This window comes from Lygodium microphyllum, chromosome 7 (assembly GCF_053477565.2).
Source record: "Lygodium microphyllum isolate KBCC chromosome 7, Lygodium_microphyllum_v1.1.10, whole genome shotgun sequence".
Taxonomy (NCBI): domain Eukaryota; kingdom Viridiplantae; phylum Streptophyta; class Polypodiopsida; order Schizaeales; family Lygodiaceae; genus Lygodium; species Lygodium microphyllum.
Genome location: NC_141141.1, coordinates 10485850 through 10557938, shown reverse-complemented (window position 1 = coordinate 10557938; position 72089 = coordinate 10485850). Strand labels below are relative to the sequence as shown.

Sequence of the window (72089 nt, the reverse complement as noted above, 5' to 3'; positions counted from 1 at the left end):
ATTCTTCGAGAAAAGGTGGAAACACCCTCGGGAGTAGGAGAAAAAGAAAAGAGAAAAAAGAAAAGAAAAAAAAAATCTGTTATGGGAGAAAAGGAAGCAATTCCCTGTCATAGCAGGCCTTGCTCCAAGAAAAGGTGGCAAACACCCTTGGGCGGGAAGCTGGCTGTGGAAAAGGTGGTAACACCCCGCAGTTCAGGATAACTGACTCACCAGCAGAAAATTGTCCAGAAGAAATTTGAAGCCACCTCCCTTGGTGCGCTGTCTCTGCAACTTCATCAGTCTGTCTGCCCCCTTTCGCAGACGATCTTTTCTACAACCAATTGAAGTACTAGATTTGTTGGCTGCCTCCCTGGGTATGCCTCATCTTCAACACCCTGATGACAACAACAGACACAACGATCTTCATTGATAACCCCTTGAGTGATGTGAGCTTTCATCCTAACCGGATGGGGATGTGAGTATGGATTGCCCTCTGTATTTATTAAATGAGTGCGAGACAGAGGGTGGAATGAGTGACCAGTCCTTGCCCTTTACATTCAACAGAGAGGTACGATGTGTGAATGGAGTGTTGCACGCACGGGTTGGGCCTCTCAATGCACAAAGCACGATTTGTTTTTGTGCAGTGCACTATAAGGCTCCCTGGCCTTCCTTCTCGCACTGTATGCCGGCACAAGGCGGGATGCATAGTTATACCATCAAATGCGCACAAGGCATACACCCTCCGCACAAGTGATTGTGAGGCTAACATCAATGGGTTTTAGGAACGGGCTGCCCTCCTGTATGTATCAATAGAGCGTGAGATAGAGGGGGGGCTGAGTGTGACTGGTGTTTCCTCAATCACTTATTGAGAGGCGAGATTTGAGGGACGTTACGACACTTGGAGTCAAGTACGTTCTTGTTTCCTTATGCACCCATGGGATGGGTCTCTGCCATCAACACAGGACACGTCAGTCTGTTCTGTACACTACACTGCAAGGCTCCCTGGCCTTCCTGCTTGCACCTATGCCAGACGGGTTGGACGCACTAATGCACCATCAACTGTGCACCCTGGCATACTTCCTCTGTACCATTCCCTTGTCAATTCCTAAACTGGGTGTGCGCTATGGGTTTCATCATTATTCACTTGAGTGATGACAGTAATGGGGCGAGTGACAGTTCTTTCATTCCATTTGAGTGACTGTGAGTTGAATGCAATATCCCTCGTCCTCGACAAATTTCCTGCGATTCCTTCAACCACCTATCTCCCTGGGTGCTGCCGCGTGGTCCCTGCCACGAAGGACGTGTGCTGGAGCGAACCTTGGTATCTCCTGCAGCAGCCAACAACACAGGACGTGCCATCGACAATCAACCTTGATTCTCTACAATATGGGCCAAGTTTTTCTAACCCTACACCTTCTATTTCTCAGTGATGGTCATGTTTTAAGTGTGGGGACGTTAGCGGTTGGTATGTTGAGTGGTCCTAGGTCCCTATTGCTCGGTTAACCCTGTCCATTAAGGTCTTAAGTGTGGGGACGCGTCCCTACGCGTCTACATTGCATACCCCTTTGCATATACCTCAACCTGCTAATGCCTCTATGCCATGACTTGCTTTACCCTGATGGGGTCCCTTTCCCACCCATCCGTTCATTTTTCACCTATCCTCGGGCCTGTTCCCTTGCCGTTTTCCTTCATTCCCTGATTTTGCTGTCCTGTCATGTGCATGCACCCTACATTCACCGAAATCCACATCCAACCTTATAGCCCTGTTCATCCCTTTGAACTGACCATTTTTCCTTTTTAGCAACCCCTATTCCAACATTCGGTTCTAAAGTTATTAATTTGTGAAGTATTTTGCATACTTTGGACGGTTTTCCATGTGAACGCGTCTTTATTGTTTCGGAACAGTGCTCTGACATGATAGCCCTGACCTACACCTTTCCCGTGACATTTTTCCTTTTTACTCCCTGTCATTCCGATGTACGATTCCTCCGTTATTAATTTTTGCGGGTTTTCGAAATTTTTCGTACGTATTTTTTACCTTTTTCCATGTGAAACTGCCCTATTTTCATCAAAATTCCAGTTTGATGTGACGGTCGTGTCCCGCCCACCTTTCCTCACATCTTTCCTTCTTTTTCCACCCTATTTCGACCGTCGAATTTTTAGTTATTAATTTTTCCGTGTGTTTTCGGGTCCATTTTTTGTGTTTTTTGCATGTGAACCCCTCCTAATTCCCCTGGAACTGCATTTTGATGTCCCCGCCTTGTGCAACCCTTTCCCTCACACATTTTTCCTTTTTACTACCCTCTGTTCTGGTGAATCGATTTTTTGTTATTAATTTCGGACCTTGTTTTCGTGTGCCATTCTTCCGTTTTTCCCTTGTGAACGCGTCCTATCTCGGTCGAAACTGTGTTTTGATGTGATCGGGTTGTCGCCACATTCTTCTACACCTTTTTCGTTCTTTCTGCCCTGCATTTTGGCAAGCGGATTTTCCGTTATTAATCCCCGTGTGTGTTTTCGGGCTATTTTTTTTGTTTTTCCCATGTGAACGCCCTCATTTTTCTCCAGACGCCCCGTCATACTTTCCCATCATTTTCCCCTCCTCTCTCGGCCCATTTGTTCTTTTTACGTATTTTCGTTTCGACGATCGGTTTGTGCGTTATTAATGTTTCTTTAATTTTAATGTTTTCGCGCACCCCGTCTTGCGCGTGAACGCGTGCGTTTTCATTTTCCGTGTCTCGCGACGTCCCCGTCGTGTACGTGACTTGCGTGTCGACGTCCCCGCCCCATCGGGTCCCACTAGTGCAAATTTTTTTACCCCCGCCCCGCGCACGCGCGCGGGACGGGAGCGGGCCACTCTTCCTTACCCTTTATTAATTAATTAATTAATTAATTCCTTCTTCTTTTTTTATTAAAAAAACAAACAACCTTCATATGTCAAAAAACCACAAAATTTAAAAATTCAAAATTAAAAAAAAACAAAAAAAAACCCACACCCCCTCCTCCCGTGTCTCTTCCCAACCACCCCCTCTCTCTCTCTCTCTCTCTCTCTCTCTCTCTCTCTCTCTCCTTCTTTCTTCTTCTTCCTCTTCTGTTTGTTTCTCTCTCCCTGACCCCCTCCCTCCTCCCCCCACCCCCTCATCTCCTCCCTCCACCTTATCTCCTCCCTCCTCCTCCTCCTCCTTCTCCCCTTCCTCCTCCGTCGCCGTCTGGTGGGCCGTCGCCGCCCCTGAGGCCGCCCGCCTTTGCCGAGTGCCGTGCTGCCGCCCGCCGGTTGCCGACGAGCCACCGCTTTGGAAGCCGTCGCCACCCCTGTCACGTATTGCTGCCGCCCGCGTCGACAGCGCCGCCCGTCGCCCCAATGCGTGCCGCCCGCCCCGCCAGAGTCCGCCTCCTCCTCCTCTTCTTCCTCCTCCACTCCTTCTTCCTCCTCCTTTTTCTTCTACTGTCTCTCTCTCCTCCCCCTCACGTGGCAACCCTCCCTCCCCACCTAACCAAACTCCCAACCCTCCCCACCCCCCTAACCCTGGTTCCCCTCCCCCAACCCCAGTTCCCTCCCAACCCCCCAGTCACCCCCTCTTAAGCCCCTGTTCCCCCCAAACACGCAGGCTGTGTTTAAAAAAAAAAAACAACCGACCCACACACCCCCTTCCTTTCACACCTCGGTCTCCCACGCAGCGGGTTGTTTCCGTGCGGTTGTTCGTGTGCGGTGTGGCGTGTTCGTACTCTCTCCTCGCGGCCGTTCACGCGCGGGGACGCGCGTTCGCTTGTCCGTGCGGTGGTGTGCACCAGCCAGCTGTTCACACGCAGCTGACACGCAATCCATTCCCGGGTATATATTCCCGAATTTTTAATTTTCAAACCCGAAAAACCCTAAAAACACATTTAAAAATTCAAAAATTCATTAAAAATCAATTAAAATCCAAAAAAATTTATAAAAAATTCCTTTTTTTTTAAATCTCAATATTTTTGCAATCAATTGAAATATTTTTCCAAATTGAAAATCTCAGAAAAAAATTTCAGAAAATTCTAAAAGTAAAAATTCTTTCAAAAATACATACAAAATGAGCAAAAATTCATTAAAATATGTAAAAATACCAATTTAATTACAAAAAATTTCCTGAAAACTCTATCAACTTCTTTGCTTATTTTTGGAATATTTCCTAAGTTAAAAATGCTATGCTAATTTATTCCATTATTATTTTATGGCAAAAATGCTTCATTAAATGCCTAAATTCATGAAAAATCCTCTTTAATTCCAAACACAAGCTGAAAAATCTGAAAAAATCCAGATACCTTGGTCACACGTGGTGGATTGATGCTGAAAATCTTCAACATTTTTATATGTGTTTCATTATCAAAATTTTGCTACAAAGATCAACAAAAATACGAAAAAAAACATTACAACAAACAAAAACACATAAAAACCAAAATACACAATCAACAATACACAACATTTTAACCAAAAAAAAAAACAACAACAACATATAAGCCATCAGTCATCCAAACAAATTCATATACACTAATCTTACTATGTCGTGTGTCCAATTATTTTCAATTCGTGGTTTTTCTTTTTGGATTGCTGACCTACATTTTGGGGATTGAGACGTATGCATTCATTGCATACACATACACCTACTTTCAAATATTTTTCCTTTTATATTTTTTATTTTTTTCGCTACCCTAAAATTCATGCTTAATTTTTAACATGAATCCTAAACACCACCATGGCACGCACGCTCGCGCCAAACACACCTTTTTCTAATTAAAATCAACTCGTCATTCACCTAGCACGCGCTACGTGCGCTTCAGAGGCACCTTAATATTTTTAATAACAATGAACCAGCCATCACAAAAGCACGCGCTGGCAAAAAAGCGCTCCACATCACCTTAATTTTTAATAAATGAATTTGCATTTAGAGACCTCATTCTGGTATCGAAGTCCGGGATTCAGATTAATGCACCGCTCCAACCTAATAATTTGTCATTAAAATTTTAAGAAGGAACCGCCGTTTTCTTGTTAAGGTTTAACACTTAATTAAAAATTCACCCATTTCTTAATAATTCATAAAATGAACCATTCATTAAACTACTTCCCCTCACTGCACTTTTTTCCCCTTTTTCAATAAATACGCTTCGTGGGATGGGTACGTGAAGTCTTCGGAGTTGTCTCCATGGTCAAACCTGATTATCAAAGTTGTGGTCATGATATGTGTGGGTTGTTGTTATGTTTTGGTTCAGTTTCTTTGATACGGTTAAGGGTACGGTTTGTCCTTTTCTTTTTTTTGCCTGACACGGGGATATCGGGTGATTGTTTGTTATGCATATTCACCAAGCTTTCGGTCGCACATGTGTAGAGGTCATGTCAAATTTTTTCTAGGCTGTGGTTTGCTTGGGGATAGTTGGTCGAGTCATGTTTTACCACCTTGGTTGATATCTTATCCTTGGTTTTCATCTGTTGTTTTGCAGGCATTCTCTTTGTTTGTCTGTGTTTGTGATGTGTGTGTGTAACCATCTGAATGGCGCCCTCTCATACTCCTCCCCCGATCCACTATGTTCCTTTGGCTTTACATGATTATTCTTTGTTATTAGATTCGAACGTTGTCACTAAAGCGGGCTTGTCCAAGTTCTTGAGCCTTTCTTTCCCACTGGTTCCAGATGATCCTACCATTTGTGACGAGTTTTTAACCTCTTACAGTAAGAGGTCTGGTCCAGTCCATGGCACTACTGTTCTTCTGACACCGAAGAGTCTAGACAAGGCTCTTGGTCTGCCATATCGTGGGGAGTCTGTCCCTGCTGCTAGACAGTTGTTCGCCAATGACAATATTTTGAAGCTGTTGCAGAAGCAGACTCAAGATGTTCTTGATCCGAAGAAGGTCATTACCACGTCAGGAGTCAGTGTCTCCATGATTTCCAATCCCCTATGGAAATAGCTATGTAACTCATTATCAACAAATGGCTCATAGGTATGATGCTTATATTTCCCTTTTTCAATCTAACCCAAAGGTCATTTTACCCCTTCTTTTCCAACCTCAAGGATCTCCTCAAATTCCTATATTTACCCATTGTTCTTTTATTGAAGATCGAGTTTTTCTACCTCCTGATCCTTGTCCTTCCCTATCCCCTGACATTCTATCAACTTTTCCTGCTTATCTTTTAACGCCTTTCTTAACCGAATCTCCTCAATTTTCAGCAAATCCATCTTTAATCCATTCTTCATTTTATGATTTTGCCTATCTATCGCTTCATCCTCTTTCATTACTCCCTCTTCCGTCTACTAACACTTTTATTCCTAATCCTCCTCAGTTGGTTAGTGGGTATCAAGGTTTTGATCAGAAGATTCTTCGAAGAAGAGGCTGGAGTTCAAATGATTCCCTTACTGGACCTCAAATCAATTAGCCATTGATCCCAGGAGAATGGACAAGTGCTAGTCAGGCTTATCAGAATTATCTGCATTTTGCTCAGCAATATTCTCAGTCTGCAGATCCTTCTGTGCGCTTAACTGCTCATTTTACTTGGTACCTGGCGTAAATGCATAGGCATTCCCATAATGATTCAAAATCTATTCCAAAGTTGTGCATGAATGTCAATGTGTTGATTCCCAGCAACTGGATATCTTGTACTTTCATGCCCTCTGTTTGCCTAGCAGATACCTTGTCTTGTTGGAAAGGATGTGCTGCCTTCAATTCTTTCAGAATCCTCCCAAGACATTTGTAGATGAATCCTTGTCCATGGATCATTTTCGAAATCACCAAGCCTTCAAAAGGGATCATCTTCATTGATACCTTTGCAATATATTGTGGATGATTTTTAATGATAAATCTCTCTTTTTGGAGGAGTCATTCAGATGGTTGTGTTGTGTGTAGTGTTTGTGTTGTGGATTAATTTATGTGATAAGATCGTGGTGGTTGCCTATTTGATTTGCTTTCGTGCGAGCTACATTTTTGGAGAATTACGGTGATGGTGTTGCTAGTTGGATAGTTGAAGATGCTGATGCAGAAGAAGAAACCTCTTATATCCTTTACAAGTTTGTTGTGATTTCCAGTTTGATAAGAAGTGTTAATGTATAAAGGGTTTTCCTTTCGTTGTATTCTTTATATCAGATACAGGTTATAAGTTGGGGTCGTGGTTGGATGGACTGTTTTTGAAGATTTATTGAAGATCAAAGTTGAGCTCTTGAATGAACTTGTATTCCCTTTTTCCTGGGTCGTGAGGATGCTTCCTTATTAAGTGTGGGGATATATTGAGTGTTGAAATGACCTATTTTTTGGCTGATTTTTGTTGTTTTTGAGAGCTGAATGGTTGATTTTATGAGATGATTGATTGGTTTAAGAGTGGTTTGAGAGTGTTTTGGATAGGTCGGAATGGTTTTATTAAGCTCATGATGTTTATTAGTAGAGATGTGAAGTTTTGTTGATGTTCTGATATGTTCTGTTTGGTCCTGATAGCTTCTGTTGAGCTTCTGTTTTGTTCTGTTTTCTCTCTGCATGGAAGGATGGAGTATTGATTGATAGGGTTTGAGATTGTTTGAAAGCTTATTGAGTGATTTTTGATGGTTTGGAATGGTTTTGGTATGAGTTATGTGGAGGAAAACCAAAGAGCGAGCGATGAAAACCGAGCAAGGCTAGAAAAGCGAGCAATGGAAATCGAGCAAGGCTAGAAAATCGAGCATGAAAATTCGAGCAACAAGCTACCTTCTAACATACCTACCCCTAGAGCATCACTGACGTATACAGATAAAAATTGTAGATTAAAATTAAATATAATGAAGACACACACATAGAGCTCACATAACTCATCCCAACAATGACACAAAAAAGTGTAATCCATGTTCATCTCACAAAGGTGGTAAGAAAATAGTCTGATCTTGAAACATAGATGAGGAACTAATTTCAGTCTCCCAATGAACAAAACAAGTTCACATTACAAAAGTATTTCTTATATCATTCCATATCGTGGGATGAAGCTAACAAAAGGGACACAATAGATGTAAGCTCATTAAAGGAGCTGTACATGTCCAAAAAGAAAAGGCCGTATGTTGAATTCAAAAATAGCCTAGCCTCGAATACCTTAAACATAGTGATTTATCTGCCTATATAAAACCCTTAAGATGAAAGGATACTTTTTTTAAATGACAAAACATTTAGGGAAATGTTTCCTCAAAGCTTTGGCCATCCACAAGACCAAAAGGCGCACTATCCAACTCTTGGAAGTAGTGCTTGAGCCAGCTCCACCTTAGTAAGAGCTGCTTGGTGTATGAATTGATGCACGACTTCATTGAGTCCCAAGACCTTTATGAAGACATAGTATAGGTGTTTGCATGGCATGTATACCAAATTCTTCGTGTCTCGCTGAATAAAGTCCTCACCTGAGCATCTTGGATATTGTGACACAGTGATAGAATAGGTCAACCCATCTGCTATTGAGCCTTCTGTCTTTAGAAAGTAAACATGAGCTTCACCAAGAGTAACAATACTCTCTTTCACAACCTCTGCAACCATTGACTTTGCCCTATTTATTCATTCTTGAAACTGTTTAGATAACTTCGTTCTCCACTTCACAGGCTTTCCATTTCTCCACAGTGGCCGCTCATGGCTTGGAGGTGGCCTATCACGTGGAACTGTGAAGCTATCCACAACCTCATCATTCTCTGCAAGAACAAATCCAGCTCTTTGCAAGTTTTCTTTCTCTGTCTCTGTCACCATGGTGCTTTGAGCAATCTTCCATGTCGCTGGAGCATCTCCTGGTATTCCCATCACTGAGCTATCCACCTTCCATGTATGGAGAACATCATTTCCACAAAACCATATGAATTGTCCCACTGTACCATCAGAACTATAACGTCTCCTTCCTTTGAAACATGATGCAGGCACACCTACAGTTGCATTCTTACCAAGAGGTTTAATTAGTTTCCCACATCTAGCCTTCTTGGACTCCAAGAAGCCAAAACAAGTCACAAGACTATGTGCTTCAGTTCTTCTGATGGCCCAATGCATAGGGTGGATTGTGCTCTCTTTGCATATCTTCAAGGCAATTTCTGTCTCCTTTTGCAAATTCTGCTCCATTCCATCACCTCTAAACCCCATTGTTTTGCCAATAGTCACTGTTGAATATTCAGGTCTATGGCTATCTGTTGGCAAGATCACTCTTGGGTCTACGTTACCCCTTTTCCTTCTAACACTTCTTGTCTCTTGTTGTGGTTTAAACATCTCTGGTGATTGCACACCTGCCTCTGAGAGCACTGCATGTGTCAGATCAATCAGCTTTTGACTAGAACCACTTGATTCTCCACACAAAATTTTTTATTTCAATATTTGCAAGGTTGGTCCACTACCAAGGTGCTTTCCTTCCATAAATGCTTTGTAGTGTGCACTTTGCAACACAGCCAATGCCAAATCAGCACTACATGCCTCATAGAGTGAGACATACTTAGATTGCCCATGAGTTGCTCGCATGCTCAAGTGCTTACATTCCGATAAATTTGTTATTGGCACAAACCCTGCATTTTCATGTTGCTCCATGAACATCCCTCCCCATTGGGAAACCCTGACATCCCACCAGTGGAACCAAGCCATCAATCTAGGGAGCTCTCCATCCTTTACATGGACAGGAGACCAAAACTTTAAGAGTGCCTCTTTGCACTGTTCGGCTTCTTGCTCTGTCCTTGCAACCTTCCATTTTCTACAAAGAAGTTTGTGCTCCTCTAGATATGGGGCCTTGACACATCTCTTTGCATGCATGACCATGCTCATCTCCCAATGAAACGAGCAAGTCCTCCATTGTAGACTATTCTAATTGCTAGCCAATTTTCTTGTGCTACATCTGCCATAAAACCTCAAAATTTTGGGATAGAGAATCCATTTGCTATCATAACATTATTTAACATTTGCCAAAATGATACTTGTGCATGCTCATCCTCCACCTATTAACAAGGTCAACTCCTAAGCTTGGTCCAATTGTAGACATCTTGAATATGTGTGGCATGACATTATCTCCAAGCTGTTGCGGAAACAAAATACTGTGAAAGAAGGGGTACATGCACTTTCTTTTCAATGCCAAAATTGCATCAAGCCCGCCTTCAACATGTCGCTTGTCTCTTCTAGCAATGTTTACTGACCTTTGCATCCTTCTTCTCTAAGACAATGGGGTAAGGTTCTCCAGCACCTCATGCAACTTGGCTCCATTGAAATCCTCGGAGTAATCTTCTTTTGAAATCAACATTTCCATCACAAGATCTTGACCAACAGACACTTCAATGCTTTTACATGACACGGAAGGATTTATTTGTGCACGAGTTTGCACCATGTCTTCAATCTGCTTTTGCTTTTGTCGACACGAGCCATCTTGCACAGGGTGATCATGAAAACCAACATGAATAGCACATCTTGTGGTATTCACTTTGTCAAAGGGAATACAGTAGTATATATATGCAACACAAGCCTTTACACACTCAGGAGACATTCCACAATGTGTACACCTCAGGGTCCCAACCTCAGGCTGCAGAGGGCCAGTTGATGAAGGAGGCCTCTTCAACTTACCTTTCCACTGGGTCTCATTAGCAATACCAGTCCTCTCTAGATATGGACATTCCAAGGAGAAGCATCTAAGATAACCACAACATCTGCTCATCCTCACCGTGCCATTGAAGAAATCTTGAGAAACAGTAGTGTACTCTGCCCATGTGTGCCCATCATTCTTTTGGTCCATTCCATGCATTGAGCTGCCCTCGATCGTCTTAGGTGGCAACTCAAACATAATCTAGCCATTGTATGTAATTGGTAGCTCATCCACCTTTTGTATCTCTTTGACAGATGAGTATGCAACATGAAGAGAACTAGATAAGGGAAGCCTATCCAGTAGAACTTGCACACTCATTGAGTCAGTCATTTGCTTTATAAGAGGGATATGCTTAACTTGGAGACTATAGACACTGCTTTGTCCACCATCTAGTATGAATCCCTTGCTACCATCTTCTAGTCTCATCAATGGCATGGCCGTGTACACACCCGGCTGGCTTGTTGCATGCTGCACTTCCACATCAATATCATCACCAATCTCAAAGTGACTCTTAAGCTCTTCCAATGCCACCTCACATAAACATGAGTCATACCTTATTGACAAGGTACTGAAACTACCATATTTGATTTGCACAGTGTTTGACATTGTTGCTAAATAGGTAAATAGTCCTGTCTGTGTGAATGTCTTCTTAAGAAGCCAATAGACACAGTTAGAACCTCAATAGAGTTGAAGAACAATCTATGCAAAGGGAACAAGAGAAGAGTTGTTCTTCAAGTAACTGTAATAAGATGGCGATATGAAAATAGATCTCAATATGAAAATAGTAATTGTCAAGGTTAAACAGTCATGTTAATAATAACCTTTACTTTTTCCATAATGATAGGTGTGTACTAAATATACACACCTAATGGTCACTAGCACGTCTAGTGATCATTAACTCCACCTCTGTCTCTCTCTCTCACACACACACTCAATCATTACTCGCACTCTCTTTTGGTGTTTTTATTTACTAGCACACACAAACACTCTCTCACATTGATGGTCGTTACACACACACTCTCTCTTTCTCTCTCCCTCTCTTGCAACAAAAAAGGACACCTCTAATTAGGAACTGTAGTCCCCCTCTGAACTAAATATTCACAGTAATGGCCACAAACACATCTGATGGTCATTAACTCTAGCTCTCTCTCTCTCTCAATGACAATAATTACACACACTCTCTCTTCTAGTGTTATTTATTTACTAACACACAAATACTCTCTCGCACTAATGGTCCTTTCACACACGCACGGGCACACACACTCTCTCTCACATGACAGAGAAGAAGACACCTCTAAATAGAATCTGCGGTGTCTCTCTCTCTCTCTCTCTCTCCCCCCAAACAAGCAAGTAGAAGGAGGACCAAAACAACCTTGCACAGAGGAGAAGGCGGACCGATCAAGCAAGCAAGAGCAAGTTTTTTGTGTGTCAATATGGGTGCATTTCAAAACGCAGGTACAACAGGGGTGCTGCTTCTGTGAGTCGACTGTGAAGAGCCAGAGGCTTGTAGCTTGCATCGATCAAAGCCACAAGGTAGGTGCTTCTCCTCTCTTGGGTGTGTTTGAGGTTAGAGTGTGTGTTTTAGCTGCGTTTCAAAACGCACTCTCAGTCAGGTTGGGGCTTCCACAAGGCCCGCTCTGGCTCCAGCAAGGTTACTAGTGCATTTTAAAACGCAATTCATAACCACACAGTGGACAATCAGAGAGTGCTAATGTGCCTTTTGCAGCTCGCAAAGCAGGGGATCTGCGAGTGATGCAAGGCCAGTAAGGCGGCCCTCTAAACTTTGCAAGAGGCAGTCCGTGTAGGCGGGAGAGAAGTATGAAGACTTGCTCAAGAAAGCTCCGTATGTATGGCCTGTTTCAAGTGCGTTTCAAAACGCAGTCGTAGTCACAATGGGGCTTCCTCTTCGAGTCCTGCAAGGTGGCCCTCTAAACTTTGCAAGAGGCAGTCCGTGTAGGCAGGAGAGAAGTATGAAGACTTGCTCAAGAAAGCTCCGTATGTATGGCCTGTTTCAAGTGCATTTCAAAACGCAGTCGTAGTCACAATGGGGCTTCCTCTTCGAGTCCTGCAAGGTGGCCCTCTAAAGCTCTAATAGCCACCAATGCTTTTCAAGAAGTATGAAGTTTGCTCAAGAAAGCTCCGCTGTACAAAGATGTGCTTCTCTCTGGCACTTATGATGTGCTATTATGATGGCCAATTCCTGCTATTATGATGGCCAATTCGACTCACAGAAGCACATCATGGTTCAATTCCTGAGGGCACCCAATGGCGCTACAGCGAGTTTCTGAATGCTGTCAAGAAAGGCAAAGTGGAGAGGGTCCGCTTCAGCAAGGATGGTTCTACCCTACAGCTCACTGCTGTGGATGGCCGCGTCAGTGTCACGCTTACAAACGACATCTCTGTACTTGAGACTCGTGTTATGATTCAGGATGTAGCCGGTGCTAATCAGGCCAAACAGTTACCAATTTCTCTTCCCCTATCTGGGTACTGCATACTTTGTTGACAGGCCCATGGGTTGCTTTATGAATAGCCTGCTCCCCCTGTTGGTAAACTCAAGCAATACAACACGAAATCTATACACATTGCTTGTGATACTATGGTGCTGAAACTGATACTGTAGTGTGTTTTCAGCCATCAAAGGCATGCAAATCCTCACCAAGCCCAGGTGTGAAATCCTGAAATCAAAAACCCTGACAGTCCATCCACTATCCAAGTCAATTTGAGCTCTTAATACGCCTATGTATGATGGGAGGTGCAACATAACTGTGATACTCCACACTTCTGGCAGCTTAAGAAGCTATTTTTATATGCATTTGCCGCAATAGAGCCCCTTTCCTGTTTGCTCCTCTACGCCTTCCATAAATTGCAAGAAGTTTTGGACTTTCTTGATAACCCTGACAAGTACATGCCTTGGGTGAAAAAATTCCCAAGGGTTGCCTTTTGGTTGGGCCGCTCTGTTGGCCATCAATGCTCTATTGGCACGTTGCTCCAGGTCGGGCAGCACTCCAGGTTATGTACAGGAAAGGGTCGGTTCTGGTTATGTTGAAGTTGCTGCCATGGAGCTCGAGCTTGTGTTGGCATACAGTAGGAAATGGAACTGCAGAGGCCAGAGAATTGGGTGATTAAGTGGTGCATTTTAAAACGCAGTTCTTGAGCTTGGATTGCAGTAACATGTGAAACCCGTAATGTAATGTCACATCTATTAAGGATTCCAACTTCTGCAGTATGACTGGATAGCTCATGATCTGTTACAAGCAGAGAAAAGGGCTGCGTTTTAAAACGCAGTGAAATTGGATGATGCTAATGTATGCAGAGCTATTGATGCCATTTTATGTGGAGCATAAAGTGTTGGATGATGCCATTGTATGCAGAGCAAACACAGTGAAATTGGGTGATCCCATTGTATGCCATTGTAAGTAATGATATAGCCCAGATGATGCAAGCAAAAGTCATGATGCAAGCAAGTGAAGTTGCATGGATGTTACATGGACTGCACCTAGATGTAATTAGACTTGCTCTTCAAACTAAAATGTTACATTTCAGCTACAGGACAGTTGCCAAGTACTCCAAGAATAGAGTTTGAGACATTATTAGCTTGGTTTAAGACATTATCTGCCATTATACTTGCAATGTTTGGCCATTTAATAATGGATTACTCTATACAAGCTCAGTGCTTTGTATTTTGTAACAGTGTTTTATACTTTGTTTGCATTTTGTAACAACGTTTTAAAACGCTTGCATTTTTTAGCTAGCGTGAGATGAGACTTTTGTTTCTCGAATGTTGCAGGTCAAACGATCCAGTCTCTCACACGTATCTACTTGTGTTGAGCATCTCAGCAGAGATATTACTGGTATTTTGAAAGGCCAATCTCAGGTACTCTTTGTGCATATTCAAGTAATACAAATAGATATATATTCAAGCGCTACACATGTACTGATTCTTTTATGTGGTATTTCAGTCATGTCTCCACGAAAGGCCAGAGGCAAAGGTCATGCAAGATCATCCAAAGATAATTTAGCCACTCCACAAAAAAGAACTCGTGGATCATCCCTCTCTACAGTTCTAGAGGAGGGCACACCAACTATAGAAAGTGAAAAGACTTCGAGTGTTGCAGTGAGGACTTTAGATCCTCAACTGCAAGAAGAAAGTGAAGAAGGAGATGACACAGTGGTGGGGCAAGGGTCTCAACTGGTACAGGAGGAAGACGAGGAAGCAACAAGCCAGGTTTCCGATATTGATATGCAAATGGTAGGATGTGGAGATGTAATAAGTCAATGTAGACTTCTATCTCAAGAAGTTTGCCCTCGTATCCCCTTGTGTCGTGTTGAGAAATAAGCCAAAAGTCTAAGGCATAGTCTAAGCCTTATCATATTGTTGTATGTAAAGTGTCCTTAAGTTTGGGGGCATCTATCTTTTGAGGATACCACTTTAGTGAGTGGACTGTTGTTGTAGATAAGTGTGGGAGAATATTGAAGAATATGAGAATGAAGAATGGTTGAGCCTCCATATCCCATGCTGTCCACTCTCCGTTGCGCGTCTTTCTCCCTCTCTTGTCAGTTGGTATCAGAGCACGAGTGCGGGAGCTCAAATTGGAGTGAGGAGTGCGTCGAATCGAGGTCTACATCGACTTGGGAGCTAACTATCCACCATTGAAATCAGGTATACTAATCTCGATTTAAACCACCCAAAGTAGGTACCGGGCTTGAGGAAGCCATTGAGGCTCAGATTTTGAGCTATTGAGTTCGCATCGGATGCATACGGGAAGAGAAAGCATGCTAGAAATCATGTATGACAGCAAGGAATCAGTTTGTTTTTTGTTCAAAATCGAGTCATGGATCGATGCCGGAAGCTTGGGGGCTGCTTGAGCTCAGCCCTAGCTTAAGCACAGGGTCTGCTTGCAAGAAAGAAGCAGGGGTGGAGCCCCGAGAGGAACACCAAGGAAAAGGGAATTCTCTTGCAAGAAAATCTATCTTGTAACATCAACAAGCTTGTTTATCATGTTTCATATGATCACAATGAAGAAAAGAACACCAGGCACAACAAATCTTCATGCAGCATCATGTAAATCTCCCACGGTTTTTAATAGAATCAACCATATTCTTCAACATCCTCACAAAATCCATCAATAGAACAAAGAAAGCAAAGAAGTACACCATCTTTGAATGGAAATACATCACATAGTATTCTTCTTCAATATCTTCATAGTCTTCTCTCTCAATCTCTCATATACAATCACTCTGTTTGAGTAGAATTGGCTATCTCTGACTCTCTCTCACACACTCCATCAATAATACATCATATCCTCACTACAATCTCTCTAAATTACTCTCAATAATCACTCTTAGGTCGTGGATACCCCTCCCAAGAGGCATGTCTGATATGAAAGGTCACCAGAGCCACTACAGTGTCTCTTCACAGCTCACTACTGTCACTTCACTCTAGTCTTCTCTTGAGTCTTCAGCAGCTACTTCTTCCACTTCCTTCAGCTCTTTTGCACTTGTATTCACCTCTTTCCAAGGCTAGAAAACTTTCCCAAAATCACACATACATTCCACAGAACACTTACAGAACAGTCTACAGAACAGTACCAGAACAGAAACAGTACAGAAACAGAACAGAAACAGAACAGAAGCAGAAGCTCTACAGAAGACCTACAGAAGGTTACAGAAGGTCATCAAAACCTCATAACTCACTCTCAAACCATTTCAAACTCTCACAAACCATTCAATAAACTTTCACAATATCTCATTCTTCATCAATCAATACTCCATCCCTCTTTACAGAAGACAATCAGAACAAAAACAGACCAAAACAGAACAAAACAGAAGGTATACAGAACCATTCAGAACCTATCAGAACATCACAGAACCATCAACAAACATCATAATCTTCCAAAACACAATCAATATCATCCAAAACCCTCTCAATCCACTTCCAAATCAATCAATCATCCCATAAAATCAATCATTCAGCTCTCAAAAACAACAAAAATCATCCAAAAAACAAGTCATTTCAACACTCAACATATCCCCACACTTAATAAGGAAGCGTCCTCGCGACCCAGGAAAAAGGGAATACAAGTTCATTTCAAAGCTCAACTTTGATCTTCATTATCTTCTTACAAAGAATCCATCCACCACGACCCCAACTTATAACCTGTTTCTGATATAAAAATACAAAGAAAGGAAAACTCTTGTGACATTAACACCCTTATAAATCATCACAAATTTGTAAAGGATATAAAAGTTTGCTTCTTCTTCATCTTCATTTTCAATACTCCATCCACCACCCCAACTCGACAAATCTCCAAAACATAGCTCGTATACAAAATCCAATAGGAAACCACCACGTTCGTTTGACATAAATGAACTCACAACACAAACACTAATACACAACACAACCATCTGAATGACTTCTTCAAAAAGAAGAGTTTGGCATTAAAAAGCTTGCACCATACATTGGAAAGGTATCAATGAAGATGATCCCTCTTAAAAGATTGATGTTGTCTGAATCGATCCATAGATAAGGATTCATCTACAAAGTTTTTAGGAGGATTTTGAAAAAATTGGAGACAGCACATCCTTTCCAACAGGACCAAGTATCTGCTAGGCAAACAGAGGGCATGAAAATACAATATCTCCAACTGCTGGGAATCAATGCTAACATTGACATTCATGCACAACTTTGGGATAGGCTTTGAATCAGTATGAGAGTGCCTATGCATATACGCCAGGTACCAAGCAAAGTGAGCAGTTAATCTCACTGAGGGATCTGCAGACTGTGAATATTGTTGGGCAAAATGAACATAGTTTTGATAAGCTTGACTTGAAACTGTCCATTCCCCTGGAATTACTGGCCAATTAATCTGTGGTCCTGTAAGGCAATCATCCGAACTCCATCCCCTTCTTCGGGAAATCTGAGTATCAAAACCGGCACAGTCACTAACCAACTGAGGTGGTTGAGATATGGAAGTGTTAGGAGAGGGTAATGGAATAAGGGAAAGTGGATGTAGGGAAGGATAGGAAAAATCATAAAAGGAAGAAAAGGTTAAAGAAGGAGTGGCAGAAATTTGGAAGGAATCACTAAGGAAAGGTGTTAATTGATAAATAGGAAATGTGGAGGGTACGTTTATAAGGGGTGAAGGACAGGGTGGAGAAGGGGAAAATACCCTATCCTCAATAAAGGAACAATAAGTGAAAATAGGAATTTGAGGGAAATTGGAAGGTTGGAAAAGAAGTGGTAAAATTACTGTGGAATTAGATTGAGAAAGGGAAAAATATATAGCATAGCGGTGAGCCAATTGTTGGTAATAGAGGAGGGTAGGAACAGAAGGTCCCAAGAGAGATCGTCTCTGATAGGCATCAAAGAAAGTAGCATCAAATGGATTATGTTTGGAAAGATAGGTTAAGAGATCCATCCTCAGTTGGTTAGTACTCTGGGCAAAGGTAGGAGCTGTGTTTTGTCTTTGATTTAGGACCACCAAATCAATCATGGGATGCCACGAACTATCCTGACAATCAGCTACTTTGGAGGAATAACTCTGAAACATATCAGCTATGCGCAACTCCAAATGATTGACATAGAGAACAGCCTGTAAGACCACATCCCCCACATACCATGCCATATCTACCTCATCTGGAATTAACAAATCTCCTCGGAGATACATATATGACATCAGCATGGTGTCTGGCGTGACAGAATCTTCAAAGAGCATTCTAACTACCTCTGTCAACAACTCAGCAGACCAAGCCCCACTCCAGCCATCCTCTGGAAAAGGTAAATCCATTGTGGAAAGCTTCATATAGAAGACCAGCTTCTGTAAGTGGTAGTGGACAAAGAAAGAATGGTCAGGTAAGACAAAGTCCTGAAACTGCTCAAAGGTAGACCATAACAAGTCCATTCTGGACTGCAATCTTTCCACTTTGTCTTGGAATAGAGGGCACAAAGTAGCCTGTCTCTGTAGGGCAGCCAAGTCCTGCTGTGAAAGAGAGGGAATTAATGAAACAGGAGGGCTTGGAGGAACAGAGCGGGACTTTGCAAGCTGATCTTGCAACTGCTGGATTTGGGAGGCTTGGTTGGCCACTGTGTCATTAGCCATCTGTAAAGCTGAAAGCTTGTCATCTAAGAGAACTTGGAATTCTTTCGCTTCACTGGACATCCTCTCCTTCTCTGCTGAAAGGCTAGTAACCTGTGACTGAGCCTCGAATAACTGGGTTTTCAATGAAGAAATCTCATCGCTTTGAGTGGCAACCAGTTGGGTTTGCTGTTCCATTTGCTTAAATAGATCTGCTAGGGTATCCTTAGCAGATGCTAACTCAGATGTTGCCTTATGCAACTGGTCTTTGGACTGCATGAGCTCCTCATAGAAAGATGCGTACAGCTGTTGAACACAGGCTGTCACTGACAACTCAATGGAACTTTGAATATCCTTGCAGAGGAAAGGAATGGCATCTCCTGAGACGAGACTGTTTAGGGAAGGAACTGAGATCTCCAAGGATCCTTCTCTATGTGCTCTGAATAGGTTATTGCAAGTGAGATACCCAGGGAGTTCACTGCCAGAAGTAGCAGGGATAGGCACTGAGGGAAGTACAGCAGGGGCTTTGTCCGCTACCCTCTTCAAGCGTTTACGCTGTATGACCAGGGGAGGCGGAGAATCATCATCCTCAATGTCAATAGGTGCTGACTCTTCTGAAGGTGGAGGAGGAGGTACTGGATCTGATGGAGGAGGTGGAGGCACAGTCTTCTGTAAACCTGAATAGGTCAAGAAGGCAGACAAATAGGACCCGTAGGTAACATTGGTAACATTACCCCTCGTGACTTTAACAAAATGCTGATCCATCTTAGTAAGGAGGTATGTGCTCCAATCAATGGCAACTCCTTTTAGCACCATCCTGGAAGCTGTGAAAAGCTCTTTGGACAAATAGTGGGATGGCGTTTTGGCAGGCATGAACCTGTCCTGAAGGAACTGACACATCGTCTTCCAGACGGGATCAGTAATCATAGAAAACGAAACTCCTGAAGAGTTGATCACTTTCTTAACATCAAGGACTTTCCTTGTCTGCTTCTGCAACAGCTTGAGAATCTCTTCATTAGAGAAGAGCTGACGAGTGGTCACAAAAGGTTCTCCTTTGGAGGGTAAGGACAGAGCCTTCCCTAAGCCTCGAGATGTCAATGTCATAGACATGCCTTGGACTACGCCTGTCTTCTTGCTGTAAGAGGCCAGGAACTCATCACATACGGACGGATCCTCTGGAAGTAATGGAAAAGGAGTGGCCACAAAAGCAGCAAGTCCTGCCTTCGTGAGGGGCTCAAAAGTAAGTAGGGACGAGTAATCCCTACTAACTAGTGGGACGTACTGGATAGGGGGAGGAGCATGAGAAGGTGCCATTCAGATGGTTACACACACACCACAAACACAGACAATCAAGGTGAATGCCTGCAAAGCAACAGACAAAAACCAAGGATAAGAGAATTACCAAATAAGACGTGACCCGACCTACTAACCCCAAGCAAACCACATCCTAGAAAAAATTTGACATGACCTCGAGACAAATGCGACCGAAAGCTTCATGCGATGCATCAGACAAACACCCTGAACCCCGTATCAGGCAATAAAAGAAAAAAAACTGCATACCGTACCCGTAATCGTAACTAAGACAGGAAACCAAAACCATACCATATCCAACACATATCAATACTACCGCTATGATAGACCAAGACTGGACCATGGAAAATAACACTAATGACTGCGTATACCCATCCCACGAAACGGTTCATTAAAAAGGGGATTAAATGCAGTGAAGGGGGAGTTAATTTAATGAAGGGTTGACTTTAATAAATTATTAAAATGGGTGAATTTTTATTAGGTGATAAACCTTAATAAGAAAACGGCGGTTCCTTATTATAATTTTAATTACCAATTATTAGGTTAAACGGTGCTTTTATACGATTCCCGGACTTCGATTCCCGACTGGGTCTCTAAATGCAATTCATTGATTATAAATTAAGGTGATGTGGAGCGCTTTTTTGCCAGCGCGTGCTCATGTGACGGCTGGTTGATTTTAATTTAAAATTTTAGAGTGCCTCTGTAGCGCACGTAGCGCGTGCTAAGTGAACGGCTGGTTTATTTTAATTTAAAAAGTATGTGTGTTTAGCGCGAATGCGCGTGCCATGGTGGGTGAATGAAAGGGTTTATTTTAACAATTAATTGTGATTAAGGGGAAAATAAATAAATAAATAACAGAAAATAAATACCTGGAAGGGTGTGTATGAAATGCAGGAATGCGCACGGAAGAGTCCCAGTAAAGGAAAAGCAAAAAGCACTGATGAAACAACAAACAACACCTTAGCAGATGTGTTAATTTGATTTATGTTGGTTTTTATTTTTATTTATTTATTTTAATATTTTTTTTAGTTGTAATTTTTTTATGTTGGAATAAATGGAAAATGAGCAAGGGAGGTGAGGGAAATTTTTTAGAAGGTTTTTAGAATTTTTTACAATTTTTAAATGATTTTTCCTATTTTTTTGGCAATTTATGGGTAATTTTAGGAAAGATGGATTTTTCTAAAATTATAGGAAAGGCAATTCCTAGCAGACAAAGGTCCAAAAATTGGCAAAAGACCGAAGGAATTTTTAGAAATTTTTTAGAAATTTTTTATGGAAAAATTAATGTTGTGATTAATTAAGTCACATTAATCACATTAGTCACATTAGTCACTTAAGTCATAGCAGTCCCATTAGTCATAAGTCAGGTTAGTCAGGTAAGTTAAAACAACTAAGTTAGGTTAGGTAACCTAAGTTAGTTGAGTAAGTCGACCTAAGTTAATGAAGTAAGGTTAAGTAGGTTAGGTCTGGTAAGTTAAATTAGGTTAGGTTAGTTAACCTAAGTTAAAGTAACTAAGTTAGGGTTAGTTAATTAAATTAGGTTAATGGTTAATGAGACTAAGGTTAGTGCCTAACCTTAGGTGGTGGAGGAGAAGGAGAAGAGGGAGTGGTGGCGGCAAGGGGAGGCGGCGAACGCGGCGGGCGAGGTGGCGCTGCGGCGACGACGGCGGGGAGGCGCGGCGGCCAGTCGAGCCGGGCGGCGACAGGGCGATCGTGGGAGGGAGGTCGCGGGCGGCCACGGCGCGGCTATAGGTGGCGACCTGCACGGGAGGGAGAGGAAGGAGGGGAAGGAGAGGGGAGGAAGGAGAGGAGGGAGGGTAGGCGGCGACGGTAGAGGGGAAAGAGAGGAGAAGGAAAGGAGGGAGTGAGAAGAGGGAGAGGGAGAAGAGGAGTAGGAGGAGGGGAGGAGGCGGCAGGAGAAACAGGGGAAGGAGGAAGTCGTGGAGGGGAGGGAGAAGAGGGAGGAGAGAAGGTGGAAGAAGATGGAGAGGGCGAAGAATGGGAGGAGAAGGAGGAGAGAGAAGTGAGGAGATAGAGGAAAGAAGGTGGAGAAGGAGGGAGAAGAGGGAGGAGGGAGAAGGAACGCACAGAGAGGGAGAGAGAGAGAGAGAGTGAGCAAGAACAAGAGAGAGAAGAGAGAGAAAGAAAGAGAAGGTGGTTGAGAGTCGGGGGGGGGGGGGGGGGGGAAGGGTGTCCGTTGGTTGTTTTTTTTTTAAAAAAAAATTATTATGATTTTTTTTTGTTTAAATAAAAGGTGGGCGGGCAGGGGTAAGGGAGGATGGGCGGGGTCAAGAGGGGGCGGATCCCCGTCCCGCGCACGTGCGCGGGGCGGGGTAAAAAAATTTGCCGTGACAGGATTGAAATGGCGCGAGGAAGACGATACGGGGTACGCGGACACGACCGAGGCGCGTGGAGATTCGTAAAATCGAAAAAAGGCGCGTTCACGCGCAAAACGAGAGCAAGAAAAAAACGTAAAAAGAAAGAAAAATTAATAACTCCCAATCCGGAAGTCAAAACGAAATATCGTAAAAACGAAAAGTGGGCAGGACGACAGGGGGGAAACAAGAAAAATATGGGACGAGGGTTCCGGGAGGGATAAAGGGCGGTCACGTGCAAAAAACACAAAAAACGAATCAAAAACGCAATTTAAAAATTAATATCGAAAGATCCGTGCATCGGAATGAGGTGCGGAAAAAAGGAAAACTGTGTAGAAAGTTGTGCCCGACAATCCTATCACATCAAAACAGAATTCCGACTAAGGTAAGACGCGTTCACATAGAAAAAACCCAAAAAACAAACCCGAAAATGGGATCGGAAATTAATATCGGACGAACCGTTTACCGGAATGACATGCAATAAGAAGAAAAAATGTCCGCAGAAAGGAATGGCACAGGGTTATCATGTTAAACCGCAGTTCCGGCGGAAATAGGAGGGGTTCACATGTGAAAAACTCCAAAAATACGCCCAAAAACTCATTTAAAATTTAATAAGTAAAAATCCGAACGTCGAAAAAGGGTGGAGGAAAAAGGAAAAAGGTAGGGGAAGGCACAGGGGACACGGATGTCAAAGCAGATTGGAATTCCGATACAAAAAGAGCAGGTTCACATGGAAAAATGTCAAAAATACGCACGAAAAAGTCATGAAAACCCCGGAAAATTAATAACGGACAAACCGTGTATCGGAATGATGCGGAATAAAAAGGAAAAATGTCAGGGGAAAAGCGTTGGTCAGGGCTATGACGTTAGATCACGGTTTCGAAGCAAGAAAAGCGCGTTCACATGGAAAACCGTCTAATTTGCGTAAAATACTTCAAAAATTAATAACTCGAAAACCGTGCACCGGAACAGGGGTAGGTAAAAAGGAAAAATGGACCGGTCAATGGGAGGAACAAGGCTATAAGGTTGGATTTGGATTTTGGTGAACGTAGGATGCATTCACATAGCAGGACCTCAAAATCAGGGAATGAAGGAAAACTGCAAGGGAACAGCCCCAAGGGTGGGTGGAACATAACCGGGCGGGCGGGAAGGGACCCCATCAGGGTAAAAGCAAATCATGGTATTCATGCATGAGCAGGGTAAGGCATATGCAAAGGATATGCAATGTAGACGCGCAGGGACGCGTCCCCACACTTAAGACCTTAACGGATAGGGTTAACCGAACAATAGGGACCTAGGACCACGCCACAGACCATCCACTAACTTCCCCACACTTAAAACATGACCATCACTAAGAAACAGAAGTTGTAGGGTTAGAAAAACTTGGCCCGTTTCGTCAAGAATCAAGGTTGAGTGTCGATGGCACGTCCAATGTGGTTGTCGGCGCTGGAGGGACCAAGGCCTCTTCTCGGCATACGTCCGACATGGCAGGGACCACGCGGCAGCACCCAGGGAGGTAGCTGATGGAAGGAATCGCAGGAAATTCGTTGTCGATGATGAGGGATATTGCACTCAACTCACAATCACTCAAATGAAATGAAAGAACAGTCACTCGCCCCATGACTAATATCACTCGAGGAAGAATGATTAAAACCCATATCTCATACCCAGTTGAGGAAACGACAAGGGGAAAATGGTGCAGAAGGAATATGCCAGGGTGCACAGTTGATGGTGCATTAGTGCGTCCAACCCGTCTGGCATAAGGGCAAAGAGGAAGGCAAGGGAGCCTTACAGTGCAATGTACAGAACAGGGTGATGTGTCTTGTGATGACGGTAAAGACCCATCCCGTGGGTGCATAGGGAAAGTGGAACATATCTGACTCCAAGTGTCGTAACGTCCCTCAATCTCACCTCTCGGTAATTGATTGAAGAAACTCCAGTCACACTCAACCCACCCTCTGTCTCACTCTCCGTTGATGGATACAGGAGGGCAGCCTTTTCCTGAAACCCATTGATGTAATCCTCACAGTCACTTGTGCAAAGATTGTATGCCTTGTGCGCATTTGATGGTGCAACTGTGCATCCCGCCCTGTGCCGGCATACGGTGCGAGAAGGAAGGCCAGGGAGCCTTATAGTGCAGTGCACAGAACAAATCGTGCTTTGTGCTTTGAGAGGCCCATCCCGTGCGTGCAACACTTCATTCACACTTCTCACCTCTCATTCGATTTGAAGGGAAAAGACTGGTCTCTCGCCCCACCCTCTGTCTCACGCTCTGTTGATAGATACAGAGGGCAACCATACTCACTTCCCCATCCGGTTAGGATGAAAGCTCACATCACTCAAGGAGTTGTCGATGAAGATCACGTCATCAGTTGTTGAAAAGGCGTACCCAGGGAGGTAGCCATCAAATCGAACATTGTATTGGATAGGAACATGTCATCTGCTAGCGGACAGTTAGTCACTTTACAAAAAGACCCATGACACAGCGTACCAAGGGAGGCAGCTTCGGAAGTGGATCCTAGGGATATCAATCAATGAATCCACTTTCTGGACTGCTGGGTGTTACCACCTTTTCCACAGCCAGCTTCTTGCCCAAGGGTGTTTATCACCTTTTCTTGGAACGAGGCCTGCTATGACAGGGAATTGCTTCCTTTTCTCTCATAACAGATGTGTTTATTTGTTTTTTTTTCTTTGGTTTTTTTTGTTTCTCTTTTTCTTCTTTTCTTTTTTCCCTATTCCCGAGGGTGTTTCCACCTTTTCTCGAAGGATAGGTCGGCATGACAGGGACCTAAGTCCTTTTCTCCCATGACCGATATGTTTTGTTTTGTTTTTTTTTTTCTTTTTTTTTTCTATATTGAACAAGGGAATGGTAGAAAGACCATTTGTCAGAACCCACCTCGCCACTGTCGCTGGTGGAAAATAGAGGATAAGAGATCAAGGCTGGAAGGGGGATTTGAGGGGACAGAGGATTGCGTCCACTTCATCAAGAGTGATTGAAGAACGGCTATCAGAAGTAGCATCATAACAAGTACAATGCCGCGCCAACGAGGGAAAGGATCAAGTGCCCGTAATTGTCAAGATCCCCAAGGAGGGAAGTACTTCTTCAGGCGATATCCATTGATCAGAAAGGGATCATCAGAGGCATCAAGGGTCTGTACTTGGACAGAGCCATTAGGGTTGACTGCAAGTACCTTATAGGGGCCCATCCACCGCTGTTGGAGCTTGCCAGGAAACTTGCCAAATTGTGAATCATAGGCTAGGACCAAATCACCTTCTTTGAACTCCTTGTGCTTGATGAAACTGTCATGGTAAGCCTTGCGTCGAGCTTGCGTGGCTTCCATGCACTGTAGAGCCATCCGACGAATTTCGTCCAAACATTCCAAGTGCAGGAGACGGCGTTGCAGTGAATCGTCATCCCCCAAACGCTCTTTGATCGCCACTCTCAAAGAGGGTAGTTCCAATTCAACAGGAAAAACAGCTTCTGTACCATACACCAACTGGAAAGGTGTCTGTCCCGTTGCTGCTTTATGGGAGGTTCTGTACGCCCAGAGGGCCTCTGTAAGTCGATCGTCCCAATCACGACGATGTGCGGCAATTGTTCTTGTCAGAATCGAGCAGAGGATGCGATTGGTGACTTCGACTTGGCCGTTGGCTCTGGGGTAATAAGGAGTGGACTTGCGATGGCGGATCTTATACAACTCTGTCAACTCTTCCATGACTTTGTTGAGGAAATGAGTGCCTCTGTCACTTACCAGCTCTAAGGGACTGCCAAAACGGGTGATGATATTCTCATACATGAACAGGGCCACGCTGTTACCATCGTCCCGCTTGAGGGCTTTAGCTTCACACCACTTTGTGACATAATCCGTACATACGAGGATGTATCGGTTCTGTTTCCTTCTGGTAGGAGGATCGATCGGACCTACGAAGTCAATGCCCCACTTCTCAAACGGCTTCAAGGGAAGGATAGGTTGCAGTGGCATGGCACTTGTCTTGGTGGGTTTCCCCATTCTTTGACAAGCATCACATCTTTTACAGTAATCATAGGAATCCTTGTGGATGGTAGGCCACCAATATCCTGCTAGCAGAGCCTTCCTGGCCGTAGCTTCTCCTGCAAAGTGACCTCCACATGGCTCGTCGTGGCAAGCCTTCAAAACAATCCCAATCTCATCTCCTGCAACACATCTTCGGAGCACTTCATCTTTGCTCTTCTTGTACAGTGCACCGCCGAGCAGGGTGTATGGGGCTGATTCTAGCATTAGCTTCTTCCTTTCCCGACTAGAAATACCAGGAGGGTACTGTTGGGTTGCCAGCAGATTGGCAATGTCTGCATACCAGAGAGTTACAGTTTCTACCAAGAATAGGGAAGCATCAGGGAGGTCTGGATCATCCTGCTCCTCGTCTGCAGTTTGTGGGATACGTGACAGATGATCAGCCAGAACATGGGAACGACCAGGCTTAGTAATCACCTCAAAATCGAACTCCTGGAATAAAAGGAGCCATCTCATCATTCGTCCTTTCACATCTGCTTTGTTCATCAAGAAGGACAGGGCCTCATGATCCACATAAAATTTAAAGTGGGTGGATAGGAGGTAATGGCGAAACTTCTCCAGGGCAAACACCATTGCCAAGCACTCCAGCTCTGTCACTGTATAGTTCCGTTCCCTATCAGTGACTTTTCGGCTTGCATAATAGATCGGTTGATCCAACTTCGAGGAGCCCTTTTGGCAGAGGACAGCACCTAAGCCTTCAATGGAGGCATCAGTGTGTACGTGGAACTCTTTCGTCCAATCAGGAGGTTGCAGAATGGGTGCCTCTATCAAACACTGCTTCAGAGTGTGGAAAGCTTTGTCACATTCTTCCGTCCAAGTAAACTCTGCATCTTTCCTCAAAAGCTTGTGCAAGGAAGTTGCCTTTGTTGCAAAATGGGCTATGAACCTTCTGTAGTAACCCACATGGCCTAGGAATCCCCTCAACTGTTTGAGATTGGTGGGTGCTTGCAGAGCTGCGATCTTTTCAATCTTTGCAGGGTCTGTTGATATCCCTTGTGCTGAGACAATGTGGCCCAACAGGACTCCAGAAGAAACCCCAAAGATGCATTTGTCGGGGTTGAGGGAAATCCCATACTCCCGGCATCGGTCAAAGCATTGTTCCAGGTGTTCCCAGTGTTCACTGATCAAACTATAGACACAGAAGTCATCCAAATATACCTCAATGAAGTCGTGCAGATGATTTTGAAAGGCAGCCATCATGACTTGTTGGAAAGTAGCAGGGGCATTGCAGAGCCCAAATGGCATCACTCGGTAAGCGTAGGTCCCCCATTCTGTGGTGAAGGTTGTTTTGGACTGGTCTTCTTCTGCGATTTGGACTTGGTTGTATCCGCTGAATCCATCCAGAAGAGAATAAAGTTCATGTCCTGCCACTGTGTCCAACAGTTGGTCTGTGAAAGGGATAGGAAAATGATCCTTCTTTGTTTTGGAATTAAGCTTTCGGAAATCCACACATACGCGCAATTTGCCATTCTTCTTGGGTACAACCACGATGGGTGAAACCCATTCACTGTTTGCCACTGGATAAATGAACTCGGCCTCCAGAAGCTTCAGCAGCTCCGCTTTCACTAATGTGGAATAATTCGGGTTCATTCGCCTCTGTCGTTGCCGTACTGGCTTGGCATCAGGCTCCAAGTCAATATGATGTTGACATATTGTGGGATCAATCCCCTTTAGGTCTTTGTAGGACCATGCAAACACATCCAAATTTTCTTTCAACAAGTTGTACAAGGTTGACAACTCCTCTTCTGGGAGGCTGCTACCCACCTTCAAGTGGCGTTCAGTGCCTTCTGAATCCACAAAGGTTAACTGCTTTTCACCTTCTACTTCACGGATGAAGGTCCCGCGGACTGCTTCTGGGTACAGATCCGACTCCTTCAAGGGAGTGGTATCCTCTTCGGATGTCCCACTAGAACCAACTTCTTCTTTCGGTGGAGACTTAGGTTGCTCCTTAAGACGTTGGAATGGGATAAGCGCCGTTTCGGATTTGGTTTCAAAATTAATTACCTCTTGGCTTGAAGACTCATCTTCTGATGATACATCCAGGAACGTCACATAACAGGGACCCTCTGATGCCTGTTGGGTTAGTTGGATTGGTGCTTGTTGGCACGGTGCATCATCATCATCTTTCTTTGGCAAGGATGGGTTAGGACGGCATGAGCCATTGCTGAAAGACGGCTTGCTCTTCTTAATCCATTTCTTATAAAGGTTTTGCATATGAGAAGATCCATTTACCAGACCAAATGGTACCAGCACCATTCTGTCCCGTAGCATGAGCTCATCGGCTTCTGATGCTTCTGGAACTTCTTCCTCAAATGTATCCTCTTCAGGTGGGATAGACTCTTCTGGCTCACCTTCATCATTCTCTTCGTCCATATCATATCCATCCTCTTCTGTCTCTGTCTCTGTCTCTGCTTCTGCTTCTGCTTCTGCTTCTGTCTCTGCTTCTGCTTCTGTCTCTGCTTCTGCTTCTGCTTCTGTAGGAGCTCTGTAACAGAAGAACAGATTCTCTGTTTCCTCTCCTTCCTCTGTCTCTGCTTCTGCTTCTGCTGTGACCATGTAACAGGGAGAGCAGTACATCCATGCTTCTATCTCACTGTCAGAAGTGATTTCCGAAGTCATTTCTGGTTCAGGCAGGAAGTATTCACCCATTGATAATGGCTTTGCATCTTTTGGAAGTCGGCTTACAGTATCCACTGTTAAAGAATGTGCCACTGTTTTCTTGGGAAGGATCTGTTTGACACCATCTTCGTCTGCTGATGTTCCATCTGTAGCCTCATTAGGGGAGTCAGAAGATAATTCCAAGGAGGTGGATCCATGTCCTTTTTGAGAACCATACAGTTTCAGCACCACTTTATTGGGTCCTCGACCCAAGGTCAAGGTTCCTTTGAACCAATCCGTCCTTGCTCGGGCTTCAAAAAGCCATGGTCTGCCCAGTAACAAAGGATAGGATGTACCATAAGAGTTTGGCTTCACCACCAAATAGGTCAGCCAATAATCTTTTCCAGCCACTGTAGTCTTCACATATGGGAGAATGCCCAAAGGCTTGATTCTACTCTGATCCGCCAGTCTGATGAGCCATTGGGTGGGTTGCACACCTTGTAGGCCTAGATCCTTCATTGTCACATCCGTCATAATGTTCACTGATGAACCACCATCAATCAGTGCATTTGCGATGAAGCAACCTTCTATCCATACGCCAGTCTCTGGAGTACCCGGATCTAGGAAAGCGTTAGCCACGTCCACTTCTTTGACAGGCTCTGGAGCCTTGTTGGACTTTGTTGCTGTTGAGGGAGCAATCCTTAAACCACGTCTTCTTGTCAGTATACTTTTGAATCTTTTCCGGCAACTGGGAGACAACAACAATAATTGTCGGAATGTGAGGTTTGGTTTAAAGGTATCTAGATCTCTAACTAGATCGTATTCCTTAATAGGATCCACTGGCTTCTCTAACCGATTAGGGAATGGGGCAACACCCATTTTCATTTTCCCTTTTTCTTCCATCAGAGGAATTACAGGAGCTTCTTCTGCCACTTGTGGCACTTCCTCCTCTTCTGTATCCTGGACCTCTGGTCCTGTCTCTGTAACTGTCTCTGTAACTCTCTGTGGCACTGTAGGGCTCTGTACGGCACTGTTAGGCTCTGTTCTGTTCCGTTCTTCTGGTGGAAGATTGAACTTCACTGTTCTGGCAGGAGGGTTATTTTCTTTCTGGATAGGTGGGTCCTTCTGCTTTGCACGCGTGATGGCAGCAACTTCCAATTCTACCAAATTGGAGGTAGGCTCTTGGACCTTGGACGGACTATCAGTAGCACTGTTTTTCACTGGGGCTGGGCTTGGACAGTCTTTTGCAGTGTGGCCTTCTCCTTTGCATCGACTGCATAAGGGCTTGTAATCCACTGACCTTCGAGGATTTGGACAATTTGGTGAGATGTGTCCCTTTTCCCCGCATCTGTAACACTCCACTTCTGATCTCTGACCACCGCCAGACTGTCTTCCTCTGTAACTTTGAGAGGGAAATCTTCTGGGTCCGAAATTAGGACCAAACTCTCTAGGCTTGGGTCCAATATCTTGTGTTGTCATTTTGGATTCCAGCAAGTTGAATCTTGCGTCTTCTTCCCTTCTTCTCCTATCATGCATCTCCTTCAGAGAGCAAATGTCCTCTGTATGATTCTTCCGCAAACAGTAGGAACAGAAGGCTCCAGGGATAGTTGGTTTTCGTGTACATTCAGTGGCTAAATGGCCTGCTTGATGACACTTACCACACCAAGTATTTGACCGCATCACATCTCTTCCTGCTCCTGCAACGTTGGATATGCTAGCGGTATTCACTTTCAGCGTCTGTAGTTGTTCTGTAATCACATCCATCAACTCCTTTTTGATGTTTGCAACTGAGTTGGACAAATAATCCTTCAAGCTTTCTCCTCCTGAGGCACTGGCAGGAGGGTTTTGAGGAGTCTCTGTAATCACTGCATAAACTGGTTGGGCTGGTACAGAGGGGTCTCTGTTCTGGTTCTGATTCAGTGCTCCTGTTTGAACTGTTGGCTGTTGACTCCAGTTGGTAGGGTTCCACTGTTGCTGCTGATTTGGCATTGAGGAAATTGGTTGGGACCATGGTTGTTGTGGTGGTTGGGCCATCATTTGAGGCATGGATTGTGGCCACTGTGGATTTGGTGCACTGTACTGTGAGACCGGGGGCATCTGTTGGTAGGGGTAGGGAACAGTCCCTGGAACTGCATTGGGTGGATACATCATTCCTGGCATCAGAGGAGGTAGGACTCCTCTTCCTGTATTCATTGCTAATCTAGCTTCCACTTCATCGTACAGTCTGGCACCTTCTGTTGCAGCTTGCAGGGTGGCTGGTCTTTGCAGCTCCACAAACTTACGGACTTCTGGTTGTAATCCTCTGAGAAATACCCCCTTTTGAATGCCATCATCCAGATTATGGTTAGTCCATCTCTTCAGGATGGATTCCATTCGTGAGACATAGGCTTCCACTCTTTCTCCAGAGGACTGACTTAGGTTCATAAATTCCTCTCTCATCCGCTCTTCAAAACCTTCACGCCTGAATTTAGTGAGGAAGGCCAACTTCAGGTCGTCCCATGTGCCAAAAGTTCCTGCTGCTTGTCTCTCATACCACTGAAACGCCGCGCCCTTAAAAGTGGCGGGGAATATTGCTAACCAATGCTCAGGGGTTCTGGCATTGTTAGCCACACACGCTACCATAAACTCTGCTACATGAAGATCGGGGTCTTCATTGTACTCTCCCTTAAAAACTGGCAATGGGACTACGTTCGCTGGTCTGTCATCAATATTTCCAGGACGGATCTGGCTTGGAAGTGGACCTCCAGCAGGAGGAGGAAGGGCTTGATGTGCCATTGGGACTTCTGTAAAGAGTTCCGCAAGGGCGTCAAAGGCGGCTTCTGCTGCGAGCTCGCTCTCAGCCTTGATTTTTGCTTTCTCTCTTCTCACGTACCTCTGGACTCGTTCTAACGCTTGCCTTTTTATTGCGTCATTCATCAGGGGGTTGACTCCACTATGTTGTTAGTGCTCCACAGAGGGTTAACAGAAGGCTTCAGTCTCTGGAGGACTCTCTTGCCAACATTTCTTCTACTTCTTTCTTTTCAACGTCCCTGAATTCTGCTTTCATGCCACTACACAGGGGAAGGTATTCGGTTCTGAAGGTGTCAAAATGCATACGTCTGAGCATGGTGGTGGTGCCATCATCATAGTAATGCCAGCTTCTGATGGTTTCAATAGTGTATGTTGTGAAAAACACTCTGTCTACCAACTTCCAGTGGGTTGCTAATTGAACAAACAGAAGATTATCAGTACACCAAGCATCCCATGTATCTTGCTGTTGAGCATCCACGAACAAATTCCAACTCTTTTCCTTCTTGTCTTTGTGAACCTCTACAGACCAAGACTCCTGAAGCTTCTTCACAATCTCCCACTTGATGTTGTCTGGAAACTTCTCAATGAATGCCAAATCTTCCATGGATGGTCATTCTCTCCGCTTTTGCTCTTCAGTTTGTTCCCAAACAGTTTGCCACCAAGATACAACTTTCTGCTGCTTCAACAGGAAGAGGAAACTGTCCACTACATAGAGCATGCATCATGATGGTGATGTGTTTCCACCATTGTGGGATGAACTTCTTATGGAAAGTGGCTTTGATTATGAGGAATTCCAATTCTTCAATAGAAGAAGGAACTTTACAAACATCCATTGAATTCTTCTCTTCTTGGCAATGCCATTTCCTTCATTTTCAGCCTCATTTGGTGCTTGTTGATAGCAAGTTTCCCCGGCTGCGCACCAAAAACATGGAGCCCCGAGAGGAACACCAAGGAAAAGGGAATTCTCTTGCAAGAAAATCTATCTTGTAACATCAACAAGCTTGTTTATCATGTTTCATATGATCACAATGAAGAAAAGAACACCAGGCACAACAAATCTTCATGCAACATCATGTAAATCTCCCACGGTTTTTAATAGAATCAACCATATTCTTCAACATCCTCACAAAATCCATCAATAGAACAAAGAAAGCAAAGAAGTACACCATCTTTGAATGGAAATACATCACATAGTATTCTTCTTCAATATCTTCATAGTCTTCTCTCTCAATCTCTCATATACAATCACTCTGTTTGAGTAGAATTGGCTATCTCTGACTCTCTCTCACACACTCCATCAATAATACATCATATCCTCACTACAATCTCTCTAAATTACTCTCAATAATCACTCTTAGGTCGTGGATACCCCTCCCAAGAGGCATGTCTGATATGAAAGGTCACCAGAGCCACTACAGTGTCTCTTCACAGCTCACTACTGTCACTTCACTCTAGTCTTCTCTTGAGTCTTCAGCAGCTACTTCTTCCACTTCCTTCAGCTCTTTTGCACTTGTATTCACCTCTTTCCAAGGCTAGAAAACTTTCCCAAAATCACACATACATTCCACAGAACACTTACAGAACAGTCTACAGAACAGTACCAGAACAGAAACAGTACAGAAACAGAACAGAAACAGAACAGAAGCAGAAGCTCTACAGAAGACCTACAGAAGGTTACAGAAGGTCATCAAAACCTCATAACTCACTCTCAAACCATTTCAAACTCTCACAAACCATTCAATAAACTTTCACAATATCTCATTCTTCATCAATCAATACTCCATCCCTCTTTACAGAAGACAATCAGAACAAAAACAGACCAAAACAGAACAAAACAGAAGGTATACAGAACCATTCAGAACCTATCAGAACATCACAGAACCATCAACAAACATCATAATCTTCCAAAACACAATCAATATCATCCAAAACCCTCTCAATCCACTTCCAAATCAATCAATCATCCCATAAAATCAATCATTCAGCTCTCAAAAACAACAAAAATCATCCAAAAAACAAGTCATTTCAACACTCAACAAGGGGGCCTGCTTGCAAGAAACACAGGGCCAGCTTGTTTGAAGTAGAGAGCTTATCTTTAACAGACAGGAAAGAGTGTTCAGTTTGAGAAGATTTGATGGTGCTTAAGGAAGAGCTTTGGGCTCACAAAGTTGATCGTTTGTGGCGGGAGTATGTTCTTGAATCATTCGGCATCGTCAAAAACAGGCCGCAGGATGACTGGGAGTGCGCCGTTTTCTGAAGGCAGCGACCTGGCGTGATGGATAAGGTTTTTTTTAAAAACCTTATTAGCCTTATTACAAAGGCTTAAGGCCCTCTTAAATTACCCCTGTTCACACTTATATGCATTGAACTAGATATTTTGGAACCCATCTTCATGCTGGAGAAAGATGGAACTAGTTAACTGGTAAACTGGTTCACAGTCAAAGGATTTCACACTACAGAAGAACTTGAACTAGTTGTTTTGGAGCTAAGAAGGGCAGTTTCTATGCAATTTACGGGAGGCCATTTGAAGACCAATTTTTGCTCAAAAAATTCCAGGAAAATTTTTGCAGCTTCCTCTTGATATGCATTTCCAGCTTGGCATGAGAAACTGCAGAAAAAGTGCAGGAAAAATGGTCAATTTTAAGCCCGTGTTTTGATGCATTTTGGGTCATACGGACACCGTTTGAGGTCCGATTTGGATGTTTCTTGTTGGGAACTGAATGTATGACGTGTTGGAATCATGGATGGATGTATATAACCGTTTTTGGACACATGTATGATAGTCATATTGCTGAATACCATTTCTGGACAGATTGTATTATTGTATTCTTCTAAATTTGCAGCAGTCATAATGTCCGACACGGCACAAATCACTCAGATCATGGGGGACAAATTGACCAAAGACAACTATAGTGTTTGGTCCTACAGGATGGAGAATTTTTTGATGGGTAGAGGTCTATGGGATCTCATAACAGGTGATGATGAATGTCCAGAAGTTCCCGAACATCCAACTGAAGAGCAAAAGAAAGCGTACAAGGATTGGACTGGGAAGAATAGGAAGGTTTTGCATTGGATCTCCATATGTATTTTAGAAACATTGATTCCTCATATCAAAAAGGCAAGTACTTGTAAGGAGGCATGGGAAATCATAGAAAAAATGTATGGAACATGTACAGAGGCTCGTAAGATACAACTTAAGCAGAGATTACATGGTGCATGGAGAGGAAATCGCAGTATCAGAGACTATGTGGCAGAAATCAAGAAAATTGCAGAAAACCTTGCATCCATTAATGCACATGTTGATGATGATGATTTAGTGTCAGTAACATTAAATGGGCTTCGACCAGCTTTTAAATCTTTGGATACCTCTATTTCTGTTAGGGGAGGCTCTATGCCTGACTTTGAGGAGCTTATTGGATTGCTACTTACAGAAGAAATCAAGTTGGGATTGAATGCATCTAGCAGTGGCAAAAATGCAGGTGGAGATAGTGATTTCTATCACCAGAGAGGTCGTGGCAGCTCATCTAGAGCTAGAGGCTCTTCACCTGGTCGTAGTAATTATGGTTTTGCTCATGGAAGAGGCAACTTTGGTCGTGGTACTTCATGCATAGAGACAGGGGGAGATCCTTCCCTAGAGGTAGAGGATGGTCTAGTCCTTCTTCACAGAGAGATGACACTTGTCATTATTGTGGGCATTTTGGTCACTTTGAGAGGGATTGTTATCAAAAACAGAATGCTATGTCTAGGGGTCGTGGAAGGACCCAATATGGCCACTATGCAGGCATTTATGGTGGTACAGGTTATGGACCTAGAAGTGGATCGCCTAGAGGTCATTTATTTGCTATGGAGCATGTGCTTGGGAGCATGACTCATCCTCCTCGTGAGAATGACTGGTTTTTGGATTCAGGAGCTACAAACCACATGACTCATCATGCTGAGTGGTTTGACAGCAAGGAGCAAGTGCAAAATGATGAATATGTTGCCACCACTGGTGATGATACTTTACACAAAATTACTCATATTGGTAGTGTGCCACTTGTTACTAAAGATGGGATTGAGAACAAGCTTGGTGATGTACTTTATGTGCCCACAATAACTAAGAACCTAGCATCGGTTGGTCAAATGACAGATCAAGGATTGCATGTGAGATTCAATAAGTTTGGATGTTTCATTGAAGAGTTCCATAATGGGAGAACTGGCAGGGTGATTGCTCATGGTAGAAAGAAAGGGAGATTGTTTGCCTTGGATGCAGGTACTCCAGTGATTCAAAACTCTATGTATGTTGAGAGAGGACATGGGCAAGATAAGGATGTGGAATTATGGCATAGACGGATTGGTCATGTTAATTTGCAAAGATTGAAGCAAATGCAATCAAAACAGATAGTCCGTGGTCTACCGCATTTAGGATATCTAAATTTTGATCATATATGTGAGGCTTGTCAATTTGGCAAGTAGTCCAGATTGCCATTTCCAAAGAGGGGGAGAATAAGCAGCTATCCTTTGGAAATAATACACTCAGATATTTGGGGCCCATGTCAGAATGTTTCTGTAACATTCCGCGTGGAGAAAATAAATGGACTTATGGAAAAAAATTTTAATTCCCCCCCTTATCCCTCCAGCCGACTGACGAGCTGGAGGGGGAGGGGAATAGAAGGAGCTGTAAGCTCCTTGGTGGAGCCTTAGGAGGGAGGGGGACCATGCGTGTTGACACGCCATGAGGAAAGATCCCCCTCCCTTCCACTATTTAAACGAGGCAAGGGGAGGGGCCGCTGGACAGGGAAAAAAAAAGGCAGAGCCGTGAGGGAAGAGGCCGTGAGAGAAGACTCCGAGCCAAGGGAAGAAGACGAGAGGCCACTACCGTTCAGCCACCATTTTGCCATCGACTATTGCAGTCCCTCCAGTCCGTCAACGCGCCGCCGTTCTGCTAAGCTTTCCCCCCCCACGTGGAAGCTTTAGAAGCTTCCTGGGGGAAGCTTCTAAAAGAACCTTCTTAGCCCCCTTTCACCCCCCCTTATGTATTTCTTTAAAACCCCCTTCTTCCCCCCCCTCGGGTTTTAATATTCCCCCCCTAAGCCCTTGTTTCCCCCCCCTCTCGGGTTTTTAAATCCCCCCCTAAGCCCCTTGTTCTCCCCCCCCTCCCGGGGTTTTAAATCCCCCCCTAAGCCCCTTGTTTTTTCCCCCCCTCCCGGGGTTTTTTTAATCCCCCTAAGGCCTTGTTTTCTTTCCCCCTCCGGATTTTTCTTTAGACTATTCAAGTCACACCCATAATCCTACTTTGTCCTTAGGCTACCTTGCGGACTTCCATTCTCTTGCATTAATTCCTTCACTCGCTTTTTAGATCTTTTTGTGAAATTGCTCCCTTAGTTGAGCTCTGTGATCTTAGTTTTATCAAACAAGCCGGTGTCCACACACTCCCATGTCCTAAAAATCCAATTCATCATCATGGCCTCGTATGATATCCCGTAAGGAAGAAATAGCCGTGAGATAGAAGATAGGGAGGGAAGTAGAGGGAGTGAAAAGAGGGAGTGAAGGAGGATGAGTGGGAAAAGGTAAAAGAAAAGGAAGGAGAAGATGGTGGAATTCCAAGAAGAAAAAGGAGAAGGCTATCTCACATTCGAACTACGATGCCGCCGAAGAAAGTCCAAGGTGTAGCTGCGGGAGGGTCATCTCCTGGTATCCATGTGGATATCTCACCTCAAAGCCAGGTTTTTCTTCTTGGTGTTAATTCGGTTTTAAGTCAATCATGCAAAGAAAAATTGTTAAGGAAAGATATATTTGTTCGAGTTATTTTTAACGAAGGAGTTAGCTTATGAATGACAATGTATACAAATTAGCTTTCTTCAAATTGCATCAAGCATTATAAAATTACAAGCAAGATTAACCATTTACTATAGTAATATATTCCTAAAGTGTAAAAATTATATCTTGCACCATTAGTCTTATTCCTTTCGCAACGATTCATGGTAAATAGCTAAATTCAAGAAAGGTTTCTTTCGATGCTCAAATTACTAGGGAGTTATCTTTGCTAGCTGCACATCTTAGCAAGGAAATTGTTGTTATTTGGCATAAGTTCATCTTTTAAGAAAATGGGAGTTAAATGTTAGGAATTAACAAGTATAAAAATTAGTTATACGAATTCATTTGGGAAGAAAATGTAAAAGGGGACTGCTGGATGACACTCTTTTCCCCCTGCTATTTGAGGACTTGGGACTAATAAAGTGTGTATACACCAATTTCACAACTAGGCCTTTTTGTCCAAAGGAGGATTGTCACTCTTTGTATCACCTTGGCATTATGCTATATGCCAAATTAAACTGTATTGATTGGGAAAGTTAATTGTCACAAGGATAGTAAAACCATGACAAGACGATTAAGATTACCTTCCAAAAGATAACTGAACCAATCTAAACATAGAAACATTCATACCCTAAACACTTGACTACTTTCCTTACCATAGGGACAATAAATTCATAAAGATAGAAACTAGGGTTTGTCCCTAAGCTTCTTAAATGAAGAAACCCTAGGCCTGACATACGTCAGCTTAAAGAATCTAAATAGATTATTCCATCGCAGGACTTGCGCAACATGTATGAAATCATTTTGTGATTGATTCACAAGGAGAAAAGGGAAAAACCCTCATCAAGGACGGCAGATCCTTACGCAAGTTATCTTGCAAAAAGACGTATTTTTTGGATATCCTTCTAAATAAGGAAAGTTATAAACCAGAAACTAGCATATCTAAGGTATCTTAGGGTTAACCAAGTTGGGTAAGCCCTACACCGGAATGTAAGAGATCTTGCCAAGTTACAAGACACCTTGGGAACGAGTGCTGATACACTCAAAAAGGAAAGAACACTTCCTTAGCAGTTTGCCATACAACTGGGTTGATTAATGGAAATGTTTGTGCTTGCTAGAGATTTTAGGGCTCTGTTGAAATATGAATTACAAATTAAATAAGTACCTATACTTCAGGTTAAAGCCCTGAAGGGAGAGGCAGCTTCAGTTACCCCCGATTGCCTGCCTGACCCTAACCAAGGGGGTTGTTTGACCGCGCCGGGAACGTGGACCGAACCCGCCGCGAGAGGTCTCTCCGTTGAGTTCTACTTGGAGCAGGAGGATGCTTGGGTGCCAGGGGGGCTCTGGCCGTAAATCCCTCGCCTTTCGGGTCCTGCACAAGAGGCTAACGTGACTCGGGATTGGATCTCGAGGCCCGCATACTAGTTGACGGGCGAAAGCTTGGAATAGTGATCCCTGGAGATTACTTGTTAGCCTTCGGGCAAATTATGGAGAAGCCTACGGGCGGAACTCCTTGTATTTCAAAGATAAAATGATGAAATGTTAAAAGAACTTGCTTGATGTTGTTTTTCTATGTCACGTGATAAGATTACGTGAAGGAACCAGTGCTTAACAAGGTTAATTAAAGAAGCTGATTGTTATATGTCAAATTAATGTGTTAGATAATTACATAACTAAAACAAACCGAGGAAAGTGCGGAGGATGGGCCACGGGTCCGTCCTACGGTTGGGTGGTCCCGGTTAGCCGGGAACTTTTCTCAAAAATCTCGAAGAACAGCGAAATGATCATCATCATCAAAAAGGAATAACAAGAACGATGACCTAGAGTTACGTCTTACCCGATCTACGTTGTTTTAGGGGAACGGAATGGGACTATGCCTTATGGTAGAGAGGTTGAGCTTTGCATCCCTCTCGTTTCCCATTCTCCTTGAACCAAGTGCAGCGTGAATCCGCTTCGGACCTGGCGTTTCTGCGTAAAGTAGTTCGCTCGGGTCTGACGCTAGTTGCTGTTAGCCAATGACCCATTAGGAAAACCCTAATTCCGGTCGATCCTAAGTGGGAACGGCCAGGTTACTTCCGCTACATGGCAGACGCGGGAAGAACTAGATCACAAAACCCATAACATTCCATGGGAGTGCGGGGCGGAGCTTTCTAGAAATCCTTTCCGATGGACTGCTAAGACGTGCCCTGGATGATACTAGGGGACACGTTACAGTTGGTATCAGAGCCGACCAACAACGGAATTGTTTTTATGAGATCTCAATAAAATGAAGTAAAGAACTTGTTGCTGTCCAAACATTTCCTCATCTTCAATACTGTCTTGCAGAACTATGAAGCGTGGAACAAGTTTTTGGTGTTTCGGGTCATGTTTATGACTGCAATGCATTCTCCGCTTTATAGACAAAGAATTGGGATGATGAACATCCTGGAGCAGATTTATAATCCATCACCTTTATACATTGAACGAAGATGGACGGGGTCTTCAGGAATCTACTACATAGCTACCCACCGGTTCGCTTATCTACAGACCAACCTAAAGAGGATCAAGTGGTTGGAAGACTTGAAAGTCGTAAAGCTGTTCATTTTTGTGGAAGCTCACGTAAATTCGACTTTACATATTCAAGGTCAGAGGGTTGAAATGAACTCATATGTATATGAGGAAGTAACCCGTGTAATCCCAGCCGACAGGATTAAAGTGTTGGGCCGCCATGAGAAGTATGGATTCCAATGAAAAGGGTATCCTGAACTTCCAATGAATTATCGATTCCTAAAGATCCATGACCCAAAACCCTACTATTACACAGTCCCTGTAGACAAATGCAATACAATGTTGTTCTCCCCAAACTGAATGTAATGATTGGATTATCATCACACGAGACGTTGTATAAGGTTACGCCCATGTAAATATAAATAAAGATTTCTTTTATCAATATCTGGCTGTGCATCAGAGTTGTTAAAAAGTTAATTAGCTTCATCATTTACGAGATAGCTGAACTAAAGATAAGCTAATGTCAATTATCATATAATAATGTTAAGAAAACTTTTATCCAGGCACAACCCCAGGTACAGGTTCCAAATTCGCCCCCTACATCAAGTACTGCTGTGACCCAGGAGAAAAAATTCCTCCTCAAGCAGATAAAGCCACCCGAGTTTGACGGGAGAGGCAGATTCGTCCAGTCTGATGCTGAAATTTGGATTGAATCTATGGAGGATTACTTTGAAGCAGCTGGTACTGCACCTACCAATCAGGCCATGCTCGCCAAGTTAAAACTCACCGGCGAAGCCAGACTTTGGTGGAAACAATGGTGCAGGGATCAAGGGACTTCAGAGGGGTCCGTTACCTGGGAGAAGTTAAAGAAAGCCGTGCAGGGGAGATATTTGCCACCTGCATATCGTACACAGAAAATGAATGAGTTCTACGAGCTAAAACAGCTAGGACTCACTCTGGACGCATACTACTCTAAATTTATCTCACTTTTAAAGTATGCGCCACAGATGGACATGATGCAGTAGGTGTCCAAATTTTGCGCAGGCTTAAATCCACCTGTAAATACCCGTCTCGAATCTATGCGTCCATCAGATCTGCAGGATGCACTCATTCGAGCGGCGCCTATAATTCAGGAGGTGCAAGCTAGACCAAGGGGTAACAAAACTTGGTCCTATAGTGACCCGAATAGAGGAGCATTCAGACCTCAAGTGAAGAGAGTTCAAGGTCACAATCAAGGACAAAGGAAGAAAGCAAGGACAAATAACGTCAACAACTTTGTTCCTACTCAAAATGGCCGAAACCTCCGATGTTTCCACTGCAACGAACTCAGTCACTTCAAGAGGCAATGTCCTAAGCTCAGCGGGGGACATCGTCAAACGGCCTTCCAAGGTGCAGGCCGCGCTCAAGGAGCCGCCACCCGTGGAAGAGGAAGAACTGCCTGCATTGCCAATAGGCAAAGATGCGAAGAAGAAGAAGAGGAAGATCCAACTATGGAAGCAGAATTTGAAAGAGCGACAGTCCATGCCGCTTTACACAAGAAAGGGCCAAATCGCCAGTTCTCGGTGATTCAAACACCGTCGGACTATCAAGGTAAAGGTTTCAAAACCTTGATTGATTGTGGTAGTACACATTCCTTTATCTCACCAGCATGTGCAAAAAGATTAGGAATAGCCACAGTAGAAGCACCTACCCTGCTTGTGGAATTGGCAAACGGTCGTGAGGTAACTTGTACCAGGCAAACTGCTAAGGAGAAATTCTTTCTGGGAGGAAAGAAAACCTCAGTCAAATTCAGAGTCATGAATTTAGGTATCCATGAGTGCCTACTCGGGATGGATTGGCTTAAGCCTAATGACGCCCACATCCACTGTGGGAAGGGTCAAGTTTCCTTTCGAAACTCTGAAAGGGAATTTGTCACAACTCAAGGGGAGGCAGGAGTGCCAAGAATCCAATTAACCAAAGTCTCTCGGATCATAAAAGGAGTCAGAAAAGGATTACCCGTTTACCTGATCAAACTCAACAAGTTAGATCAAAAGCAAGAGTCTCATGAAGGACCTTCTTGGCTAAAGGAATACGCTGACGTATTCCCTGAGGAATTGATTGAACTTTCGCCTCCAAGAGAAGTAGATCATGAAATTAGGCTAGTGCCTGGAGCTGCACCAATTGCAAAGAGGCCTTATAGAATGTCCATAACTAAAGAAATTGAGTTGAAGGAACAACTCAAGCAACTGTTGGATCAGGGTTACATCCGGCCTAGCAACTCACCGTGGGGAGCTCCAGTACTATTCCAGAAAAAGAAAGATGGGACACTTCGACTATGTATTGATTACCGAGGGTTGAATCAATCAACAGTTAAGAACAAGTATCTTATTCCTAGAATAGATGAGCTTCTTGATCGTCTTCAAGGTGCAAAGATCTTCTCCAAGATTGATCTCAGGTCAGGTTACTATCAAATAAGGATCAAGGAAGAAGATATTCCAAAAACGGCCTTCAATACAAGATATGGGCACTTTGAGTTCTTGGTTATGTCATTCGGGCTTACAAATGCACCTGCCACCTTCAATAGATTAATGCAGGATATTTTTAGACCATATCTTGATGATTTCATGCTTGTCTTCTTCGATGACACTTTAGTCTATTCTAAACAGGAAGAAGATCATGAACCTCAACTTTGGATTGTCCTTGAGACAATGAGGTCCCATAAGCTGTATGCAAAAATGAAGAAGTGTGCATTCTTCAAGCGTCAGATTGAATATCTGGGATTCATAGTATCATCAGAAGGAATATCAGTAGACCCAGCCAAAGTCAGAGATGTGCGTGAATGGCCAATACCAGTATCCGTCAAAGAAATACGTAGCTTTCTTGGCTTGACAGGATGGTATAGGATCTTTATCAAAAACTATGCTTTGATTGCAGCACCTCTTACAGACTTACTAAAGATGCAGACTTCCATTACATGGTCAACTTCCGAACAAAATAGCTTCGACAAATTGAAGCAAAGTTTGGTATCAGCACCTATTCTAAAACTTCCTGACCTCAATAAGGAGTTCGAGGTAGTAACTGATGCTAGCATTCTTGCCTTGGGGTGTGTACTTATGCAGGAGGGTCATCCAGTAGCATACTCTTCAAGGAAATTGAAGAGTCATGAAAAGAATTATGCCACGCATGATCTGGAATTACTAGCTATCATCCATGCTCTAAAGCTTTGGAGACACTACCTGTTGGGTAACAAGTTTACTCTAGTAACCGATCATAAGAGTCTCAAATGGATTTTTACCCAGAACGAGCTCAACATGAGGCAACGTCGGTGGATTGAAGTATTGGAGGAATATGATTTTGAAATCAAATACCGACCAGGGAAGGAGAATGTAGTTGCCGATGCACTCAGTCGCAAGGCATTTCTAAATTCCCTAATCTTGCAGAATCCATCAACGGCCAGATCTCTGGCTACAAAGGTATCTATGCCAAACAACCCTATACTTGAACTAGCTAGAGAGGAAGCATACCATGATTTGGCCTACCAAACAATGATAAAGGAAATATCTACCAAGGAGCAGAATCAGAAGTTGCAAGCTAAGTATCAGGAATTTTCCATTGATAATGGCTCATGATTCCCCTTTCGCCGGACATCCTGGCTATGCAAAAACTCTTAATGCAGTTAGGAAGAGCTACCATTGGGAGAGACTTAAAGGTGACGTTCTCAAATATGTCACTGAATGTTTGTCTTGCCAACGTATCAAGGCCGAACATGTCATGATGCCAGGGAAACTGCAATCGCTTGACATTCCCCAAATGAAATGGGAATCCATCAGTATGGATTTTGTTGTGGGCCTACCCCAAGTCCAAGGAGGATACAATTCCATTATGGTTGTGGTTGACATGCTTACCAAGGTTGCACACCTGATTCCAGTAAAGACAAACTATAAAGCCTCCGACATTGCAAGATTGTTTATCAAGAAGATATTCAAGCTACATGGGTTACCTAAAAGAATCATTAGTGATCGAGATTCTCTCTTCGCATCACACTTCTGGAGAGCTATCTTTGAAGCTATTGGGACTCAACTCTTTTTTAGCACCGCCTACCATCCCCAAATGGATGGACAAACAGAGCGAGTGAATCAAATCATTGAGGATATGCTTAGGGCATACTGCTGTCGAGAGCCGAAGAGGTGGATTCAATACTTGCCATTAGTTGAATTTGCCTACAATGCTTCTTACCAGCAGAGCATTCAAATGACCCCTTTCCAGGCATTGTATGGTCATGATTGTCGAAGTCCCCTAAACTTTTCTGATCCAACCCTAAGAGTTGAAGCTTCAAGACAAATGTTGGAGGACATGGATGATCAAATAAGGTCAATAAGACAAGACATACAAGCAGCCAAGGATAGACAAAAGGCATATGCAGATTTGAAACATCAAGAAAGAGTCTTCGAAGAAGGAGACATGATCTTCATTCGGGTATGCCCTAAAAAGAGTTCTCTATCCCTAGGAGAATGCAAGAAGCTAAGTCCAAGGTATTGTGGGCCGTATAAAATCCTCAAATGCCTAGGACCCAATGCTTATAGATTGCAACTCCCTGAGAACCTAAAGGTTCACAATGTATTCCATATCAGCCTATTGAAAAAATATGTACCCAATCCTAATCATGTACTTGATGACCAACAAATTGTAATGCCTAGTCAAGGAGTCCTTGAACTAAGGCCAGAAAGGATCTTAGATGTTAGGGAAAGATAGTTAAGATCTAGAACCTTGAAAGAATGCCTTGTCCAGTGGAAATATTATCCTGAAGAGGATGCCACTTGGGTAGATGAAGGCACTCTCAACCATCAATATCCCCAGTTTATCTCGAGATGAGGACATCTCGATTCCTCCAAGGGGGAGAGAATGTAACATTCCGCGTGGAGAAAATAAATGGACTTACGGAAAATTTTTTTAATTCCGCCCCTTATCCCTCCAGCGGACTGACGAGCTGGAGGGGGAGGGGAATAGAAGGAGCTGTAAGCTCCTTGGTGGAGCCTTAGGAGAGAGGGGGACCATGCGTGTTGACACGCCATGAGGAAAGATCCCCCTCCCTTCCACTATTTAAACGAGGCAGGGGGAGGGGCCGCTGGACAGGGAAAAAAAAGGCAGAGCCGTGAGGGAAGAGGCCGTGAGAGAAGACTCTGAGCCGAGGGAAGAAGACGAGAGGCCGCTGCCGTTCAGCCACCATTTCGCCATCGACTATTGCAGTCCCTCCAGTCCGTCAATGTGCCGCCGTTCTGCTAAGCTTTCCCCCCCACGTGGAAGCTTTAGAATCTTCCTGGGGGAAGCTTCTAAAAGAACCTTCTTAACCCCCTTTCACCCCCCCTTATGTTTTTCTTTAAAACCCCCTTGTTTCCCCCCCCTCCCGGGTTTTAATATCCCCCCTAAGCCCTTGTTCCCCCCCCCCTCCCGGGTTTTTAAATCCCCCCCTAAGCCCCTTGTTCTCCCCCCCCTCCCGGGGTTTTAAATCCCCCCCCTAAGCCCCTTGTTTTTTCCCCCCCTGCCGGGGTTTTTCTAATCCCCCTAAGGCCTTGTTTTCTTTCCCCCTCCCGATTTTTCTTTAGACTATTCAAGTCACACCCATAAGCCTACTTTGTCCTTAGGCTACCTTGCGGACTTCCATTCTCTTGCATTAATTCCTTCACTCGCTTTTTAGATATTTTTGTGAAATTGCTCCCTTAGTTGAGCTCTGTGATCTTAGTTTTATCAAACAAGCCGGTGTCCACACACTCCCATGTCCTAAAAATCCAATTCATCATCATGGCCTCGTATGATATCCCGTAAGGAAGAAATAGCCGTGAGATAGAAGATAGGGAGGGAAGTAGAGGGAGTGAAAAGAGGGAGTGAAGGAGGAAGAGTGGGAAAAATGTAAAAGAAAAGGAAGGAGAAGACGGTGGAATTCCAAGAAGAAAAAGGAGAAGGCTATCTCACATTCGAACTATGATGCCGCCGAAGAAAGTCCAAGGTGTAGCTACGGGAGGGTCATCTCCTGGTATCCATGTGGATATCTCACCTCAAAGCCAGGTTTTTCTTCTTGGTGTTAATTCGGTTTTAAGTCAATCATGCAAAGAAAAATTATTAAGGAAAGATATATTTGTTCGAGTTATTTTTAACGAAGGAGTTAGCTTATGAATGACAATGTATACAAATTAGCTTTCTTCAAATTGCATCAAGCATTATAAAATTATAAGCAAGATTAACCATTTACTATAGTAATATATTCCTAAAGTGTAGAAATTATATCTTGCACCATTAGTCTTATTCCTTTCGCAACGATTCATGGTAAATAGCTAAATTCAAGAAAGGTTTCTTTCGATGCTCAAATTACTAGGGAGTTATCTTTGCTAGCTGCACATCTTAGCAAGGAAATTATTGTTATTTGGCATAAGTTCATCTTTTAAGAAAACGGAAGTTAAATGTTAGGAATTAACAAGTATAAAAATTAGTTATACGAATTCATTTGGGAAGAAAATGTAAAAGGGGACTGCTAGATGACACTCTTTTCCCCCCGCTATTTGAGGACTTGGGACTAATAAAGTGTGTATACACCAATTTCACAGCTAGGCCTTTTTGTCCAAAGGAGTATTGTCACTCTTTGTATCACCTTGGCATTATGCTATATGCCAAATTAAGCTGTATTGATTGGGAAAGTTAATTGTCACAAGGATAGTAAAACCGTGACAAGACGATTAAGATTACCTTCCAAAAGATAACTGAACCAATCTAAACATAGAAACATTCATACCCTAAACACTTGACTACTTTCCTTACCGTAGGGACAATAAATTCATAAAGATAGAAACTAGGGTTTGTCCCTAAGCTTCTTAAATGAAGAAACCCTAGGCCTGACATACGTTAGCTTAAAGAATCTAAACAGATTATTCCATCGCAGGACTTGCGCAACATGTATGAAATCATTTTGTGATTGATTCACAAGGAGAAAAGGGAAAAACCCTCATCAAGGACGGCAGATCCTTAAGCAAGTTATCTTGCAAAAAGACGTATTTTTTGGATATCCTTCTAAATAAGGAAAGTTGTAAACCAGAAACTAGCATATCTAAGGTATCTTAGGGTTAACCAAGTTGGGTATGCCCTACACCGGAATGTAAGAGATCTTGCCAAGTTACAAGACACCTTGGGAACGAGTGCTGATACACTCAAAAAGGAAAGAACACTTCCTTAGCAGTTTGCCATACAACTGGGTTGATTAATGGAAATGTTTGTGCTTGCTAGAGATTTTAGGACTTTGTTGAAATATGAATTACAAATTAAATAAGTACCTATACTTCAGGTTAAAGGCCTGAAGGGAGAGGCAGCTTCAATTACCCCCGACTGCCTACCTGACCCTAACCAAGGGGGGTTGTTTGACCGCGCCGGGAACGTGGACCGAACCTGCCACGAGAGGTCTCTCCGTTGAGTTCTACTTGGAGCAGGAGGACGCTTGGGTGCCAGGGGGGGCTCTGGCCGTAAATCCTTCGCCTTCCGGGTCCTGCACAAGAGGCTAACGTGACTCGAGATTGGATCTCGAGGCCCGCATACTAGTTGACGGGCGAAAGCTTGGAATAGTGATCCTTGGAGATTACTTGTTAGCCTTCGGGCAGATTATGGAGAAGCCTACGGGCGGAACTCCTTGTATTTCAAAGATAAAATGATGAAATGTTAAAAGAACTTGCTTGATGTTGTTTTTCTATGTCACGTGATAAGATTACGTGAAGGAACCAGTGCTTAACAAGGTTAATTAAAGAAGCTGATTGTTATATGTCAAATTAATGTGTTAGATAATTACATAACTAAAACAAACCGAGGAAAGTGCGGAGGATGGGCCATGGGTCCGTCCTACGGTTGGGTGGTCCCGGTTAGCCGGGAACTTTTCTCAAAAATCTTGAAGAACAGCGGAATGATCATCATCATGAAAAAGGAATAACGAGAACGATGACCTAGAGTTACATCTTACCCGATCTACGCTGTTTTAGGGGAATGGAATGGGACTATGCCTTATGGTAGAGAGGTTGAGCTTTGCATCCCTCTCGTTTCCCATTCTCCTTGAACCAAGTGCAGCGTGAATCCACTTCGGACCTGGCGTTTCTGCGTAAAGTAGTTCGCTCGGGTCTGACGCTAGTTGCTGTTAGCCAATGACCCATTAGGAAAACCCTAATTCCAGTCGATCCTAAGTGGGAACGGCCAAGATACTTCCGCTACGTGGCAGACGCGGGAAGAACTAGATCGCAAAACCCGTAACATTCCATGGGAGTGCCGGGCGGAGCTTTCTAGACATCCTTTCCGATGGACTGCTAAGACGTGTCCTGGATGATACTAGGGGACAGGTTACAGTTTCCATGAGCGGAAAATGTAGATTCTATATCACTTTCATTGATGATTTCAGTAGGATGACTTGGGTGTACTTTATCCAGCATAAAAGTGAAGCGTTTGAAAAGTTCTTGGAATTTAAATCTATGGCGGAAAAGCAATTTGGATGCTATATAAAATGTTTGAGGTCAAATAATGGCGGAGAGTACATGTCATATGAGTTTTGTGACTTCTTGAGAGATCATGGTATCAAAAGGCAATTGACATGCAGGTATACACCTCAACAAAATGGTGTGGCTGAAAGGAAGAATCGGATTATTGCAAAGGTTGCAAGGGCAATGATGAACCAAATGAACATGCCATTGTCATATTGGGCAGAAGCAATGCATACTGCAGTTCACATTATGAATAGAACACCTATAGCCTTGATTCATAATATGTCACCATATGAGAGAATGTATGGCATGAAACCTACTGTTGCATACTTTAGAGTCTTTGGATGTGTCTGTTATGTTCATGTTCCGGATGATTTGAGGAAGAAGATGGAACCTAAGGCTATAAAATGCATTTTCCTTGGATATCCTGATGAGAAGAAGGGATACAAATGCTATGATCCAATGAGTAAGGAAGTATACATAAGCAGGGATGTCAATTTCAGTGAATATGAATCATGATACAAGCCCAAAATTGTAGTGGATGTTGATTCTTATGAAAACAATGATGATAATGGCTATGGAAGGAAAATTTCAGCAAACAGCAAGGCTGAAAATCAGCATGTGGAAGATGCTTTAGGACCTCAAGAGAATGTGGAAAGCAGTGGTAGCTACAGTCCATGGAGTGGTAGATTGAGAAATGCACAAAGGAGTGCAGAAGTTGCAAAAGGTAAGAGACCAATGACTGAAAGTTCAGAAGATGAATCTATAGATGATGAGTATGGCATTCCGCATGTTAAAACACCTGGCACTAGAAGTGCAGGAAAGTATGTGCCACCACATGCTAGATCAGATGAGACACACGGTAGTGCGCCTCAATTGAGAAGGTCAGAAAGAGTAAGGTATCCAGTTGATAGATTGACTTATAATGGGTTCATGAAGATGCATTATACATACATGGTTTCTTATGTACAATATGTGGAACCTACTTGCTTTGAAGAAGCAGTAGAGAGCAAAGAGTGGATACGAGCAATGGATGAAGAGATGGATGCACTAAGGAAAAACAAGACTTGGGATTTGGTGAAACTACCTTATGGCAAGAAGTCCATTGGATGTAAATGGGTTTATAAGGTCAAATGTAAGTCGGATGGTTCTCTTGAAAGGTATAAAGCAAGGCTAGTTGCAAAAGGATATGCACAAACTTATGGTTTGGGCTATGAAGAAACATTCAGTCCAGTAGCTAAAATGACGACCGTAAGATCAGTAATTGCTTTGGCTTCTATCTATGGTTGGAGGCTTTATCAAATGGATGTGAAAAATGCATTTTTGAATGGCAATTTAGAAGAGGAAGTGTACATGGATCAACCAGAGGGCTATGTAGATCTAGAATACCCACATTATGTATGCAGGTTGAAGAAGGCTTTATATGGACTGAAGCAAGCACCAAGAGCATGGTGTGATAGAATCAACAAATTATTATGCAGTATGGGATTTCAGCAGAGCAAAGCTGATTATTCACTTTATGTGAGGCATACAGAAGATGGTATGGTTGTTGTGGTTATCTATGTTGATGATTTCATTATTACAGGTACACTTGAGAAGGAGATTACTGAAGTCAAGTATGGGTTACATAAAGAGTTTGATATAAAGGATCTTGGGTTGTTGAGATACTGCTTGGGTATTGAGGTTATTGATACACCTCATGGTATATGGCTGATACAAAGGCAATATGCATTGGAGATGTTGGAAAAATATGGCATGAGAGGATGCAAACCGGTTGATACACCATTGGATCAAAATGCTAAGTTGATGGATGATGGATCTTATGTTGAGGATGTTACTATGTTCAGAAAGATGGTTGGTATCTTATCTACTTGACCATTACAAGACCGAATTGAGTTACGTTGTTGGATTGGTAAGTCAGTTTATGCAGAAACCATGCAAATCACATTTGGATGTAGTAAGAAGAGTTCTTAGATATGTGAAAAAGACAGCTGGATTTGGGTTGTTTTATGGAAAAGGAATCAAGCCTACACTGTTTGGATACTCAGATGTAGACTGGGCAGGTAGCTCTATGGATAGAAGATCTACTAGTGGCTATGCATTCTCATTTGGATCAGCCATGGTAAGTTGGAGCAGCAAGAAGCAACCTACAGTTGCTTTATCAAGCAGTGAAGCAGAATATAGACGCATTGCATTGGCAGCATGTGAGCAGACATGGTTGAGATTGATCCTATATGACATGGGGATAGAGATTGATGGTGGAGTTATTATGTATTGTGACAATGTTAGCAGCATTATGTTGGCAAAGAACCCAGTCTATCATGCAAGGACAAAACATATAGAAGTGCACTATCATTTCATTAGAGAAAAAGTCATTGATGGAGAGATTGACTTGGTCCATGTGAAGACCAATGATCAAGTTGCTGATAACTTTACCAAAGCATTAGTTAAAGATAAGTTTGAGTACTTCAGGAGTGCACTTGGAGTCTTATGTGTGCAAGCTCATTCTGAGCTTGAGGGGGAGTGTTGAGAAATAAGCCAAAAGTCTAAGGCATAGTCTAAGCCTTATCATATTGTTGTATGTAAAGTGTCCTTAAGTTTGGGGGCATCTATCTTTTGAGGATACCACTTTAGTGAGTGGACTGTTGTTGTAGATAAGTGTGGGAGAATATTGAAGAATATGAGAATGAAGAATGGTTGAGCCTCCATATCCCATGCTGTCCACTGTCCGTTGCGCGTCTTTCTCCCTCTCTTGTCATGTCGTATGATTGCACATGCTGTTGTTAGAGGGATTCGTACAGACATGTCCTCTTTAAAAAGTGCATTTCAATATGAGGGCTATTTACCAGAGAAGGGCTCATTTCTTGTGTTTGTATGTAAGTATAAAGGAGAAGAAACACTAGTGACCCCTGCCATAGTGTCAACTTGGTCTCCTCTATGGCGTGAAGTGGATGCAGAATTTGAGAAGGAGGTCTTGGCAAAACTAGAGTTCAGGTTCTTGTCTGGTAAAATGTTTTACGTATGGGAAGGAAATCATCAATTCACTGCTTGGATGGAGTTGATCTCACAAATGTACAAAGAGAATAGAGCTCGCCATGTCAGGGTTGTTTGTTATGTTATTGATCCCACACGGATTTCAGAGATTGCTCTTCTTGTTGGACTCCAAAGAGTCAATAGGTGAGTGTGTCAATATTTGTTACAATGAATTGACGTCTATATTTTTATCTATAGAACTCAATCTTACACATTTTCCTTTATTAGCATGAACGAGTATGCCATCGTGAAACCTAGCTTGCGGGATGTACTTTGGAACTGCAACAATATCTTCGAGTGTGACATCAATGCATTCTTGAGTGCCTTACCCCAGGATCAACTAAAACTGTTGGAGTCCTTGAGAGCAAAAGATAGCAGTGTCAAGGGAAAACAACAATGGTATCCACTGACAAGGGGGTACTTGGCAAGATTGGTATTTCAGGTAATACATGTCATGGTTGTTATTAAGAGGGATTATAATAGATAAGTTTCCTTTTTAGGGTAAAATTTAAAAGCTTCTCTTTTGTTGTGAAGGTTGAGTATACTTCAGAACTCAAAAAGGTTGAGGATTTGGTATTAAACACAGTCTCTATTGAGAACAGAGAGGAGACATTGAAAAAGGAACGTGCCAAGATACATAAAAGATTGGCAAACAAGATGGACATGGTATGGCCCCTTTGCTTCTTAGTTTACTCCCCATTACAGTAAAATCTCTAAATATAGGTTTCTTATCCACTTTGCAGGTTCTTAATGTGCTTGATCCCAAGCTAGGGGATCAATGGTTGGATAGAATATTTACACTGAAGTTTGATAGCCCAGACTCAGTGATTACTATTGCCAAGTTGAAATTCCTAGCAAATGCTGATATGAGGGAAGAAAAAAGATTGGTGATGCTCTCTCTCTTGGATGCAAACAAGAGATTAAAAGATATGTATGGTATGCCATCGTCGGATAATGAGTACAGATTGTAAGTGTCAATTTGAAAGCTTTTGTAGTCTTGATATTGTTAGTATCATGTGTATCTTGTGATGCTAATAGATTTGATTTTTTTTGTTAAGGTGGTTGATACGGGAGTGCTTTTTGGAAAAGGTTGAGGTCGAGGCTATTCAAGCATTGGAAGACTTGAAAAAAATGTGTGTTTTAGGTACACCATTGGATCTTCCACAGGATTACTTATTACAGGATTACATGGAGGGTGTGAAATTAGAGGCTAGAAAATATATGTTTGCTCACGTAAGAGCAAGAGAGCAAGCTATAGATGCACGAGGATCAAAGAAGGTGGAAGGTCCTCAGCGCCGAAAGAGAAATGAAATCATAATGTCTGCATATCGACTTGTCTACAGGTAGATTTGTTGCCATAATGAGCTTAACTTTAGTTTCTCTTTGTTTATTTTAATAGCTTGTGCTAATATGTCATGCAAAAGGTATCTACTTCATTTGATTGGAGAGAAGAAGATAGCCAGGGTTCCAGATCATTGCAAAGGATGGATTGACAGAGATAATGAGGAAGTATGCATGTATCCCAAGAGCATGCATAATCTCTCTGATTGGGAGATCGACCATTGCCCTTGGTGGGTGGATCTTGGAAGTGGATATGTTTTGGCAAGAGAGAAGGAATTGCACAAAGTGCATTCCAAAAAATCTGTTGATACACCTCTTGGGGATCGATGCAATACACGGTCTAAAAAGGAGACAAAGAAAGAAAGTGATGGTAAGATTATATTTTGGGTGCAATGGTTGTGAAGTTTTTTTCCCTTGTTAAAATGCGAATCATTGCAAATGCTTTGTGCTACAGCAATGCAAGAGAGAGAAAACAATAGTCCCAAACAACATGAAGTGGAGCAAAGGAGTAGCGTCCAAGGAGGTGGAATAGATTATATCATTAGAGATCGTAACACATGTTGCATCCAATTTATACTCATATATTCTTGTTTATTGCAGGGCAAATGGTTGCCATCAAGGAGATCATTCCATTTGTATTTCTTCCTTGCCCACTAAATGATATGCATTCCAATAAAGATGATGACGTGATAAGTTATGGGTGCATGATGGGTGACTACATCTCTATGGAGCAAGATTTTATTGCAGGGAGAAAAAATGATGCTTACAAGACAATACATGAGTTCTTTTCTAGGCTTGCAAAACATGATATGACATATGTACGGAATGGGAAGCATGTGAAATGGGCTTGCGATGTTGTCTTCATTGACTTTCCTACTGGATGTTTGATTGATAAAGAAACCACCTTGTCTGCTTGGAATATGCTCACGGAGGCACACATTTGCCTAGGAATTACAGTTGCTGCTACCTCTTTGGGAGATAGTGGATGGTTAGTTACTTGGATTACTTTGACAGGTATATTGTCCTGGTCAATATGTGTTGGCATAAGTACTTAACTAAACAAGAAAGTAAAGTTTTTCTTTGATAAAATAGGTGATGCATTATCTTGGCTTGAGAAGTACATACATGTGCTTGGTCTCGAAGTTGTCAGGCGAGTTTTTGTGCTTGACAAGCTTCCATATGGCTATGGGGAACAATGCGATCTTGAGGTGTCAGTAAGTGATCTTAAACTTTTGGTTTGTAATTCTTGTAGTGAACATATCTGCCCTTTATGCTTTATGTAGAGCCGATCTTCTCTTTTGGTATTTGCTCGTCATAGTGGATGTCATCCACCCACCTTTCTTGGAGAGAGCAGCTCTCAATTCCGCAAGTTGCAAATTGATCCATCGAGTGACTGCTAGCCCCATTACCTTCCAGAGAGAAATAGATTGGCACAACCATCTTCTTCGACTCTTTGGTGTGGAGGTCTTCAGAGATCACCTGTATTCTTGCTCTGTGTATTAGATCTTTTGTGTCCACCATCGGGATTGATTTTGGAGATGGGGTGTGGCACTACACCTCTAATGCGTGCATGCCAAGCATCTTCTCGCCCATGTTTTTCATTTGATATATGTGAAGATATAGTCGATGTTGTGGTTCGACCTCTTGTAGAAGAACTAGGTGCAAAGAGAGCACGCTTGGGTCTTGATGATGAGGAGCTAGAACTAGATGCCTACAAAGTGCAATTTGTGGACAATCCCTATGATGATTAATGAGCATTCAAACTTCTGATACTTTGGAAGCAACTTTTATTATTGTCACTTTTATCAGTAGAACTTATGTGTAGTTATGGTGAAACTAGTTATGAATCTTTGTTTTGAACCACACTTTACTTTTATTATACCATTAACTTTTCTTGCTCGCTTTTTTGGGCTCGCTCAGTTTTGTTCGCTCATTCAATTGACTGCCTCAGTTATGTGGTTCTGAAGCTTTCTATTGACCTTCTGTAACTCTCTGTTGAGCTTCTATGAGCCTCTGTAGACCTTCTGTATGCCTTTGTATGTGTTCTGTTGGATGAGAGTGTAGCTTGGGAAAGTTTTCTAGCCTTGGAAAGAGGTGAATACAAGTGCAAAAGAGCTAAAAGAAGTTAAAGAAGTAGCTGCTGAAGACTCAAGTAAAGACTGGAGTGAAGTGACAATGGTGAGCTATGAAGAGTCACTGTAGTGGCTCTGGTGCCTCTTTGCATCTGACATACCTTTTGGGAGGTGTCTCCACTGTCAAGAATCGCGTGGTGGAGGGGGTTGCTCAAGATGCTGCGCCGAACACACACAGAATGCACAAGGAGAAGCTCACTCAAGAGACAAGAAGAGAGATGGAGGCCAAAACGTTTTCTTGCTGATTTCTTCTTCTTCTTCCACACTCTTTTCAATGTACACAAAGTATAGATAAGATACAACATAAAAGGAAAGTGGCCTACAAAGTCAAACAGTGCATAACCGACTACACTAGTCGAATGGCGCTATAACTATGCCAGCTGTAAATAGGTGTAACAACCTGAATATAATAAGTAATGAGTCAGTGGCCATGTGAGAGTCATAATGACCACCGACGTGCTAAGTGTAGACGTGTGGACCCATCTAACCAGGCGGTCCATCATCCATGTCCACATGTGTTGAGCTTGCCATCTCAACACTCCCCCTCAAGCTCAACTGCATCTCTGCAACTCCAAGTAAGCTTCGAAACTTTTGAAGCTTCTCTGTACCCAATGCCTTCGTGAAGATATCAGCTATCTGATCCTGTGTGCTGACATACACCAAGTCAATCTCACCTGCTAGTACCTTCTCTCTCACAAAGTGGTAGTGTACCTCAATATGTTTTGTCCTGGCATGGAACACAGGGTTCCTAGCCAACTGTATACTGCTCATGTTGTCACAATAAATGACAACTGGACCTTCCACCTGCACATCCAAATCAGCCAGTAACTTTTGCAGCCATACTACCTCACATGCTGCAATAGCAGCACCTCTATACTCAGCCTCTGTACTCGACAAAGCAACTGTAGATTGCTTTTTGCTGCTCCATGCAACTGCTGCACTACCAAGAGAGAACATGTATCCGCTGGTAGATCTTCTATCAGACATACTACCAGCCCAATCTGCATCTGTGTATCCAAACACCTGTACATCTGTACCTGCCTCATAGAAAAGCCCATAATGTAATGTGGACTTCACATATCTCAATATGTGTCTCACTGCATCCAAATGTGGCTTTCTAGGTACTTGCATAAACTGACTCACAAGACCAACAGCATAGCTCAAGTCTGGCCTTGTAATGGTCATGTAGATCAAACTCCCCACTATCCTCCTGAACATAGTAGGGTCTTCTATCTCATCCCCAACATCAGCACTCAGCTTTACATTCTGCTCCAACGGGACTGAAAGTGGTTTGCATGCAGTCATACCATACTTGGACAACATATCCAAGCCATACTGTCTTTGGGATAGCCATATACCATCATCACATCTGATCACCTCAATGCCAAGGAAGTACCTTAGCTCACCTAAATCCTTCATCTCAAACTTCATCTTCAAACAGCCCTTGACTTCAGCAATCCCACTATCACTATCACCTGTAATAATCAAGTCATCCACATAGATGACTATGATGACCAAACCTGCATCTCCCTTTCTCACATAAAGTGAGTGATCAGCATCAGAAACATAAAAGCCAATATTAACAAGATACTCTCTGATCTTGTCAGACCATGCTCTTGGTGCTTGCTTGAGCCCATAGAGTGCCTTCTTCAACCTGCACACATACGTGGGATGCTCTAAATCTTCATAACCTGCTGGCTGATCCATATACACTTCTTCCTGCAAATCACCATGCAAGAAGGCATTCTTTACATCCATTTGCTGCAACCTCCAACCTTTGGCTGCTGCCAAAGCAATCACACATCTGACAGTTGCCATCCTAGCAACTGGACTGAAGGTTTCATCATAATCTATGCCATATGTTTGGGCATAGCCTTTTGCAACCAGCCTAGCTTTGTACCTGCTAATAGAACCATCTGCATTGTGCTTAATCTTATAAACCCACTTACATCCAATAGCTTTCTTTCCCTTTGGCAATGATACTAGATCCCAAGTCTTATTGGCCTCTAATGCAGCCATCTCCTCATCCATTGCTGCATCCCAATGAGCATGACCAACAGCCTCCTCAAAACATGTGGGCTCAACATCCTCAACTAGTTTCACCATATAAGCATAATGGTGAGCTGCATAACCCTCAAAACCAAATCTTTTAACAGGGTATCTCACCCTGCTAGACCTGCGTACCACTGGATCACTCAATGGAGTCTTTGCATTAACACGTGCTCTCTGCACACCTGGAGTCCTCACTGAAGGAATGCCAAGCTCATCATCCAAGCTCTCTGAGCCACTGGAGTCTCCATCAAGAACTGCATCAATGCCTTCTGACACTTTATTCTTTCCTTTGTCTTTACCTGTAGTGCTACTAGATGCACCCGAAGATGTAGAGGTACTCCTTAGTCTCCCAGACCAAGGACTACCAGATGATGTCTCTGGTCCACTAAGAGTCCGTGATTCTTGCCTTTCAGCCTGCACATGAGTGTCATGATCATCATCAACATCCAATGCATCACCACTAGATGCATACCAACTGCTCATTTCATCAAAGATGACATCCCTGCTCACTCTGAACTTACATGTGACAGGGTTGTAACAGCGATACCCTTTCTGCTCTAAAGAGTATCCAATAAAGACACACTTTTCAGCCTTTGGATCCAGTTTCTTCCGCAACTCATCTGGCACATGAACATACGCAATGCAGCCAAATACTTTCAAGTGTGAAACATCAGGCTTCTTACCTGTAAAACATTCTTCGGGGGTCATACCATGAACTGCAGCTGTGGGAGTTCTGTTCATAATATAAACAGCAGTATGAATAGCCTCAGACCAAAAATGCTTAGGCATATTCTTTTCAGCCATCAAGGCGCGTGCAACTTCTGCAATATGCCTGTTTTTCCTTTCTGCAACCCCATTTTGCTGTGGGGTATACCTGCATGTGAACTGTCTCTTTATCCCATGAGACCTCAGAAAATCACTGAACTCATTTGAGAGGTACTCTCCCCCTCCATCTGACCTCAGGCACTTTACTTTCAAGCCTGTTTCTCTTTCAACTGCAGCCTTGAAAGTTCTAAAGTGCTCAAAAGCTTCACTCTTTTCCTTCATAAAATATACCCGCAGCTTTCTAGAGCAATCATCAATGAATGTGACAAAGTATGAACTGCCTCCAAGAGATACATTTTGTGTAGGCCCCCAAATGTCTGTATGCACAACATCAAGGATATTTCTGCTTACATCTCTGTCATGTGAAAAGGGTTGTCTTGCCTGCTTACCAAACTGACATGCTTCACATACCTTCTGAAATTCTGCAACTTTAAATGTAGGCAAACCTGTAACCAACCCTTTGGACTGCATTAATTTCAGCCTTTGTACATTTGCATGTCCAATGCGTTTGTGCCAAATTTCAATGTCTGCAACAACACCTTTTCCTTTGGCATACATAGCCGCATTCATAGTAGGAATTCCAGCATCTAGAGTGAACATACGTCCAACTCTACTTCCCTTTGCTACCAACCTGCACTTGTCATTGAAGTCTTCTACAAAGCAGCCCTTTGCATTAAATCTGACTTGCAGCCCTTGCTCTACCATTTGACCGACTGACACCAAATTCTTTGTAATAGATGGCACATGTAATACATCTGAAAGACTCTTTGTCTTACCATCATGCAAGGACAAGGGAACTTTTCCAATGTGTGAAATTGGGTGGCATGAGTCATCACCCGTCTGCACATAACCTGCATTCTGCAAATCCTGCATCTCTCCAAACCATTCTGCATGGCTGGTCATATGATTGGATGCACCTGAATCAACATACCAAACATCTTCATGTGTTCCCTTTCCTGTAACAGCATTCAGCATATGTTGCATAACGAACAAACGTTCATTTTTGTCTTCATTCTGTCGTGAAGACGATGCATAGTTTCCTTGCTGCAACTTACCACTGCGGATATCATCTCTCTTAGCATAACATTGGGCTGCAATATGACCTGTTTTGCCACAGTAGTGGCACACAATACCAGAGTTGTTAGAACCTCTGTTCTGCCATCCACCTCTTCCTCTAAAGCTCCCCCTGCCTCTAAAGTTACCACGACCTCCTGAAACCTGCATATCGCCAAATTGCTGATTCAATCTGTTTTGCTGGTTATCACTACCACGTCCTGTACCACGGCCTCTTGAAGAGAACCTGCCACGTCCCCTTCCAGAACTGGAGTAGAAAGCTTGGACCTGTTCACCACTTCTTTCAGATGTCTCACTCTGCATGTTGATCTCTTCAGTGATCATAAGAGAGACCAATTCATCGAAATCTGGAAATGGCTTTCTGACATATACGGAAGTTACAAAAGACTTCCAAGCCTTTTCATTGTTAAGTCCACCCAAGGTAGACGACACCAAATCATCATCATCGGGCATTGCATCAATCGCTGCCAATGCATCTGCAATGCTTCTTACCTTCAGTGCATACTCATTGATAGACATCTTCCCTTTCTTTAATGTATTCAACTCTTGCTTGAGTTGAATCTTTCGTGCCTTTGTATTTACAGAAAACATACTTTCAAGTATGGTCCAAGCTGCATATGCATTCTCTGCATTTCTAATGTGTCCCAGCATGTTATTGTCAATTACTGCAGACAACCAATACATGACCTTCTTGTCTTTTGCATTCCATTCCTTTCGTGCCTTTGTCTCTTCTGCAGTTGGAGGATCACTCACCTCCGGCTCCTTTTCTTCACCTGAAACGAACTCGTAGAGGCCTTTTCCAATAAGAAAGTTCGTGACACGGAACTTCCATGAAGGGTAGTTGTTCTTGTCGAGCTTCTCAATGATGGGGCTTCCACTATTCTCTGCCATTATCACAATGATAATACCAAACAGCAAGCAAATCTTCTGCAACCCTCGACCTGTAGTACACAGCAATTCACCAGACAGCCTTTTTCACTGTCTGCTCAACAATACATGCAATCCGCAACCAGTTTGCAGATAAACCTTGTGTTAACTCACTGGTAAACACCTTTGAACTTACAGATCTGAAATCTGTAACCTGCGCACCCACGTTCGGTCAATACAGTCGAAGTCACAGTGTACCCCGAAACTGCTGTCCGCAACCTTGCGGCTCTTAAACGGGCCCTGAAACGGCCTCAAATGCCCAAAATCTCTGCGGGAAAGCCCTAAAGGGTTAATCTGCAGAATATACAGCGCTCTTTGCGCACACCAAATCTCACTGCAATCTGAGATTTTTGCTCTGCCCTGCTTCCGGTGCCTCCACAGGCACTATCCAAGAGAAGGAGTGGAAGAATGGGAGAGATTCTTACCCGTAGCTTGCTTGCTCGAACCTTGCTTCTTCTCCTTCACTTCAACCTTCGAAATCAGCCTCTCTCAATGGCGCGGCTCTGATACCATGTCAAGAATCGCGTGGTGGAGGGGGTTGCTCAAGATGCTGCGCCGAACACACACAGAATGCACAAGGAGAAGCTCACTCAAGAGACAAGAAGAGAGATGGAGGCCAAAACGTTTTCTTGCTGATTTCTTCTTCTTCTTCCACACTCTTTTCAATGTACACAAAGTATAGATAAGATACAACATAAAAGGAAAGTGGCCTACAAAGTCAAACAGTGCATAACCGACTACACTAGTCGAATGGCGCTATAACTATGCCAGCTGTAAATAGGTGTAACAACTTGAATATAATAAGTAATGAGTCAGTGGCCATGTGAGAGTCATAATGACCACCGACGTGCTAAGTGTAGACGTGTGGACCCATCTAACCAGGCGGTCCATCATCCATGTCCACATGTGTTGAGCTTGCCATCTCAACATCCACGACCAAAGAAGGGTTATTATGAGTGATTATTGAGTGATTGTAGTGAGGATTTGATGTATTATTGAGAGCATACTATTGTGAGAGAGATCATATGTGAGAGATAGTCAATTCTATGTGAGAAAATGTATCTTTCTATGAGAGAGAAGACTATGAAGACAATGAAGATGAATACTATGTGATTTCTTTCCATCAAAATGATGTTTCTTTTGTGTTCTCTTTGTCTATTAATGAATTCTATGAAGAATATGAAGAACATAATCAAGTTTGTTGAAGATAAAGCCGTGGGAGATAGATTCTATGATGCTGCGTGAAGATTTATTGTCTTTGGTGTTGTTTTCTTTGTGATGGTTATATAAAGAATGATATAAAGCTTGTTGGTGATTACAAGATAGATTTTCTTGCAGTAGAAACTCTTTTTCCTTGGTGTTCCTCTTGGGGCTCCAGTGATTCTTGCTTTTCAACCTGCACATGAGTGTCATGATCATCATCATCATCATCCAATGCATCACCACTAGATGCATACCAACTGCTCATTTCATCAAAGATGACATCAATGCTCACTCTAAAATTACATGTGACAGGGTTATAACAGCGATACCCTTTCTGCTCTAAAGAGTATCCAATAAAAACACATTTTTTTGCCTTTGGATCAAGCTTCTTCCGTAGCTCATCTGGCACATGAACATATGCAACACAGCCAAATACCTTCAAGTGTGATACATCAGGCTTCTTGTTAGTAAAGCATTCTTCAAGAGTCATCCCATGAACTACAGCTTGGGAGTTCTGTTCATAATATAAACAGCAATCTCAGACCAAAAATGCTTAGGCATATTCTTTTCAGCCATCAAGGCGCGTGCAACTTCTGCAATATGCCTGTTTTTCCTTTCTGCAACCCCATTTTGCTATGGGGTATATCTGCATGTGAACTGTCTCTTTATCCCATGAGACCTCAGAAAATCACTAAACTCATTCGATAGGTATTCTCCCCCTCCATCTGACCTCAAGCACTTTACTTCTGTAACGTGTCCACTTGTATCTTCAGGACACGTCTTAGCAGTCCATCGGAAAGGGTGTCTAGAAAGCTCCGCCCGGCACTCCCATGGAATGTTACGGGTTTTGCTATCTAGGGCTTTCCGCTTCTGCCATGTAGCGGAAGTATTCCAGCTGTTCCCACTTAGAATCAACCTGAATTAGGGTTTTTCTTATTGGTCATTTCCTAACGGCAACTAGCGTTGGACCCAAGCGAAGTACTTTACGCAGAAATGCCAAGTTCGAAGCGGATTCATGCTGCACTTGATTCAAGGAGAATGGGAAATGAGAGGGATGCAAAGCTCAACCTCTCTGCCATAAGGCATAGTCCCATTCCGTTCCCCTAAAACAGCGTAAATCGGGTCTAATCATAACTCTAGGTCAACGCTTTTGTTGTTCCTGTTCTTTGACAATCTTCCTGCTGTCCATCGTGATTTGAGAAAAGTTTCCGACCAACCGGGACCACCCATCCGTAGGACGGACCTATGGCCTATCCTCCGCACTTTCCTTGGGTTGTTTTAGTTATTTAATTACCTAACACATTAGTTGGACATGTAACAACCAGCTTCTTTAATTAACTCGTTAGGCACGGGTTCCTTCATGTAATTTTATCACTTGACATAGAAAAACAATATTAGACAAGTTCCTTATTAACAGGTTATCATATTTATCTTTGAAATACAAAGAGTCCAGCCTGTAAGCTTATCCACAATCCGCCCGAAGGCTATCCAACAATCCACAGGGATTACTAATCCAAGTTTCCACCCATAGACTAGTATGCGGGCCTCGAGATCCAATCCCGAGTCACGTTAGCCTCTTGTGTAGGACCCGGAAGGTGAGGGATTTACGGTTAGAGCCCCCCCTGGCACCCAAGAGTCCTCCTGCTCCAAGTAGCCCTCAACGGAGAGACCTCTCGTGGCGGGTTCAGTCCACTTACCCGGCGCGGTTAACAACACCCTTGGTTAGGGTCAGGCATGCAGTCGGGGGTAACTGAAGCTGCCTCTCCCTTCAGGACTTCAACCTGAAGTATAGATATCCATTTATCTTTTAATTCATTGATCAAACAAAGCCAAACAGTGCTCTAAAATCTGTAGCAAGCACAAACATTTCCATTGATTATTTTTATTGGCAAACTACTAAGGAATTAATCCTTCCTTTCGAAGGCAACCAGCACTCGATCCGGGATGACTTGCAACTAGACAAGATCCCCTATATCCTGGGTTAGGGCGTACCCTCTTAAACCAACTTGGTCAAACCTTGAGTTCATTGGGTACTTCAGTTTATCGGCTGGTCTTTAGTTCCAATTAATCTTCCTTACTCAAGAAGGATACTAAAGTATTCATCCACTTGCAAGATAACTTGCGTAAGGATCTGCCAACCCCATTGCGAGAATTTGGCCATTCTCTTGTGATCCAATCACAAGATCATATGACTCCGCACTTGCTGTGCAAGTATCACATCGAACTATGAGACAATGGAGTCAAGAAACAATCTATTTCAAGTTACTAGGCTGACATCGTTAGACCTAGGGTTTCCAAATTTCATTTTGTAAGACTCTTAGGGACAAACCCTAGCTCACTTTACGATTACAATTCACTGTCCCTACATTCAGTGAATGTGGGCAAGTATTTAAGGTATAGGCATTTCCTGGAATTTTACTTATTCCGAACAAGTATTCCGCAGCTTAGTGTTTTAGGTTTTATGCCAATTTGGTTAACTCTAGAAAATAATTTTGAGATTACTTCCACATGATTCCTTGACTATGCGTAAATTGATTTTTTAAACCCTAACTTATCGGTTTTGAGGTCAGGGTTAATTTCAACTAATCTTCCCTTTTCTTTGCGAACAAAATTCATGCTAAATAAGCAACCTTTTTCTTGCTAATTTATGCAGTTGACAATGATAATTTCATAGAGTTTATGCATCATAAGAATCGTTTCATGCTTTGCACTTTCCATGATGATTCATTGTGATATGGGTTAATTGTGCGAGATGCAGTTTATACTTCTAGGCTTTAACCGAAGTATACTATTTTAATGGATAATAATCTAGTCTTATGATTCATTTCAATGCATAAGCTATTTGCTAGAAATGCTTTTATGCTTTCTTTATTTGCATGTTTCATTTAAAAGTATTGATGACTAAGTTCCTTCGTCGTGAACAACTAGGATGAAAATATATCCTATTTCCAATAACTAACCTTGTATGATTGAATTACAACAATATAAAATAAAAATTAGGAAGGAAAACCTGGGTTTGGGGTGAGATATCCACATGGATACCGGGAGATGACCCTCCCGCGGTTGCACCTTGGACTTTCTTAGGAGGCATCGCAATTGTAGTTTTTCGGACGTGGAAGCAACTTTACAACTCCTCCTTGGAATTCCACCGTCGCTCCCTTGCACATCCATCGAAAGTAGTTTTTGGAAGGCTCCCTCCTTGAAGTCGGGAATTCGAAAGGGGTGTTTCAGAATCTTTCATGACTAAGACTCATTAAGCCATGGGAAAGGCTTAATGGCCTTGTAATGACTCGTTCAAACGAGGAATGAAAAGGGGTGGAAAAGACACAAGGTGCGGGAGAGCTCCAAGGGAAAATAATAACCGTAAAGGTTATAAATAAGGGTCTAAGGACCCTTAGGAAAATTAGGAGAAAAGGGGCTTAAGGAAAGGGGCTAAGTGAACTTTAAAAGCACCGGCCGGGGGGGGGGGGGGGGGGGGGGGGGGGGGGGGGGGCGTGTAATAAGCCCAAAAGAAAGGGCTTAAGGGTTAAACACGGGGTTCCAACACCCATGGGAGAGGAGTATATAATGCTTTAGATATGGGGGTGTTTTAGGCTTAAGGGATAGGAGGGGTGATAAGACCTTTAAAGCCTAAAGGCTTAAAGGATAAGGGGGGTGATAAGACATAGGGGGGTGAAAAGGCCTTAAGAGGATTAAAACCGGGGGGGAGGGGGGAGATAATAAGGTATAGGAAGGGGGGTTATGAAGCTCTTATAGAAGCTTCTAAAAGTTTTTACATGTGGCAAGGGGGGGTACAGTCGACAGCCCGCCCTCAAAGCTGGCATAGGACCTCGGCAGCAGGGTGAACGCCTTTGGTGGTGCCTATCTACGCTACCGCAGCAACTCCTGGTCTCCTCCCATGCGAAGACCGCCTCACTCTCGTTTGCCCAGCGTCACCGCAGCTAGAACTCGTCGACCCCGAACTCCTCCTCCGTCCTCACTCACGGCAGCGCACTTTCTCTGGTTAAATAGGGGAGGGGAGGGGGGATCCTCCCTGTTGATGTGGCGAGAGGCATGGCACTCCACACCTGTGAGCTCCCACCGAGGAGCTTCCGCCTTGTTGCTATTCCCTCCCCTTCCAGCGCAACAGTCGACTGGGGAGGGGAATAATAAATTTTTAAAAAAATTGTGTTATCCTAAAAATTGTCATATCAATATCCCCCTTTCCTATAAGGGTAGTTCATGTGAAGAATGAAATTTGGAACATTACAACTTTCAAGCATGTTTCTCTTTCAACTGCAGCCTTGAAAGTTCTAAAGTGCTCAAACGCTTCACTCTTTTCCTTCATAAAATATACCCACATCTTTCTAAAAAAATCATCAATGAATGTGACAAAGTATGAATTGCCTCCAAGAGATACATTTTGTGTAGGCCTCCAAATGTCTGTATGCACAACATCAAGGATTGTCATGTGAAAAGGGTTGTCTTGTCTGCTTACATCTCTGTCATGTGAAAAGGGTTGTCTTGTCTGCTTACCAAACTGACATGCTTAGCATACCTTATGAAATTCTGCAACTCTAAATGTAGGCACAACCCTTTGGACTGCATTAATTTCAGCCTTTGTACATTTGCATGTCCAATGCAATTGTGCCAAATTTCAATATCTGCAACAACACCTTTTCCTTTAGCATACATAGCAGCATTCATAGTAGGAATTCCAGCATCCAGAGTAAACATACGTCCAACTCTACTTCCCTTTGCTACCAACCTGCACTTGTCATTGAAGTCTTCTATAACGCAGCCCTTTGCATTAAATCTGACTTGCAGCCCTTGCTCTACCATTTGACCGACTGACACCAAGTTCTTTGTAATAGATGGCACATGTAATACATCTGAAAGACTCTTTGTCTTACCATCATGCAAGGATAAGGGAACTTTTCCAATGTGTGAAATTGGGTGGCATGAATCATCACCCATCTGCACAACATAACCTGCATTTTGCAAATCCTGCATCTCTCCAAACCATTCTGCATGGCTGGTCATATGATTGGATGCACCTAAATCAACATACTAAACATCATCATGTGTTCCCTTTCCTGTAACAGCATTCAGCATATGCTGCATAACAAACAGACGTTTATTTTTGTATTCATTCTGTCGTGAAGACGATGCATAGTTTCCTTGCTACAACTTACCACTGCGAATATCATCTTTCTTAGCATAACATTGGGCTGCAATATGAACTATTTTGCCATAGTAGTGACACACAATACCAGAGCTGTTAGAACCTCTATTCTGCCATCCACCTCTTCCTCTAAAGCTCCCCCTGCCTCTAAAGTTACCATGACCTCCTTAAACCTGCATATCGCCAAATTTCTGATTCAATCTGTTTTGATGATTGTCACTACCACGTCCTGTACCACGGCCTCTTGAAGAGGACCTGCCACGTCCCCTTCCTGAACTGGAGTAGAAAGCTTGGACTTGTTCACCACTTCTTTCAGATGTCTCACTCTGCATGTTGATCTCTTCAGTGATCATAAGGGAGACCAACTCATCGAAATCTAAAAATGGCTTTCTAACATATACGGAAGTTACAAAAGACTTCCAAGCTTTTTCATTGTTAAGTCTATCCAAGGTAGACGACGCCAAATCATCATCATCAAGCATTGCATCAATCACTGCCAAGGCATCTGCAATGCTCCGTACCTTCAGTGCATACTCATTGATAGACATCTTCCCTTTCTTCAATGTATTCAACTCTTGCTTGAGTTGAATCTTTCGTGCCTTTGTATTTACAGAAAACATACTTTCAAGTATGGTCCAAGCTACATATGAATTTTTTGCATTTCTAATATGTCCCAACATATTATTGTCAATTACTACAGACAGCCAATACATGATCTTTTTGTCTTTTGCATTCCATTCCTTCCGTGCCTTTGTCTCTTCTGCAGTTGGAGTATCACTCACCTCCGGCTCCTTTTCTTCACCTGAAACAAACTCGTAGAGGCCTTTTCCAATAAGGAAGTTCGTGACATGGAACTTCCATGAAGGGTAGTTGTTCTTGTCGAGCTTCTCAATGATGGGGTTTCCACTATTCTCTGCCATTATCACAAAACTAATATCAAATAGCAAGCAGATCTTCTGCAACCCTCGACCTACATAGCAATACACCAAACAGCCTTTTTCACTATCTACAATACATGCAATCTGCAACCAGTTTGCAGATAAACCTTGTGTTTATTCACTGCTAAACACCTTTGAACTTACAGATCTGAAATTTGTAACCTATGCACCTGTGTACGGCAGACACAACTAAAATTGCAGGGTATCTCGAACTGCTGTCCGCAACCTTGCAGCTCTAAAACGGGGCTTGAAACGGCCTCAGATGCCCAAAATAACTGAGGGCAATCCTTTAAGGGCTTACTTGCAGAATACATAGCGCTCTTCGCGCACACCAAATCTCACTGCAATCTAAGATTTTTGCTCTGCCATGCTTCCGGTGCCTCCATAGGCACTATCCAAGAGAAAGAGTGGAAGAATGGGAGAGCTTTTTACCCATGGCTTGCTTCCTCAATCCTTTCTTTTTCTCCTTCACTTCAGCCTTTAAAATCACCCTCTCTCAGTGGTGCGGCTCTGATACCATGTCAAGAATCGCGTGGTGGGGGGACTTGCTCAAGATGCTGCGCCGAACACACAGAATGCACAAGGAGAAGCTCACTCAAGAGACAAGAAGAGAGATGGAGTCCAAAACGTTTTCTTGCTGGTTTCTTCTTCTTCTTCCACACACTTTACAATGTACACAAAGTATAGATAAGATACAACATAAAGAAAAGTGGCCTACTAAGTCAAACAATGCATAACTGACTACACTCGGCTGGCGCTATAACTATGCCAACTGTAAATAGGTGTAACAACCTGAATATAATAAGTAATGAGTCAGTGGCCATGTGAGAGTCATAATGACCACCGATGTGCTAAGTGTAGATGTGTGGACCCATCTAACCAGGCGGTCCATCATCAATGTCTGCATGTGTTGAGCTTGTCATCTCAACAATTGGTAGGTTCAGCCCATCACAAAACTTTGAGACCTGTTGGGAAATACTCATTGTCGGGGTGTATTTCAACAAGGAGACAAATCTTGAGTAGTGCACCTCTAGAGATAGGCCCAACTATTTCAACTTGAAGAACTCATTTATCTTTTGAGTTCTATATACAAGTGGCATGTACCTTCTCTACACTACTTCCTTTAGTTTTTCCCAAGTTATTGTGCTTTCAGGACTGCTTAGTCTTTACACCATTTCTTCCACTAGAGCCTAGCTTCATTGATAAGCTTGAGCTTGGTAATCATAGCTTGGTTTACAGGTATTGTTCTTGCTGTGCTAAAGTAATCTTCCATGGATTCAATCCATACTTTGGCATCAGCTTCAATAGTCTTTCCTTTTGTGTCAAATTCTAGTGGTTTAATTTGTTTGTGACTTTGCTGGGCTTAGTACAGAAACAAGACTCGGGTTCTGCACTTGGGGTTCCTAGTGGCCAAGGTCTTCTAACAGCATTCTAGTGTCGGATCTTGGTCATCCTACTTTACACAGAGATACCCAAGCCAAAGTAGACCCATACTGCCCTTGGTTCAAAGAGAATGGGAAATGAGAGGGATGCACCGCTCAACCTCTCTGCCCATAGGGCATAGTCCCATTCCGGTCCCCTAAAATGGCATGAATCGAGTTCTAACCTAACAATACCTAAAGGTCATACGACTATAACCTTGTGAGAATCCTCCCAGTTCTCTGGGACCACCCTATCATAGGACGGCAGACCCGTTGGGGTTCCACCCACCCGCTTCCCTTAATAGGCATTCTTTAGTTATCTAATTAGGTCCTATCACATTTATGTGTCACATTTAAAATCAGCTTCCTTAATTAATTCTTTTGGGGAACAGGGTTCGTTCGTATAACTTATGGCATTGACACGAAAATAGTTCAGACAGGTTCCTTGAAATTATACTTTATATTAGCATTTTAACTAAGATACAAGTTTTGTCTAAAAAGGATGATTCCCATAATCCGTGAGGATGCGTCTTTCTCAAGTTTCTGTCCTTGCACTAGTAACAGGGCCTCCAAAAATCCATCTCAAGTCACGTAGATTGTTTGAGTAGGACCTGGAGGCAGAGAGCCCTCTTATGGCGGGTTTCGGTCCACATTCCGATCACGGTTATTTGGAACCCCCTTGGCTAGGGTTGGCGGCCAGTTGCGGGTAGCTTGGTGTGCCGTACATGAATTCAACCTGATTCATTATTCAATTTTCTTTTGTGAGCTTGGGTCATACATTCCTTTCAACGACATTGAATCTAGATCTACAAGCACAAACAATAATGAAGGCAAGTGCTCCAGGACATCTGCTAAAGTCGATTTCCCATCTTTAAACGCTTAGTGATGTTGAGATATCGAGCTCCACTCGTGACATGCCAGGGTGACCGTTGTGCATTTATGTCACCGACGTGTTAGTTGCAGATGCGGTTGGTATACCTCCCATGAATAATAGCTACATGATAGCTATCCTTATCTACTCTAGTTCGTGGCTTGGTTAGTATGCCACCTTAGTTAGTTGAGTTTGGTTTGAGACCTATATATAGGGTTCTTCTATTTCCTTGTATTAGAGTTCTCTTGGCTTACACAACTAAGAAGAGAAAAACTGTTTTCAGCCTCCACCCTTGTGTGTATTCCCCCATTGTGCAAGCAAGAAAGCTACAAGTGAGACTCCTTCCTTCTCTCCCACAATCTTGACATGGTATCAGAGCCTTGTTCGTGGTAAGGAGCTCAAGAAAGCAAGCCAAGCTCGCGATGTTCTGGTAAGAGGAGCAGTGTTTCTTTCATTTTCTGTTTTGGGAGCAGATCTCTGCAGGTAGCACAGCCGGAAATTGCAGGAGTGCATTGTCTCAGGTTGAGACGCCCTTCGCAGTGAAGCAAGAGGGCAGTATATGCTACGGTAAGGGCTTTAGCCCTTGGCGACCTTGTTTTTTTGATTTGAGGCCATTTCGGGGCCTGTTTTGGAGGCGGAAGTTTTCTGCACGCACTCAGGAAAAGGCCCAGTTTTATGCTGTGCAGCCACTGTTCTACAGGTCGGTGAAAATTTACTGTAGAAATTGCATCGTATGCTTGTGCGCAGAGACATTGGGAGTTACAGAATCATCCTTGGTTCCTGTTTATGCAAAATCGTCACTAGGAAGTGACTGTGTGGTCAAATACCACTTTCGCCAGTTTTGCAGATTTGCCCTTGTGAGGGTGAAGCTGTGTTTTTTTTGCAGTGACAGAATTTTTCGCAGTGTTCTGTAATGGCGTCTGATTCTCTCTCACAGATTGTCACTGAAAAGCTTGACAAGAACAACTTCCAAGCATGGAAGTTTAGAATGACGAATTTCCTTATGGGAAAAGGATATTGGGAATTTGTTGCAGGAAATGAAGAAGAACCAGTTCTTCCTGATGTTCCCAATCAACAGCAAATGCAGGCATTCAAAACATGGCATGAGAGAGCCAGGAAAGTTATGTATTGGCTGTCTATCAGTATTTCAGACTCTATGATTGTGCATATTCAGGATGCAAGTACGCCAAAGGAGGCATGGGATACTTTGTCAAAAATGTATAGCACAATACGCAAGCCAGGAAAATGCAGCTCAAGCAAGAGTTGCATAATGTGCAAAGAGAAAGTATGAGCATCAACGACTACCACATGAAGGTGAAGAAGATTGCAGATGCACTTGCTTCCATTGGGTCGCCAGTGGAAGATGATGATTTAGTTTCCGTGACCTTGAATGGTCTAGGAAAGGATTATGCACAGTTCCGAACATCCATTTCCGTCCGTGAAAGATTTCCTGATTTTGAGGAGTTGATTGCTCTTCTAATTTCTGAGGAGCAGAGAAATGGTGGTGCATCTTCTTCAGGAGGAACTTCAAAAGAAGCTGTCTTCTACTCAAATGCTGGAAGAGGTAGAGGCAGAGGTAGAGGAGGCCGATTTGAAGGCCGTGGTAGAAATTAGAATATGCAGCAAACTCAAGAAAACCAGTCCTATGGAGGAGGACGTGGTAACTCTAGAGGCAGGGGGAGCCAAAGAGGTCGTGGTGGATGGCAAAGAGGTCAAAATGCAAACAGTAATGTTGAATGCTACTACTGTGGTAAAATGGGTCATATGGCTAAAGACTGCTATAAAAAGCAGAATGACATCATGAATGGAAAACTGCAACAAGGGAATTATGCATCTTCTAGCAGACAAGGTGATGACAGAAATGAGCATTTGTTCATGGTGCAGCACATGAACAATTCTGTGACAAGTGCAGAAGGAAGCAATGATGTATGGTATGTTGACTCAGGTGCATCAAACCACATGACAGGTCATGCAGAATGGATGGAGGATGCAAGGAAAACCAGGATTTGTGGAGACTGGTGATGATACTGCACATCCTATTGTGCAGATTGGAAAAATTCCCTTGTCTATGCAGGATGGGAAAAAGAAATACCTGTCCGATGTATTTCATGTCACGAATATCACCAAGAATCTGGTTTCTGTCGGTCAAATGGTTGAGCAGGGCTTGCAGGTCAGATTTAATCCTCATGGATGCTTTGTTGAGGATATGAAAAATAAAGGTCGCTTGATAGCAAAAGGAAAGAAGAAGGGCAGAATGTTTACGTTGGATGCAGACATGTCTGAATTGAGTGCAGCAATGTTTGCACATGGGACCGGTGTAGTTGCAGATATTGATATCTGGCATAAACGCATTGGTCATGTTAATGTACAGCGACTTAAATCAATGCAGGCCCAAAATATTGTTGCAGGATTGCCAAAATTCAAGGTTGCAGAAATGCATAAGGTATGTGAAGCCTGTCAGTTTGGAAAACAGGCAAGGAAACCATTTCCTAGACATGTTCAAGAGAGTGAGAAGCCATTGGAATTAATCCACTCTGATGTGTGGACAACTAAAGCTGCATCTCTTGGAGGCTGTCATTATTTTGTCAGTTTTATTGATGACTATAGCAGA

At 43.0% G+C, this 72089-nt stretch overlaps 1 protein-coding gene across 1 annotated transcript; it reads left to right on the top strand.

Annotated features, from left to right (window-relative positions):
* The first annotated feature begins 12577 nt into the window (after positions 1-12577).
* LOC148033176 (uncharacterized) lies at positions 12578-54622 on the top strand. Its single transcript, XM_087682345.1, is given in 17 exon segments — positions 12578-12605; positions 12765-13017; positions 13526-13617; positions 13847-13945; positions 14077-14210; positions 14321-14384; positions 14493-14850; positions 51255-51674; positions 51759-51972; positions 52065-52196; positions 52274-52497; positions 52589-52873; positions 52955-53235; positions 53326-53394; positions 53472-53885; positions 53964-54085; positions 54155-54622. Coding segments are annotated over 17 exon segments (3657 nt in total).
* Positions 54623-72089: the final 17467 nt, after the last annotated feature.